The 69,776-nt window shown below is 41.7% G+C and overlaps 5 protein-coding genes, 1 long non-coding RNA gene and 3 other non-coding genes across 13 annotated transcripts in view; 4 read left to right on the forward strand and 5 right to left on the reverse strand.

The window, feature by feature from the left end:
• Window positions 1-6,080, reverse strand: part of TAAR1 (trace amine associated receptor 1) — a 9,189-nt gene extending 3,109 nt beyond the window's left edge. Inside the window, exons 1-2 of the mRNA XM_063151196.1 lie at window positions 5,953-6,080; window positions 997-1,124 (exon numbers count right to left, since the gene is read on the reverse strand). The gene's annotated coding sequence lies outside the window, so the exon portion shown is untranslated. The remainder of the gene's footprint in view (window positions 1-996; window positions 1,125-5,952) is intronic.
• A 6,663-nt stretch (window positions 6,081-12,743) lies between these two features.
• LOC134415629 (pantetheinase-like) lies at window positions 12,744-18,963 on the reverse strand. The gene is made up of 7 exons (XM_063151199.1): window positions 18,719-18,963; window positions 18,484-18,614; window positions 17,235-17,427; window positions 16,343-16,634; window positions 14,811-15,184; window positions 14,484-14,654; window positions 12,744-13,232 (listed from the first exon to the last, which is right to left on the reverse strand). Exons 1-7 carry the CDS (start codon window positions 18,959-18,961, stop codon window positions 13,113-13,115), a joined length of 1,524 nt encoding a protein of 507 aa, XP_063007269.1. The 5' UTR covers window positions 18,962-18,963; the 3' UTR covers window positions 12,744-13,112.
• Window positions 18,964-25,576: 6,613 nt separating this feature from the next.
• On the reverse strand, window positions 25,577-27,046 carry LOC134416698 (uncharacterized). Its single transcript, XR_010027332.1, has 2 exons — window positions 26,380-27,046; window positions 25,577-26,193 (listed from the first exon to the last, which is right to left on the reverse strand). It is a non-coding gene; the product is annotated as an uncharacterized LOC134416698 (long non-coding RNA).
• A 490-nt stretch (window positions 27,047-27,536) lies between these two features.
• On the reverse strand, window positions 27,537-39,215 carry LOC134415631 (pantetheinase-like). Of its 3 annotated transcripts, none has more exons than XM_063151203.1 (8): window positions 38,345-39,215; window positions 36,388-36,628; window positions 36,153-36,283; window positions 34,229-34,421; window positions 32,510-32,801; window positions 30,976-31,349; window positions 28,382-28,510; window positions 27,537-27,951 (listed from the first exon to the last, which is right to left on the reverse strand). In XM_063151203.1, exons 2-8 carry the CDS (start codon window positions 36,598-36,600, stop codon window positions 27,832-27,834), a joined length of 1,452 nt encoding a protein of 483 aa, XP_063007273.1. In that variant the 5' UTR covers window positions 36,601-36,628; window positions 38,345-39,215; the 3' UTR covers window positions 27,537-27,831. The 3 variants fall into 3 exon arrangements, with proteins under 3 accessions (XP_063007273.1, XP_063007272.1, XP_063007271.1); XM_063151202.1 differs by having other exon boundaries at window positions 28,340-28,510; window positions 38,357-39,213; XM_063151201.1 differs by having other exon boundaries at window positions 28,340-28,510; window positions 38,345-39,213.
• Window positions 39,216-42,008: 2,793 nt separating this feature from the next.
• On the reverse strand, window positions 42,009-58,110 carry SLC18B1 (solute carrier family 18 member B1). 2 transcript variants are annotated; one of them, XM_063151204.1, is made up of 14 exons: window positions 58,039-58,110; window positions 57,524-57,663; window positions 56,368-56,463; window positions 54,611-54,684; window positions 53,705-53,852; window positions 50,790-50,946; window positions 49,154-49,290; window positions 47,577-47,678; window positions 47,032-47,123; window positions 45,919-46,014; window positions 45,261-45,335; window positions 43,466-43,559; window positions 43,322-43,368; window positions 42,009-42,509 (listed from the first exon to the last, which is right to left on the reverse strand). In XM_063151204.1, the coding sequence occupies exons 1-14, from the start codon at window positions 58,073-58,075 to the stop codon at window positions 42,437-42,439; spliced, it is 1,368 nt and encodes a 455-aa protein (XP_063007274.1). In that variant the 5' UTR covers window positions 58,076-58,110; the 3' UTR covers window positions 42,009-42,436. The 2 variants fall into 2 exon arrangements, with proteins under 2 accessions (XP_063007274.1, XP_063007275.1); XM_063151205.1 differs by lacking the exon at window positions 43,322-43,368.
• A 6,586-nt stretch (window positions 58,111-64,696) lies between these two features.
• RPS12 (ribosomal protein S12) lies at window positions 64,697-68,633 on the forward strand. 2 transcript variants are annotated; one of them, XM_063151206.1, is made up of 6 exons: window positions 64,697-64,736; window positions 64,876-64,927; window positions 65,344-65,460; window positions 67,152-67,254; window positions 67,709-67,810; window positions 68,544-68,633. In XM_063151206.1, exons 2-6 carry the CDS (start codon window positions 64,914-64,916, stop codon window positions 68,604-68,606), a joined length of 399 nt encoding a protein of 132 aa, XP_063007276.1. In that variant the 5' UTR covers window positions 64,697-64,736; window positions 64,876-64,913; the 3' UTR covers window positions 68,607-68,633. The 2 variants fall into 2 exon arrangements, with proteins under 2 accessions (XP_063007276.1, XP_063007277.1); XM_063151207.1 differs by lacking the exon at window positions 64,876-64,927 and having other exon boundaries at window positions 64,703-64,736.
• Window positions 66,170-66,244, forward strand: LOC134416896 (small nucleolar RNA SNORD101). The gene has a single exon (XR_010027447.1). It is a non-coding gene; the product is annotated as a small nucleolar RNA SNORD101 (small nucleolar RNA).
• LOC134416906 (small nucleolar RNA SNORD100) lies at window positions 67,559-67,645 on the forward strand. Its single transcript, XR_010027456.1, has one exon. It is a non-coding gene; the product is annotated as a small nucleolar RNA SNORD100 (small nucleolar RNA).
• Window positions 68,070-68,204, forward strand: LOC134416905 (small nucleolar RNA SNORA33). The gene has a single exon (XR_010027455.1). It is a non-coding gene; the product is annotated as a small nucleolar RNA SNORA33 (small nucleolar RNA).
• Window positions 68,634-69,776: the final 1,143 nt, after the last annotated feature.

Consider the following 69,776-nt stretch of genomic DNA (forward strand, 5'->3'; position numbering starts at 1 on the left):
ACATAGGCAAAAAACAATAGCTAGCAAGAACTTGACAGCTACAGCTAGCAAACAGCCTGTGTTATACAGAGGGATTTTGCAAGTAGAGCCAGGCAGTGGGACCCAAGTGCCAGAGATAAGGTTCACTCAAAGTCACTCTCAGTAGTGGGGAACATATGGAGTGTGAATATATTTATGTACTGTTTGGGGTGCTTTTCATTTCCCCTTTTTTTCTGCCTACTAATATTTAACATCATCTCTGCTCTTTTTCACCTCAATTTAATTATCACTTCATATACCTTTTCCTTCCATTTTTGTCAGTCTCTTCATGTTTCTTTTCCTGCCTGTCATTCCTTCTTTCAGCATGTTTACACCCAAGGCCAGATGAATATTTATTAACTCAAATTTTCAATTTTCACAGTAGAAAGAATTAAACACCAATTTAACTGTATCTCCTGGGCATCATTGTAAAGGCTTTAAGCCCAATAAGATTGTAAGTGTGTCACACAGATTTTGAACTTTGTTTGCTCTGTATAAAAGTACAAATAAATTAAATTATTTCGGTAAAACATTCTATGAAGCCAATCAAAAATAATTAACATACTTTCTCTAGTTTTCCTTTAAGATTTACAAGATTGACAATTTCTCTGTGTTTTCTGATAGATAAACTTTTTAGCCTAAAGAAATATTATCTGCCCTGAAAACAAGTTTTCTTAAACCAAAAAAAAAAGCAAACAAAAACCAAAACAGGGATTTTTTTTTTAAATTTATTTTTTAATAAAAGAAAGTAGAAACTCCAGCCAAAGGATGGAGAAAACTGAGGTCAAGTGTGTGGCTTTGCACTACACGGAAACTAATTAAATCAAAATACGTGTGGCAAACTGTTCAAGTGAGCTGAACTCTGAAGAAGTTTTCTAGAAGAAAACAGAATTCTTTCCTTCCATGTATAGTCACAAAGGTTAAAATGTAATAAAACCGAATACAAAGAAACATGCTCTTAAAAACCTCTTCTCTTACCTTTGTCACTTCATGCTGGGTAGAAGTCTGCTCTTGACACTCATTTGTTTTCTGCTGGTTGAGCAGCACTTCTTCCTTTTAAGGGCCATCTCAGAAGGCAGCTGATCCTCTTCACCACCATTACAGTTCTGGGTAACACAAATTTTGAGAGAACAGGCTTTTAATCCACATCTGGAGGAGCCTGCAGAAACCCCTGTGTGTTTCTGGGGCGTGCTGGTGTGGTGAGCAGCATTCTGGGCCGTTTGACTCAGTGGCAGCTGTTGATGTGAACAGTAGCTCAAACTGTTTATTTTGTCACCCACATAGAGAACAAAATTGTGGCTGTAGCTCTCATACTGGTTTAATGGGCCTTATTTATGGGTAAATGGAATTTATTTGAAGTATGTTTAGGTGTTTGATTAAATGTTACGGTCATATTGTGAGTGTATAGTATTATATAAGCAAAGAACAAAAGACACTATGTAGTCTACCTCCTGTAAGCTTTTAAAATATAGCAAAATACATAAGTACAGATTGGTTACAGAAGCATGTAAGATTTTCTTGAAAAGGTATAATGTAGACAGAGTGACACGTTGTGTATCTACCAGCCCAGCTATGATTACTGAACAAACATGTTTAATCTATCAGCTCACCAGCTAACAGCTATTTGCAAGATACAACTATTGAAAATGTGTTTTAAGTAAACACCTTCTATTGGCTGTACCAGAGTCACAGATGAGAAGCATCAATTGTTTGCTCCACAAAGGACCATGCAGCTTTTTAAAACAGTGATACTGCTCAATGTAAAAAAGTGTTATTGAGATGACCATCAGCTAAAGGCCAGCTAAGCTGGGTGCCTCGAGGGCACATACAAGGTGGGTTAAGATACTGCTTCTTGCAAATTCTTTTGATGACCTGGGTTAGCTACCTTATTATGTTATGTGCACAAAAATCAAAATGGGTACATACAACTCGGTTTTTCTGCTTGTTTTTTTGTTTTTTTTTTTTTTTTTTTTGAGGCTGCTCTCATATATAGACTGAGATTTTGCACTACGAGGTTCTCTTTGCTATAAAAAGAGAGTTTGACAACTAAAAAAATGCAGAAAAAATGATCAGGCTGAGAGAGAAATCACTGGAGAGTGTTGAGAGGATATGTTGAGGAGAGGAGTCAGGTCCAATTCTTCAGAGCTGGGTATGGTGTTTGTGAGGTCCCCAGGACGTGGTGAGAGATGAGAATCTGACTAAGTTCTCAGAAGGCTGATTTATTATTTTATGATATTATATTATACTAAAGAATGCTACATTAAAACTATACTAAAGAAAGATAAAGGATACATCAGAAGGCTTCACAAGAATGACAAAGAAAAACCCGTGACTCTTCAGAGCCTCGACACAGCTGGACCATGATTGGTCATTAAGAAAAAAACAATTCACATGGAACCAATCAAACATTCACCTGTTGGTAAACAATGTCCAAGCCACATTCCAAAGCAGCAAACACAGGAGCAGCAATCAGATAATTATTGTTTTCATTCCTCTCTGAGGCGTCTTAGCTTCCCAGGAAAAAATCCTGGGCAAAGAGGATTTTTCAGAAAATATGGTGGTGACAGCTGGGGAAAAGTAAAAAAGACATATTAGGTCCCAAATACTGGTCTGTGACTGAAGAGACCTTCATCCTTCTGAGATGCTCTGTGCTGCCTCAGAGCCAGGCACTTCTCTTTGAGGACTGAAGGTTTGGGCCTTGGTCACTACTGTCTTGCCACATATGCATTTTATAGGAAGGTAAAATTTAGAGGAACAAACCCATTTTACATGACTATACAGCTCGTTATCCTAAAGAAGTCTGGCAGCCATGTCATTATGGACACTCAGTCCTAGACCGTCCATGCATGCACCCAGGGCTCTCCCACCACGCTCTGTGCCTTGAGTAACACAGGGACAAAACTCAAGGGCATTTTCTGGAATGGCAGCACTGCTTCAAGTGTTTTTTCCAGAGGCAGCTCCCTGGCAGCAACCTGCATACCTTTGGGGGAACTCCTGGGGCTGGGGAGCCTTCCCCTGCCCTGAGCAGGCGTGCCCTGCTGCAGAGGGCCAGGCAGCAGCCAGCCATGGAGGGCTGTCACCATAATATTTTCTGAAAAATCCCTTCGCCAGGATTTTTCTCCTGAGAAGCTGAGAAGACTCAGAAAAGAAATGTAAACAATAATCACCTGATTTCTTGGAATGTGGTCTGGAGGTTGCATCTTTGAGTGGTTCCATGTGAATTGTTTTTACTTAATGACCAATCCTAGTCCAGCTGTGTCAGACTCTCTGCTCAGTCACGAGTTTTTATTATTCATTCTCGTCTAGCCTTCTGATGTCTCCTTTCTCTTTCTTTAGTATAGTTTTAGTATATAATATAATGCAATGCAATATAATATAATATAATATAATATAATATAATATAATATAATATAATATAATATAATATAATATAATATAATATAATATAATATAATATAATATAATATAATATAATATAATATAATATAATATAATATAATATAATATAATATAATATAATATAATATAATATAATATAATATATCAGCCTTCTGAGAACCTGGAGTCAATTCTGATCTCTCACCTCGTCCTGGGGACCCTCACAACATCATAACAATTGGTGACCCTGAGTGAGTGATACCCCAACAGAGAGTGGGTTTTGCTTTGCCTCCTCCTGTGCCCAGGCTGTGTGTCTGGTCAGGGAGCCCTTCCCTCCATCTCCTGGCTTGCAATAAAATTGCACTGCAAGACCCACACGCGTTGGAAAGGAGTGAACCACACATCTAGGGGGAGCTGTGAGCATGGGAACAGTGATATTTAATGGCGTGTTGGCTGAAATGAACGTAAAGCAGGAGGTTTTGGTATATCAAGATAATTAAGTAATTAAGTAGGCCAAATTGTCAACTAATTTAGAGTGAGAAGGAACACTGTGGTAACAAGCTTCCACTCTCTTGATGCAGACGTTTCAAACAGGCATTTTCTTGTGCTTTAATGCTGATGTGGAAAAAATATTCCAAATATTCATGTCATGAAAATATTCTCAGACTTGCTCCTTAAAATATCAAAGAGAAACATGCCAAACTGTTTTTGTGAGAACTCAAAGCACTTACAAATTGCCAGTGTTTAGCAGTCTTTTGAATCTGAAGTGTAGTAAAGCAGTTATACATCAAAATTCAAAGTAAAAACTTGTCTACAAAATTGTTGCTGTGGCTATTTTTTTCTAAAGAAAAGTTATATTTCTGCAATAAGTAGCTTTCAGAATTATCGAAAACCAAGAAAGAGAGATGTCACAATGTCTATGATCTACTAGATCACAATGTGGGTGATCTACTCTCTTGTTTGTTTGTCTTTAAAACATAAAGTAATTAAAATGGAAAACAGCACAGAAGGGAATGGAAATAGCACTTTTTTCAGACATTAAAACTAAAATATTTGAAAAATGTGTTGAAAAGTTATCTTGCCCTTCTTAAACAAAACTATGGAAGGAACACTGGAAGTTGGAAAGAACAGAAAAGGACTTGAAAATGAGAACTGTTACTGTGAAAAAAATGTCAGGAAAGCACTGGTTTCTACTGTGATTCATTTAGCTTCCATTTCTGTGATCAATCAGCAGAAAGTTTCTGATTTTCACACAGTTCATTTTAAAAACTGTTTCTCTGTCAGGGGAAACATGGAGGCTGTAAGATGACCCTATGGCTGAAGAGAAGTTTTGAAAGTGTATAACTCCACTCATCTTGTATGCATTTCTTAGGAAAAAAAAAATAAAAGAGCACAATAAAAGAAAAAAAATCTTCCTAAGTTTCCAGTTATATGCTTGAAATCTAGGAGGAAATGCTCAAATTCCCAATAAGCTAGTAGTACAAAATAATTATTTCTTTATAGGGGTTAAACAAGAAGATCTTGCAGCTACTAATCTGAATGCTTCTTCTGCAAACCTGGTGCAGTTCCACTGAAGACAGTCTGAAATTAGCCCAGATTTGTACCAGAGGAATTTGGACAATAAATGAGATGATTGAGCTGTAAACATTTTCCCATGGTTCCTATTCCTAGTTTTCAGTAGAAAACATAAACATCATTTTTCCTTGTCAAGTAAAGCCAGCTGTTTATACAGAGTAAAGCAATGTTCGTGCTCTTTCTGCAAGTATAGTGCTTAGGTGAAGGACTATAAATCCAAACTCCAACATAAATGCAAATCTCTGAAATGCACAGAGGAGTAAGAGATTCCAAGAAAATAATGTTATAATAGCAAAGCAAAACACATCCATCCAAAGCCAAGAAACTATCTCTGCACAGGGTAAGGGATTCTACGTATTTGGTAGTCCCAGCAAGTAATGTCATATCGTGATTCACTGCCCTCACTCTGCAGCAAAATCTTCTCTCAGGGCTCCCAAGGGCAGGAGCAGCCCCTTGCCTCTCACTCCAGCAGGGCAAGTGATCCTTGCAGCTGCTGCACAGGGCAGAGGCACAGTGGGGCAGGTCCCTTGTGCCTTGCCAGTGCTTCTCTGCACCCATCAATCCAACAGGAGCAAACTGCAGCTACCGACTGTAGCTGCTTTGCTGGTATTTGCTGGCCTCTGAGCACCACCTCCAAAATGAAGGCATACACAGAGGAGGGAGGCACTGAACAGTGAAAAGGTACAATCCCATTCTGCATCCTTATGGCTCTCTAATAACTTCACAGAAAGGAAAGAGCCTTGCTCTGAATTCACAGCCATGTGTGAAAAGAGCTTTGCCCCCAGCTATGTTTTTCTTTCAGCCATTGGGAATGAGTGGTTTTTAAAATCATACTTTAAATCATATTTACTGCTGTTGGTGCTATTGCTGCTCACTACAGAAAGAACTGTGCAGAATAATAACCATTATCTTCAGTGCTACCTGTAAGAGATTCATCTTTGAAAGAAAATTAAATCCCAGAGTAGCAAATCAGAAGCTCACCGTATTCCAGACTGCATGCCTCGGAGATGATACGGCACAGGAGTCACTTCCTCATCACCAACCAGCACAGGCTGCAGATACAGCGAGGAACTGACTCATCCCACACCAGTTCTCCCAACTAAGTGGCTGCATGCTTGGTCTGACTGGTTCACAGCCTGCTGGGAAAATCTCATCAACAGGATGACGTAAACCTTAAATGTCCAGAAAAGATAAACATGTAATAGTAGCTTGTGCCACTAGCATATGCAAAGATGAATCAATTTGAAGCCTGGCTAAAGCCAGGCTTCTTTCATGAAAAGAAGCATGCAACATGAAGGAAATGTTTATTGTGGTCAAGGAACACACATGAGATGGAGCTAATAGCACTGAACGGTTTTTAAGATTGTTCAATATTTCACTTACTCCTTTCAGTTTTGTGTGATGTTGACAAACTGTAACACTTTCAGTTGTCTTAAAACATTTGATTTGCCTATCCCAGAGTGGATATTTCCCAAAAGCTCCAAGCACAATACTTTGACAGTGTCTGACAACAAGACTGATTAAAAGATATTGTTTCCTTCTAATGAAAATTTTGCTAGCTGTTTATTTATGATGATCAGGTTTATATGATATGCTTTATATGATATGCTTTGTAGCAGGGACTTAAGAGCTGCTGCTTTCCTATTTACATACTTTTACCATACCAGAGAACTATACCTGCAGCTCAATGACAGCATCCCCCATCCTCAAACAATAGTTTTAGTATTGCTGTGGAACCCAAGAAGGAGCATTCTTCCAGGAAAAAAAGTAACCCCAGAGAAAAGAACTGACTCACCTTGGGGCAGTTTGTGTGTGTCGTTTGGTGGGCTGCATTGGTGGAGAGCCAGGTCTTTCAGCTCCTGCTCCCCAGAGGTTTCTCTGAGCCTGTAGCAGGACCTGTGGGGCTCAGGCTGTAACTTTTCCCCTGGATATTTAGAGTTGGGATAAGCTCGGGACTTAGGGAAGTATGGCACTGGCAAGGGGGCACAAAGCATGTAAGGCTGAACAAGAAGGACAACTGACGGTGAAATGAAAGTCTTGAAATGTCATATTCTGGTCTGGAAGTGTGTCTACTCTACTGGAAGCCACTGAGAGCTAAAATTGCTAATAAAGACTTATATGTCAATAAATTATGTCCTCTAGCTTGCCTTCTCATGGACTGTTCTCTGTTCTTTTCACAAATGCTGGACTTGACTACAGTAGAGACATGCTATTTTCCCAGAAATATTGAATCTGTTTCTAGTAGTCCATTTGCAAGCCCAACAGGCTGCAGATGCCAGTGCTAATGCACTATGGGCCATTTTTAAGGGAGCAACATTCCAGGGCCCTCTTTCCCTTCTGCAGCCTTTTCCTGCTGCAGGAAGCAGTGATGCTGTGCACGAACATCAGTGGTATGATGGCACTGCAGAAACAGCAACACAACTAGTGCAGAAATTGCCAGTGCCAGAGGCAGTACCCTTTCTTGCTGAACCTTTGCTCAGGAAGACATGCCTGAGCAGCGCATTTTTTTCACCAGAAAAGCTTTATTTATTTTGTGCTTTGTTTACAGTAGGTGCTGTATATCAGTTGAATACCAGGTCACTGAAGGGTGCACTGAAGTCAATATGAGCTTGATTTATGAGTTGTCAATGAGTTCTTACTGACTAGCTAGCTCCTGCCAATACACAAGACACTTAGAGGGAACAGATGGCAACAGGAGGTTCAGCTGTTTAAATGTTCCTCTACCATCCTGAGCATGTTTTTGCTCATGTAGGTGAGGACTGGTGAAGAGAAAGCATCTCTCTCTTCTCCTCCCTTCCTTTTTCACCTCATGTAGTCCATTTTGTTCTTATCTGCAATTCTCCCTTCTACTTGCAAATGTTTGTAAGTCATGAAGATCTAATGATGAGCCTTGGTAAATCAAGGAGTAATACAGGTCACATCCTTCATGACAGAAGGGACAACAATCTATAAGAAAAGGCTCAGAAGAAAACAACTGGCATTGTAAGACTCCCTTGGCAAAATACAGGAGTGGTTACATTAAGTGTTACACAACCCTAAAGTGCAAGAGGTTTCTGTTTTTGATTAGACTAATGCTGAGCTTGGATGAACTCCTGCAAACAGAGGTTAATGTTAACACGAATAAACAACTGAAAGGCCTAGTGTAACACTAAAGATAGTCTCATAAACTCTTCAACAAAATAAATGTTTAAGTCTGTTTCTAGGTAATGATGATTGATTAAACTTAAGCTTTTATATATACACAATCCTTATACATACAGCCATCTGATACTCTTAAGGTCCAGCTAATTTACACTAGTTATGAAAAGACCACACATATTTTTTTTACTCACACCTGCCAAAAGTTTTCTGTCTTTCAGCCTAGCTACCAGGAAGTACCCCATGATTTATTAATGGCCATGTTTTTACAGTTTGCTCTTCCGTCCTGTAAATCAGTGTCAGATATATTTGATTTCTTCTTAGACAAGAATAATTCTTTTTAAAAAAATGTTCCCATGAATGAATTATAATGTATTTTCACCATTTGTTTATGGTAGTTGTTGCAGCCAACTTGGCATAAGAACACCTCTGAAAAAATTCAAGAAGACAACCACTTCTCCAAGAAGGGGATGGGAAGAAAATAAAGGTTTGTACATTTTTTTTTGATCCATTTTTGTACACTTTGTAAGCTGGGTGATAAACTAAGGTACTGGGAATGTCACAGGATCAGTGCACCTAACTTTTGTCAGGATGGGAGCTATATCAGTCACTATCTTTGAACTCTTTGGGGCAATGTTGATGACTTCCAACCACAACCAAACCCAGTCAAGTTGTGTGAGACCCTCCACACCGAGGGAACTGAAAAAACCACAGATTTTGGCTGAGTTCAAAGCTAAATGTAGAATAGCTCTGTTTCTGCAGATGCACAATCAGTAGATGCAAACTGAATGTAACCACCACTGATTTTAGTGATAGTATAGCAATCTCACTGCCCCCATTTGACTTTATTGGACCTCAATGAAAAGAGCATTAAGTCAAGATTTCTGGCTCCTAGTGGAGACAAAATGAAAGGAAAGGAGAGCTTTAGGTGTTATATAGCAGCACTTAGCCAGCACAAGAATAAATGCTATATGGAAAACTTAGAAAGGTCTTTAAAAAGCATGGGAGAGTGTATCCTAAAAAGTCTGTAAGTAACATGGCAATGGCATTGGCCTAGAGTTCACTGTTCTTTGTTTGTTCAACTTAACAGCAACTATATTTTGTCTAAGAATTTCATAAATGTTGCAGAATAAAGGTTAGATTTTTCCAAACTCATCCGTAAGTTTGACAAGAAAGTCTTGCCTGAACTGCCCCTCTCTCTCCCCCACAATGAATTTTCCTTAGAGACCCCTAAAGCTAGAACTGAATAGACCTTTTTCAGTTTACAAAAATCAATCTCAGATGGCTGGAAAACACATCAAGGTGAATTGCAAAATAGAAAAAATAACATATAAAAAACTGACCTTTATGTTTCCATGTATTTGACTTTGGTAAGTTCAAGTGTGTCTCATACTCCTGCGCTCATTTAGAAGTAAATGTTCAAAATTGCTGTTACAAAAGTCATCACTTGATCTTGAAGACTATCTCAAAGGTATTCAAATTATATTTTTTAGTTTTATGTTATTATGTTTTGCAGTACATAAGCTGGGTGACCAACTGTAATCAAATATTTATTCTCCCACTTTTCTGAAAGGGGATTTTCTAAAGATTGACTGTATTTATTACATTAAAATCTATCCCTGCTTTGTATACTCCTTGTTAATCTTGCATCCTGACACCATCACAGCTCTCAGACTGAGGTTATCAATCAACTTTAACATTAGAAGCAGCAAATGAAGATGGATAGACAAAGTTGAAATCATGCAGTTACAATGCGTTTCCTATATTGTACATATTTACAGTAGAAATTCCCTGCTGCCATGAGAATATCTGAACAGAAAATGGATTAGTTCCCTTAAAGCTTTATAGTAATGAGTGGCTACAATGAATATTTTAATACTTTCACAGCTACTACTTTTTTTTTTCCAGACTGAAAGAGAAAATAACAGTGTTGTCAGTATGCAAAGTTTCTCTTTCACCAATCAGCTGTGTCTGATTCACAGATAAACAACACTTGGCAATGTTGCCATGTTCATCTGTGGCTTCAGTAGGAGGTGGTGTTTGTCTACAGTGTTAAAAGGTTAATTTTTGGAAGGTGTACTATAATTATTTCTCTGTTGGGGCTCCATGACCCTTCATGGTCCATCCCAAGCCACAGAGAAGCATTCCTGTACTAGCTGTGGTAAACCTTATAATAACTGCTGCTCTCTTTATTGACCTATGCATGTGATTTCTCTTTTTCAACTTTGTTGCCCTTTGTTGCCAACATTGGCATTGCAAACACCATCTGGAGAAAGTGGATTTATAATTCAATTGTTGGTTAATTAGAAATTCTGCAGTTCAAATTCAGGTCATTGTCATTCTGTCTGTCACTCACTACAACTGCACTAATTCAATGTACACAAGAATGGTGTCCCATACTGTCAGTAACTCACCCATGATAATATAAGTTGTTCCGAAACATTTAGCTTTGAATTACTTGGTCCAAAAGTCGCACAACCTCTGATTGTACCTCAGTATACCATATTATTTAATGCATAACTTGAGGTTATGATGACTTAAATATATGTTTAAGGACATGGCTCTCTTTAAAACTCCAGATTATTAAGATTTTGTTTCTCTGTTTTTTCCCAAGGCCTCCTTACTTTAATTCAATATGTAAAATAAAGTACATTAGACTTTACTCAAAGTTTCCCCAAAATAGTTACTAGTTTTACTTAAGGTAGCTGCAAGGTTTGGGTCATATTTGTTTAAATGGAGTATTTTTCTACCTTCATCTGAAGCCTTGCATCAATAAAATCTATTATGAACTTGTTTTTCTTTCTGTGTGGTTAGAAACACTGTGGACAGGTGGGTCTTGTTTGCTCTGGCCAGCATCAAGGTGTAAGGAAGAAATATTGATATATGAAGAGCATGCTTTTCCAGCTCAGAGAGAGATAGGTCTCATTAAGATACCATCTGTAGTAGCTTTTGGGTGGGGTCATTGACGTGAATTACTTATAAATTAATTTGACTTTTCTACTCTGGCAGATCTGTCCCAGAGTCAGTAAATACTGCTGCTGTTAAAGACAAATGTCATTTGTTGCATCAGGCACTCATTACCTCTCTGCTTCTCTATTCTGAATGTTTCTGTAATTTGCATCATTTGAAATTTCCTTTTATTACAAAACCTCATCTTTTGTTATCTGAACTTTGTCTAGACACTTGTGACCACCAGTCACTGAGGTGAAGATCTGGTTGGCTTTTGCAACCCCTTCAGGGAATCCTCCCCCAAAAGCAGGGTTCATTGCTCTTGTGTATTGAAATGGTGGAGCTATTCTGAGGCTGCTGCAGCAGTCTATGCAATTTCATCCTCTGCTTGTCCAAGTTCTTTCTTTGTCATCAGAAATGGAAAAGAGCTTAATAAACTCCTCAGTGGTTCATTGTGTGGCACCCTTGGAACCCTCTCAGAGAGAGGAAAGTTGTGCAGCACATCTCAAAAACTGCAGGTAAGCTGCTCTTCAAATTTGCATTTAGTGTAATTTTCAAGGAATCCTGGACTTCTGTATTCTGCTAATGGATGAGATATAATAATCCTTTCCTGATATCCTGTATCAGGAATAGCAATATTTATTGTATCCTAACTGTGCCAAGCTCTGACAACCCAAGACAGTCAGCTCTAAAGGTACCTGGGAAGTACCCAGAACTTCAGAAATGCCAGCAAGCAATATGTGGGAGATTTTTGTGTTCACTTGTGAGATGCTGAACAAGGAACCAGCAAGCACAACTTAGAGTCCTTGCCTGTTTTGAGTAACTGCTCCCAAGTGATACAGTTCCCCCATTGACTGAAAGTTCAAGTGTTTTATTTCCAGGGTGAAAACACTCCCAGAAAGAGCTCCTAAAATTGCACACTGGGAAGCTGCAGCATGGGTAAAACCAGAAATCATGTGACTTCAACAACTTCTGGATAACATACGTAGGTGTGTCTGGGGTGGGAAGTCACAGAGTGTTTTTTACACGCCACATTTAGCACAGCTCAGTGCTAACCTTGCTAAGAATGGCAGTAGATGCAAAGTGCTACGGGATAAGTATGGAGGCAGGGACCACTCCAAGGCATATTGGATGCAAACAAAGCTCATTTCCTCCATAACACGTTAGGCAGAAATGAGGCCCAGGGCTGCCCAGGCTTGATATCTCATTGCTAGAATTCCAAAATAAGACCCATTTCACATGCTACAGGATGAAATGTGTTTCAGGTGCTAAAAGATTGCCTATTTCATACATCTTAACAGTTTTGAAGAAATTATCCACATACGCAGGAGAAGGTGCTGGAGTACTGTGTGTATGGTAAGTTGGATGTGAAGTGCCCTGGAACCAACACTCATCTGCCATGTACAAAGAGATGCAAGATCAGCGCGACTGCAGAATTGTATGTGCTTTATCTTATCTTAGCCAGACTGAACACCTGGATGGGTTGTGGAGGATCACTTTCTTTCTCTAAGATTGCACCTAACATAATTTCATATCTGGTTTGCTCTTTATTGTAGAGTACCTAAGGGCAGAATGGGGCCAAGGCTCATTGAGTAGGCCCTGTTGATTGGGCTGTAAGGCTGAAAAATGCAGAAACTTAATGCTTATACAACCTGAAAAACAGGAAGGGCCAAAAGGGACAGAAAGACTTTCTTGGAGAGAATTTATTCTCCAATAAAATGACAAACTACATTTCATAGATTTTGTTATCAGTCTTCTTTCTACTGTAATTCTATCAATCAATATGATATCTTGGGTGAAACAAAATTTATGATTAAAAGATTTACGTGACAGATCCTGCATACTAAAAAATAATTGCACTGGCTCAAGCCCTGTTAAAAAGGCACGCACAGCAAGGTGAACACATCACTTTCTCCCAAATAAGCCAAACTGCCACAGGTGCCGCGCAGAAGTGCAATATATTGCAGAACAGGAATCGTACAAGGTAACTGCTATGGCTGAGGAGGAAACTGCCCTCCTGTCTCTGGTGACTGTGTAACTCCTAAGGACACACTTTACAGGGAAATTCGCAGAGGATGTGGCTGGTCCTTCTCATAAAGCCTTCCAAAAAGTGTCGCTGTTACGAGCGGTTTTGACGTGCCATGCTTGCTTTTCAAACGCCCGTCATGTAGCACCTGGTGGAAAAGGGAAAGAATGGCACTAATGGTCAGCTAACAGAGTAGCAATACTGCATTGTACAGAAAGAATAGGTCTTAGATGCCGTATATTTTGATGCAACACTTTTAAAAACAGTCACGGTAGCGAAAGAAAACAGAATTCTCTCTGGGTCTACCACAGCCTTGCCGTTATAGCCTTCCTGCACTTCCTTAGATCCAGAAATCCTTAAACCTTCCTTTGTCTTTGGAAATAAAATACATTTTCTTCACCTCATAAGAAGGTGAGAGTGAGAATAACTAATTTGTTAGATTCTCTTTAGTTACTCATACAAGGCAACAAAGGTTATATGCACATCTAGGACACACTTGAAACATTTTTTGATTTGTAGACCCCAGAACAATTTTCAGATGGAAATTGAGAATTTAAAGCTATTGCCGTACATAGTTTTTCTTATTTCCATTTTATATATCAATTTGAAATCACTGTTCACCAACTGTGAACACCTGTAACAACTTTTTTTGCCCCTGTGACAAAAGGTAAGCATGTATTTAAGAAAATACAGGCTATTGTTTTAAAATTAGACCATGATCATATTTTAAGATACCAATAAATTCTTTGATGTGCCTATTTTTACAGAAGTCTCCTTCAAAAACAAGTATGAAGGGTGAACAATGCTTTTCAATTTCCTATTGTGTAAAAAAAATCACCTTTGTTTCCCCTAAAATTTTTCAGGTCTTTCTTGCTGTCTTCATTGTCTCTTGTAAACTGTTAAATACTTTTTCCAAATCAATGAGGATTTCATCTAGCCTATTGCATAAAACTAACCTAAGGTTTATGAATGAAAACATCTTCTAGCAAAAATAAGATGTGAACCGCCAAATAAAAAATAAACCCCTACAAACCCCTCAAAAATCACTTTCAACATTCTTAATCGCATAGAATCTCTGCTCTTAAACATGATACTGCTAAGTAATTTTTCTTGTTTGGACAATTTCTTGGAGTATTTTATTTCTTTTTCTCCTAAAATAACCATTATGAGAAGCCTGTAGAAAACAGCTCACTGAAAGCTGTGGTTTCTTCATTTATGATCTAAAGTGGGAAGGCAGATTTGCTGGATTGATTCAATCCTCCATTTAAATCTGTCCCCTTGGGTGCCAGTCAGAAAAACCAAAGAAAGCAGTTCTTGGATGGGGCTTTGCTGCCAGATCAATTTTCAGCCCCACAGCCTGAGAAACCTTGCCACAAGCATCTCCAGGGTGTCCCATTACCTCGAACTCCCCAGGGGCCAGCTGCACCCCGCTGTACAGCACTTCTGGGAAGACGTAGCTGGTGCCAAACGTGCCACTGAGGGAGAACATGTCAAACTTGGTCTGAGCCGTCTCCACGGGCTGCCCACATGTGCTCAGGTTTGTGCTGGGGCACTTGAGCAGAGTGCAGATCTGTGGGGAGGAGGAGACAGAAAGGCAAAACACCACTGAGCTTTCAGCAACCACGAGCTGGATTTGGTAGCAAGCAAAGTTCCCAGGATGCAGTAATGGACAAGTGTTTTTAGGTGGTTGTTACATGGCCACGCTCACATCTAAACATGCAATTACCTGCCAATGGTATTTTATGAGAGAACCGTGAAGCCCATCAAATGCACCCAGGACATAAACTTCATCTCTCCTCTTGTTTGACATCTGGTAGACCAGATGACAGCAAAGGTCTCCTTGGCAAACAGTGTAATTTCCATCCTTGTGCCTGAGTTCTCTGAAAGTGAATATATCCTTCCGGACAGCTCCCGAGAAAGTGTCATTTTCTCCAGCAAACTTCTCGATGCTCGTGGCATGCAAGCTCCAGTTGACAGCAGGGGGGTAGGTGGGGGAAAGACGGGGGCGTGCACTCAACTCTGCTAGCAAGAGACGTCCCTCCTCGGTGTCACTGTCGTAGTGGTAGGCAGCAGGTCCCTCTGGTGTGAACAGCCCACTGCCTGCCAAGGACACCACCGGCCCCCTGTTAGCCAGCACCACACAGCACAGCTTGGCAGGGGTGCCAGTCACCCCCCACACCGCACTGGCATTGCTTTTCAGTGATACTCTGTTCGTTCAATACATTACTGAAAGGTTTTGGAATAATTTTAAAGCACCAAAAAGTCAAAATACCCACCCTAGTGTTAAAGCTTAGGTTTATTGAAAAATAAATCATAGCTCTCAGAGTGGCATATTTGACAAAGGAAGAAATCATGAGGGTAGCTATGTTTCACTAAAGGACACACAGGGCTCTGGCCTAAACTCAGTCTATTTAGGGCAGGCAAAAATGCTCCTTTTCAGGGAAGAGATGCAGCTATATCCTTTTCTTAGTAAAGAGAAAAAAAAGACAGTATGTTGTCATCTTATTGCAAAAGTTCCATAACTTCTTGGTGATTTCTCATGGTCAATTCCTCACGGCACTGACTCCTTCACAGCACAACCAACAAACTCCAACTCCCTTCTCAACCAGCTAACCCTTGTGTAGCACTCCATTCTTATTGGTCCATTTCTTATTGGACCCAGCTGTGGCCTGTTAAAGGCAGGCCCGTTCCTAATCTTTGGTGATTAGCACAGCTGCAACTCCTCAGGTGTGAGATTGCCTTCTGCACTTATTCTCTTGCCTTCTATCCCCCCACGGCAGTAAATCTATTTTCACAGCAAAGCAAAACATAATATCTCTAAGTCTTCAGCAGCCGCAAGAAAAAAGAGTGGAATTCTTCTTTTGGTTTTACACCAATAGGTTCTTTTTTTTTTTCTCCATTTAACTGTTGATTGAATTTTAAGCAGGAAATGCTGCCTCTAGATGAGAGATTGAAAATTTAAGTAAAACTTTTTGCTATTTTCTGAAATAAAATTTCATTTTTAAGTTATCAAAACTTAATTTCTATTTTTCTACTTTTAGAAATGTCTAATGTGTTAATGTCTGTTTTTTTCTATATTTACCTTTTTCAGAACATTCAACATCCTTTTCCTTGAAGTTGTTTGTTGCATTCAGTACCAAATCACAAAGACCTTTAGTCCAATTGAAACACTGTTTTTCAGAGACTTCACTACGTCTAAAACATTTCTGCCTGCTTCTGAATCTGGGAACAATTTTCCTGTTCCTGAATGCAACTCACCTGTCATTGCCATGGTGGTGTTATGAGTATTTGCAGAAAGTAAATTAACACCCATGCCCATAGCCCAGGCAGAGTGAAACTCAATTGCAGTCAGAAAGGGCAGGACATTCATCCAAGCTGTTGGGAAGAGCACGGTGTCCACCTGCATCTTGTTCACCAGGACCACAGCAGGCTCATAGAAAAGGATGTCAAAGCAAGTGAAAATGCCAAACTTCCCAAAAGGAGTCTCAAATGTGACAGCTTCTGGCTCTTTTGGATAATCAAACTGAGTTTCACTTCTAAACAGGTTGTACTGCAGGTGAAGAAAATGGCATATTAAAAACTGAAAATAAGGCAAGATTATGAACAGCTTTTGCATCTGAGACAGGTGTTAATGCAGAATTGGGAGTGGAGGTACCTGAGCTGGCTAGCACAGCCGGTTTGTATCCAATCAACTGACCCTCCCGCCCAAAAAATGGGGTGGCTGTGCCCCATCTACCTCCTGACAGCAATGCCCATCCAGTATTAGCTATACTCCAAGACCAAGGGCCAAGATGTCCCCTGAGTAAGCACTGTCTAGGTTGGCCATGAATGTATCAAGGAAAAGCTAATGTTTATTGAGTATGGAAAATTCTGTCACTGCTTTCTTACCATTTACTGTCATAAATGTAGCCTTTAAGTGTTTGGCAGCTGGCACGCACTCTGCAGCTGTAGTGCTCCTGGGAATAATTTGACTGACTGGTCAAGCAATTACTTATTTTTTCTTCAGGCCATAAGATCATCAAATCATCCTGGACTGGTTGTCACTTTATAGTTATGTAAAATTACTGTATAAACTATCTGAAATTGGTGCCAGAGAGCTGAAAAATTCATTGATAATGAATTAGAAGTTGATGCTGAAACATTTCCTTACCTTATGGTAGCGAGCCACCAGTTTGCCCTGTGTGTCAAAGACAACATCCGTGTTGTAGTGGTACCGACCGTCCCTGGGGCAGCTGGGATCACTGGAGTCACACGGCTTCTTGTCCCCAATATTTGCAACCACATAGATGGAGTTATTTCTGGCCATGCAGCTGAGTCGTTCCTGCACTGGTGTTGGACCAAATCTATTGCATTTTTAGTGAAGGAAAAAAAAAGTCTTATAGAATTCTAAGCACCCCATGTAAAACTAATGCATTCAGAATTACTACACCATTAAATGCACATCCCCAGATGCTGAAAAAGCAATAGATCAAAACACAGGTTTTGTTCGTTTTCTTTTCTGTTCATAGCATCATTTTAAAATGCCAGTCTCTTTTATCTTTAAAAAATGGCCTCCCTGTGTTCTTCTTTCCCGTATCCTTTACAATGTTGTTTTCTGTGTGGATAGAATTTCCAGCTAACATGCATGCAAAGATGTGAAGAGCTTCACAAAGCAAAGACAAAAATAAATCAGTACAGAGACATAAATCTTAAATAGCTGAAAAAGCAAATTATCAAGCAGCTCTAAGCCCTGATTCAGAAGAAAATTTTAGCCTTTTTTAATAATTGTTGTCTGTATGCCTTTAGTAAAAAGTGGGTACACCATTTACAGAGCTGAGGACTCTTGAAATCTAGCTTCATAAAGCCTCAAAAGAGAACATAAAAGGTTAGCTTAGGCATGAACTGAGTCTTTTCAGTGTCCCAAGCTGACACTTTGGGACCACCTCTATGTGTAACACAGCAGATGTGCAGGTGGCTGGATTTCCAAAAGATATTTCTTTCAGATCTAGATTAATATTTTGTGCAATTTGGTTTAGAAATCACTCAGCCACCTGAACTGAGGACTGAACCAGATTGTCTGATCTATGCAGCTACATGATAATAAAACAGCTTCCACTTACAGAAGGTTTTCACAAGTGATCTGAGTCGATAAATTTGTGCATGTTTTTAAAATAATTATTTTGCCTAAAACATCCTCATTTTTGTCCTTTTGCAAGTAAAACTGTCTCAGTGCTTTTACCTGACATATTCTCATTACCATTTAATTAAGAAGTCTTTTTGATGCATCTCATCTCTACAGTACTTGTGAATTTTTATAGAATAAAGAATTAGAAGTTCTTAGTAATTTAGTGTCTGCTGCTCAAGACTCCATGAGACAGATAAAAGGTTGAAATCACCTAAACCACTGCAGAAGGAATCACCTTGAGGGGTCAGTGCAGGGAATCCAATTCACCGCTGGATCAGGGATATCCTCCAGGTAGGGGTAGATGGATTCTCTTGTGAATCGCCAGCCATAGATGCCGTCTTCGGGAGTCACAATGATGTGGGCACCCTGTCACAACAGGCTCCGTTTAAAGGGCACCCACCAACAGACAGCCAGGAGGGTCAGCAGGAGCGGGAAACACTGATGGACAGCCCTCACGGCAGCCCTCGTACCTGCTGGGCAGCTTCCTTGATGGCCCCTTCCAAGACATCCATGTTTCTGTTCATCAGGGCCAAAGCATCGCTGGCAGGGACGGGCGCCTGGGTGGTCTGTGGCAGGATGACGGCGTGCTCGTAGACGGCTGCCAGGAAGGTGTCGGAGGCGAGGGCCCGAAGGGCTGCGAGTGCAAACAGCACAGCGGGCAGGAGAGCCTGGGAAGGGAGCATGGCTGCAGCCTCCCACTCCTGGGTCAGCATGGGGAATATAAACTGGAGGGAAAGAGGAGGAGTAAAGACTAATAGGTTTGCTTTGGCAATAATCTTCCGTTGAGTAATCTGAGAGATTTCTGCCAAAAAGTCCAAGAAGCTTTTCTTGGAATCTGATCTTGTTTCCAATATGAAAGGTTTTAAATAAAATTAGAACAAAAGGCTAAGAGAGCTTGTCAGAAGCCACGTTAATCTACAAGGGGTTCATTGGAAGGAGCACTTGCACATTTCCTTTGCACATCCCTCTCCACGCTTTTGAACCCATCTCAGGGAAAGCCCAGACTCCCCTGGCAAGGATCCACTACTCCACATCACCTTACTGCATATCGCTGCCATCAGTGGAAACTTCAGCCACGACTGAGGGCAGACCACCTGCATGGGGTGCAGTCTTGCTCCAGAGTGCAGACAATTCAGCAATGTTTATGAGACATGGTCCTGCCATACCTCCTGCTTTTGTCCAATGGCTTATTACAGTTCAAGTGGGTGCCTTGAGAGCATCCTCCCCACTGGGCTCACGCTGCAGTATAAACTATCTCTTGAATTGTGCTGACCTCTCTGCCTAGAGCTAACAGACTTGCTTGCTTTGTGAGAAAGAATTTGACGACACAATTTTTTCTTTACTAAGGTCCTTTCAAAAGGAAGGTTTTGTACAACAAGCAACTTGAAATTACTCATGGAAAGCACCATTTTTTCTCAAGGAAATAAATTTTTAGCACATTTTTTTGTAAATAGAATATTCCTACTGCAGTTTTAGATGATCCCTAGAAAAACCTTAGTTAGGACCTGTGCTACTTTAGTGAGAGTAAAGGAGTATAACCTGACTTGTCATTTACCACATAGAAGAAATTCTACAAAAAACCCTTCTTCCTCCTTGAAAAATCTTCCTATTCCCTATGTAGTGTCACCCATAAGAATGATCCTTCTCCATCAGCACCAAGGCCTCTTCCGGAGAAGCCAACACTTCATCAAGTCTATGATTCTAAAATGTCATTGTGCTCACAGATGGCTGCAACATCTGTGTTCAGGGCACAGGGCTCCAGAGCAGATTGCACCCAAAGCACAGAAGAGGCACAAGTTTTAGGAAGCCCCATGTCTGGAGCCTGGAAGTCACCCAAGAGGATGTGGCAGGCAGAGAAAGGCAGTGAGCCTTAAAAAGAGGAAGTCTTGCACAAAACATGGGCATTCCCTGGGGTGGCTAAAAGATGACAGCTAAGTAATCATCCTGTTGGGAAAGACTCAGCATCAAAGACAAGGGAGCTGCCAGCATTGAGCAATTCTGCCTCACAGCAACACAGGGAAGTCACTGAGAAGCCACCACTGTGCTGCAGCTGAAAAAACATGTTACTTACCAGACAGACAAAAAAATCAGGCATAGTATTGCTGTAGTAACACAGTTAAAGCAAACCTGCATCCCAGAAGGAAAACAACTTCGGGAAATCTCAGCAGAGACCAGCGTGGACACATTCCTGCCCAAGCTCAAGGGCATGAGGTGCTGGGAGAGGTAGGCGCCAGCATGGGTAATACCTGTGGCACCCCAGCTCAGCACAGCACAGGCTGGAGTAGCAGGGACTTTGGGGGCTGCTACATATCCCAGGGGAAGCTGCGGGGAAGGTTGTGTGAGCGGAACCATCAGCACACCCACCACTCAATAACCAAGCCCCAAATATCTCTGGTCCCCAAAGATCTCTGTAGGAAGACTGCCGTGAATAGGACACACAGTTTCTGGATTTTGCCTATTGCAATGTTCTTTCTTATATCCACAGATCACTCTGGCAGAAATCTTGAAGCTAAAGCTGCATGTGCACAAAAATCACCTGTATCTGGCACCCAAGTTTCTTACCTTCTTTGGTTCTGACTCAGCAGTCAGGTAACGAAAGGGTTTTCTGCACTACCCTCGAAGAAGTGTTTATTTTTATTGGTGGTTACACGCAGCCTTGTTTTATACAGAGGGAGTTGGTATGTGGGTGATAGGTGGACTTGCACAGGATTACTTTCTGTATGCTTGACTCACTTCTCACAATAACAGATTTCACAATGGTAAGCGTTAAGCAATCTCTGTAGCAAAAAGAATTCAGTGTCATTATGGCTTCTGCCAGATCTGTAGGAGAATACTCAACATACCTTAACCAAACCACAATGGCTTGAACAAAATTCTGGATTCAAGATACTCACCACATTCAGGGTTGGGATCCTACACCACCTGCACACATATTTCATTATCCAGAGGACTGGCATCAGCAGTGAACAAACCTGAAGAAGCCACCTCTCTGCTTTGAGACTGGCCACACACTCCTGCTGACTCCCTTCTGCAAGATGAGACCTTCCCAGGTGCCATAACTTCCCTTAAATCCAGATCCTTTCCCTGGGAGAGAGTTGTGGTATCACCCACCAGGTTCCCTGGGGACAAGCACAGTGTCTGCACTGAGTTTGTACCCATGGGAAGAGACCACACTGGATAAACCCTTGCTGGACTGAGATCAGCCTGTGGTCACACAGTAACTGACTCAAACAGTGAACAATGTTTTAAGACAGTGTGGCTTTAGCAGCAATAATGTTGAGCTTCCATGAGTCAGAGCACATTGTCTGGGGCTTTTGATAAACATGTCATTATGTGAGACATGTCACTGTTATGTCACATGTGACTATCTATTTACATTTGGAAACAAAATGGTCATATGGCGCACAGCAGCGGTAATCAGTGCTGGAGTTTGGAGAATATTTGCGCTCCCAGTGTCTCACCAGCTCCAGAACCAGGGATTGAGGACCTTGAGAGCATCATGGCAAAAATCTCGGATGGGTAAAAAAATGGCTAGATGGCACTAAGTTGGGTGGAAGTGTTGATCTGTGTGAGGGTAGGAAGGGTCTACAGAAAGAGCTGGACAGACTTGACCAATGGAGTAAGGACAATTGCAGGAGGTTCAAGTAGGGGAAGTGCCAGGTCCTACACTTGGATCACAGCAACCCCAGGCAGAGCTACAGGCTGGAAGAGGAGTGGGTCGAGAGCTGTCTGGCAGAAATGGACTTGGGACTGCTGGCTGACAGCTGGCTCAGTAGGAGCCAGCAGTGTGCCCAGGTGGCCAAGAAGATCAATGGCATCTGGGCCTGTATCAATATCAGTGTGGCCAGCAGGAGCAGGGAAGTGATCATCCACTGTACTTAGCACTGGTGAGGCTGCACTTTGGCACTGTGTTTCATTCTGGAACTCTAACAAGGGCATTGAAGTGATGGACCCTGTCCAGAGAAGGGCAACAAGGCTCCTGAAAGGTCTAGAAAACATGCATTATGAGGACCAGCTGAGGGAGCTGGATTTGTTTACTCCAGAGAAGAGGAAGCTCACAGGAGACCTCATCACTCTCTACAACTCCATGAAAGGAGTTTGCTGTGAGGTGAGGGCCAGTCTCTCCTGCTGTGCCTGTAATGAGACGACTAGAGGTAATGGCCTTAAACTGGGACAGAGGAGATTCAGGTTAGATACTAGAAAAAATTTTTTCACTGTACAGGTGGTGAGGCATTGGAATAGGTTGGGCAGGGAGGTGGTTGTGCCCCAGACATGTTTAAGAGAGGTCTGGATATGGCACTGCATGATGCTTTAATGGTTTAGGGGCTACTGCGGCAATGCCAAGTTTACAGCTGGGCTTAATGATCTCAAAGGTCTCTTCCAACCCTGAAAATTCTATGATTCTATGGTGAGACCAGCAATGGTAGCAATGTGGGGAAAAGGAAGGAGAAATTACATAAACAGAGGTCTCTGACCACTCTTAAAGGACACAGCCACAGAACATGCACATCTTTATACACTGATGTGCTGAAAGAAGGTCACTAAGGTCCAGCAGCATCAACAAAACACAGGTCACCAGGGAGAAGAAAAAGCAAAAATGTGAACAGTGCCATCTCACTGGGACTAGATGGTCTGAAACAGAACTATAAATCCCCAAATTCCTACAGAAAATTCATCTGCAGGGCAGCACCACCCATCATTAGCAAGAAGGAGCAAAGGGAAAAGCTTATTTCACATACATTGGTGCTACATGACCAGAAAGAAACAGAGAAGATGGGAGGGAGGAGCTGCTATGAGATACCAGGTCACTCAGTGATTTGTTTACTGGCTGCAGTAAAAATTCTGTCACTGAATAGCATCCAGTGCAGTCAGGAGGTGTCATCAAGCTGTTTTTCAGAAATGACAACCAGAATAATTTGAGGCTTCAATTCCAAGTTTTATTTCAACAGAGGTTTCATACGAATAATGATTCAAATAATGTTCTGACCAAAAACTGGTGGCACGTTTTGTTTCAGGAGGAGCTCTTGGACTGGAGTCCTCATTCAGCTTCCATGATGCTCTCTGTTGCCCTTTCCTACATGATAGGCGCCAATGGCATAAAGGACATAAAATGAAAGCAATACAAATAGGGGGAAAAGGGTCTAATTGTGGTAAAAGAGCAGACAGCACAAGCCATATTCCAGAGAATATTCCAAAGAAATATTGAGCATGTGTATAGACCTGCCACAAATCACATCTTTCACTGCTTTATTTACTGGTCCCATAACAATCTGCAATGAAAAAATATGCAATGCTGTTTTAGTAAGGATGTATAGTCTGGACTACAATTCAGGCTTTCTGAGGATTAGAAGAATAAAAATCCAACAAACAGAGAAAAACAACTGCTGTTTTAAACTAATAAAATATTAGCAATCTTATGACATAGAAAGATATTCTTCTCAATAAATGGTAGTAATAACACAATATTTCCACATTATTGCTAAACAAAACACATTGATGAGTTTTTGCAACTGGAAATGAGAAACATAATTGGGATGGTGGTTGTAGATGATGCTGTATCCCATTTGAATATATATTTGATGTAAGAATAACAGTGTACAGTTTCAGTTATGGAAATATCATGGGGAGCCATGTTGGTTGTGGGTCTTGTTTCAGATGATCCCTTTCATACAACCATCCAAAAAGCATGACAGTAATGACTGATTTAGTTGGTTTTTTTCTTACTTATCAAGCATCCATCATTCAAGACATGATTGAAAAACATGAAACAAGGAGTTTATTAGAGGAGTATCCATATGAGCACATTAAGAGCTCAGAAAAACATGACAAAACAGGAAGAAGGTACATCACAACAAATCTCTCACGGAAACTAATGATTTCATTAAAATGTGTTTAATAGGTCTGACTAATCACTATGAGCAGGTTCACTGTGGCTGCTTTGAGACAGTTTATTCCATTGCTGTCCTGCAGAGGACTTAGCAGGACACAGCTCCAGGCTGTCATAAAAATTTCTTCATTCTAGTATCTTCATATTTCTCAATTTCTGTACTATGTCTCAGTACGTGCAGCTTGCTTCTGAGTTTCTCTAGACCACAGAAATTGCATTAGTATCTCAGTGTCATGCATCCCTTGAGTTTATCCCAGTGTCTCTCCCAGTCACTTCTGTTTAGCTGGGCATCACTTTCCACGGCATTCCGCAAGAAAATATTAATCTGGATAGAATTTTTCATCTGAAATAAGTTATTCAAGTAACTCATTGCCTGTCTCTCGCTAGCCTGAAGCAAAAGAGCAGGCTAGTTCACCAGGTGCAGGACATGCCTGCCTCTCTGCACACCTTTCTGCCCTCATGAACATGCTGTGTATTGAGAGGCCTTCACTTTTAATCTTCAACTCACTTCAAATCCATTTGTTCCTATGACATTTTCCAGTTTTTGACTTTCTAGTATTCGCACTATTCTCATTTGAAAAAAGCTATCTGAGCAGAGGGAATCAGAGCAGGCTGTCTGCTTTCAGCTACAGCAGACTGTCACTGTAGAGCTGGTTCAGAAAATACAGAGAGGCTGATGAACGCAGATACCACAGAGTCCTCGCACAGAGTAGTGCTGACTGAGGGTTTCAATCACTAGGAACTTTGATTTTCATCTGGTGATTTTCATCCCTAAGTACTTCTCTACACACATTCCTAGATCCAGCATGCTCATTCAGGAACCCATAATACAAGCCTTTTAAAGGCTGCAGAAGAGACCTCGGTGATACTTGAACTAATGTAGCTTGGAAGCCTCCCTTTCCTCTCTGCCTCACCTTTTTACCAAACGAAATACAGGCTGAGTCACAGTAAGCACAATCAGACATCAGTGTGAAAGAGGAAGTAGCAAATGCTCCCTTGTTTAGCAATAGCGAACACATCAGCCAGAAAGGTGACTGCCCTGCCAGGGCTGAGCAGAAATATTTACAAGTGCAGGGCCAGGGGAATGCCCCGCAGAATTCCAGTCCCACTGCCGGCACAAGGTGCAGGGGAGTTATCCCTGTTTGCCTCGGTACCAGCAGGCACCGCTCTCCATGTCCTGAGGAGCTGGGAGCTCGCCCAGGAGCAAAGGACTGACACCAGACAAACAAACAAATGCACCGAATAAACTGAACAAAACTGCAGTGACCCGGGCTCTCCGTGCCTGTGGACAATGGAAGGGGGAACTTATCTACAGGATCCGCCTATTTTCCACACCTCTCTCCTCCCAATGCACCCTTCCCACCCCTGTACGGCACCTGTCCCCATCGCTGCCACCACCTGATAGTGGGGGTTGTTATAAATGATCAAATCTGTAGCCAAATTTATGAAAAATTTAACAAAGATTTATTAGATTGATAACAAAAAATAGAAATTTGGAAACAAAAAAAGCCCAGCCACAGCCAAGACAGCGTCTGCCCCAGGTACAGAAGCTGGGTGACCTAGGGTTCCGTCTGATAGAGAGATAGCATTTCCCCCAGAGGTTCGCCCTGAGTGTTTTCAGCAGCCAGCTTATATACAGTTTATTCTGCCTGAGGCAGAGATGAGCACATATTTCTTTTGTCCCTTTGCATGTAAAGTTGGATCCATACATGTGTAGAAACAGAAAAAGACGAAGTCCAAACCCAGACAAATGTCAGAGTGCCCCGGCAGAAGGTGCATTCATATGGAGTAGGTGATGCCAGCTCCTGAGTACCGTGGATTTAATCATATCCAGATGGCAGGTCTTGTGAGCTTTCCTCGGGACATTCCATTCCAGGAAGGTCCAGATGATATCTTCTAAGTTCGTGGTGCCACAGGAAACCTCTGATGGCCCAAGCCAGTCCCATTCATACGGTAACCGATCTGGTAATGTCCCAGCGCTGTCCGGGGAGTGGCTATGATGTGCGTAACTCTGACCTTCAGGGCAACTGCAGGCTTAGCTCACGGCCCAGGCCTCCCCTATTCATATGACAACAGGTTTGATATTATTTTTCTCCTTGTACAGGAACTGGTTATAATTTGAATAGAAGGCAGTCCCCGGCCAGAGTAGTTACAAGCATAGGTTTTGGTCCCCCCTAATATTTTATACATGCATATATCTATTTCTACAGCATGAATTATCTCTACCACATATAACAGGGCTACCTGAGGATTTACTTTGTGAAGCAGGATGCAATGTGGTGCTAAATCAGCTTAGCTGTAGAGGGACTCTGTCGTCAGACGGTGCTCCAGCTTCTCTTGTGCTTAGCGAGAGGAGAGCGTGAGGAAGACAAGCGCGCATCCCAAGGGTTGACGCTGCCTGGAGGAGGCTGTGAAAGGGCGCTCGGCAGCCACGCAATCCCTGCCGAGCGCTGAGCACACGTGAGCAGGAGTCGGGAAGTCAGAAGGCGCTCACTTCTGCCAACAGCACCGAGTCATGTTCCTTGTGCCCTAACAGGACAGCTTTTCCTAGGGCGCGGGGAGAAATTTAAAGATACAATGCTTTTCCTTCCCCAACAGCAGAGTGTTTCCCATTACTTCCACTACATGGATTGTGGCGGGATCCGGTTTGATACTTGCACAGAATACAATCTTGTTTTTAAGACATTCCCTTGTCAAAAAACACCAATGTATTTTGCCTCCTACAAATCTGTATTTTTCAATGATCTTGGTCAGATTAAGTATAAACAATGTTTGTACTTCAAAGCAAAGCTGTGGAACAAACAACAGAATGGGGCACACAGAGAAATCTTAGCTGGGAAACACAAAGCAATCCAGTCCACTTGCCTAAAGCACATTCTGCAGGGCCCACATCCTCACACGTGCCAGCCTGTCCCACCTGCTCCAGGCGTTCCCTTACCCAACTCCTGCTGGCACAGTCCCCGCTCTTCCTTGCACCAGTAGGAGCAACCATTCCATGGGAACACAGACATGCCTCTGAGAAATTGCTTCTTTTGAGCTTTTGTGACACAAATGGTTATCAACAATTCTGTGCTAGGGAGATTTTCCACATCCTAAAAATGTGGCCAGAAAGATTAAAGTAGAGTCCTCCAACTGTGAGTTAGGCCATGGTATGGTAACACACTGCAGTGTGCTGAGCCGAATAACTAGTTTTGTTTGAAGGAACATATATTTGAGACTATTTTTCCTTTTCAAAGGAAGTTAAAATTTTCAGTTTCTGGTAGTCTCTTGTTTACAAAAGTGGCTGTTCAGAAATGGGGTGGGAACAGTGCTGTGGAGATGGCTTTGAATACTCCAACAAAAATTTCAAATAATTAAAAACTGTTGTTTATTGGGGCACAACCCACTTAATCCTACACCGCTAAAATCATAGGAATTTATTTTCGGTTGTTCCCAGTGTTTTTATTGTTCACAGGCCAAACCTATGCCAACCAAATCTACCATATAAAAATTCATACACAACATTCCAGCAGAGTATTGATTTTTGCTGCAAAATCAAGTCAATAAATCAAAGTGCAATAACTATGCCATTAGATAAGGCAACTAGAAAAATAGAATGCCATTTTAATTATGAATTTCACTATTAATTACCATTATTTGTGTTTAATTAGTGTTACAGAAATGGGTAGATGAAAGCTTGAATGATCTGCAGTGAAATCATGCTGAAGCTTGATCCATGGATGGAGGGTCCTTTTCATACCACCTCCCAAAGAGTGTTACACTCAAAACTGGCTTTGATGTAGTATTCCGGTTTATCAGACGTCCATCAGCCAGCACCTGGTTATGAAAAAGCAAAATAAGCAGGAGCATCATCAAAGCACTTGCTACTGTATTGATGACAAAACACAAAATCATATATTCAGTAATGTTGATCTAGTCAAAAGAGCTCCAATCTCAATTGGAGCTAGCAGGAAGGCTGAGAAAAACTACATTTCTGTCTTGAGGGAGATCTGGTTCTAGAGGATTTGGGGGAACAGGGCAGAAGAGAATTGGCAAGGTTGACTTACTGTTTGAATACAACCAAGAAAATCAGGCAGAAATAAAGCTGCCTTGAACTGAAGGCAGAGTACAGAGGACTCTGGTAACAGCTAAGTTACAGAGTGCCAGCTCTTGTAGTGGCTTTTTGACCACTGATGTCTGACAAATCACAAGAGTGTCCCATTACCTCGAACTCCCCAGGGGCCAGCTGCACCCCGCTGTACAGCACCTCTGGGAAGACGTAGCTGGTGCCAAACGTGCCACTGAGGGAGAACATGTCAAACTTGGTCTGAGCCGTCTCCACGGGCTGCCCACATGTGCTCAGGTTTGTGCTGGGGCACTTGAGCAGAGTGCAGATCTGTGGGGAGGAGGAGACAGAAAGGTATTTAGCAAGATGGTAACACTGGTGCCTTGTGTCATCAAAGCTAATGTGCTTCAGAGCAGGTGATGGTCACAGGATCTTCTTCATAACTCTTGGGTGACTCCTTTTCAGTTGTAGCTTATTTTTTTACCACTTGATCTGACTGGGTGTATTCCAGAACTTAGTCTCATAATTTTATAAATAAACTGTCTTAGTCTTATAATTTTATAAATAAATTGGTTTTGACATAAGTGCAGCCAAAGTACTTAATTCATCTCTGAAGTCTGATCCTGTTCCTCCCACAATTCCTATTTGTCTTATTTGAAGGTTTCTTTCCCACAGGTCTTAGTAAGATGAGTTTGTGAATGAAAATTTTAGGCAAACAAAACAAAGTCTTCCACATGGGTACATTGTACAAGTGCACATCCAGGTCCTCTTACTGCTAATTATGTATGTTGCTAATGATACTTCATTAGATGGCCTGGTAGTCCACGGAAGTCTGAATTTGATGTTCCCTGTCCAGATCCTAGTTATATAGGCCAAGGAGATGAAGTTATCATCTTTGGTTACAGTTTTGTGTTAGTAGTTGCAGCACATAGAGTAAAGTAGGAATCACAATGTTGTTTTCCTTTTGTCATGAGAGTTAATTATCCAGCTGCTAAGTGTTTATGGTCTTCATGAGGAAATATGAAATAGGACTAGCACTCCTGATTCAGGAATGATTTGAAGGATGTTGTCTGGTTTTGCTGATAGGTGATGGAGTTTTTCTACATGTCTGGTATTGGGGGATTGCATATTTGCAAAAATTCAGAAGTATTATTAATCAGTAAATATGGTTTTGTGTTGAAATGCAAATAAGCAGAGAAATAAGGTATAAGTTCTGGGGAAATGAAAAAAAAATTGAGGGAAAAGGGAAGAGTAGAAATTCCTGTCTTCTCTAGAACTTTTAATTCTGGCAGAGACTATCTGGCTCACCAAAACTGAATTTATTCAAGTGACCTTCCTAGTATTAGATGAGCTGTTTGCTGGACAACACCTCCCTTCATATCCCAGAGTCTGTATCAGCTGGTACAAAATGTTGATGCTGACAGACAGAAGTAACTAAAAAAAAGTATAGTCTGCTGGCACAATAACTTAATCATGAAGGCAAAGGATGTTTTCAAATATGGCTTTAAGCAAATTCAACCAGGATGTAGCTCACTGTCTTTCCAAATATTTGATTAAAAGAGAGGAAGAGAGGATATTTCCACTAAAAGACATAAGCCATTTAAGTAAGCTTCATTGCTATGATTTGTATAATGACAGAAAAATTAACATCTCTGTGACCCTAACTTATCAGAGCATCTCATAAAGATAGCTATGATCAACTGATTTTTAACAGCATCTCTTTGATGAAAATACAGTGAGACCACATCTGGAGTACTGTGCCCAGGCTCCTCTTCCTTCCAGCACAAGAAAGAAAAGGAGCTACTGGAGAGTGGCCAGCTGAGGCCACAAAGATGATTAGGAATGAGGAGCTTCTCTCTTAGGAGGAGAGACTGTGAGAGCCAGGCCTCTAAGTCTAGAGAAGATTGAGAAGTGTCTCATAAATATATACAAATATCTCAAAGGTGTGTGCCAAGAAGATGGTGCCAGACTCTTTTCAGTGGTGCCCAGCAACAGGACAAGGAGCAGTGACCACAAAAACACAAGAAGTTTCACCTCAACATGAGGAAGAAGAACTTTTTTTACGTGTAGGGTGGCAGAGCATCAGGACAGGCTGCCCAGGGAGTGGGGGGAGATAGAATGTAAGAATCACCAAAGATTAGGAACAGGCCTGCCCTTAACAGGCCACAGCTGTGTCCAATAAGATGAGTGTTACAAAAGGGTGGGTTAGCTGGTTGAGAAGGGAGTTGGAGTTTGTTGGTTGTGCTGTGAAGAAGGAGTCAGTGCTGTGAGGAGGTGCCTGTGAGAAATCACCAAGAAGGTATGGCGCTTTTGCAATAAGATAACAACAAGGAAGGTCTTGGATACTCCCTCTCTGGAGACACTCAAAAGCCACCCAGATGTGTTTTTGTATAATCTGCTGTAGGTGACTGTGCCTTGGCAGAGGGATTGGACTATGTGATCTTCAGATGTCCCTTTCAATCCTAACTATTCTGTGATTCTGTGATACAGAGGAGATTCAGAACACTTACTGCAGGTATTCACAGAAGAGAATGTAAATTTAGCCAATATTGCACACCCCCAAAATAGTGAGTGCACTCTGGGCATTTAGAGGAGGTTCAGAGACCTCTCTATTGCATTTGTTGGATTTGAAGGCAAATAGGCTTGGAAGATTTAGCAACTTCTTTTCATTACTAACAAAAGGTGCCTTATGACTCCAGCATAAAAGAGAGTCATTGTCTTCTCTTTTTCTACCACAGAGCTGAAGGTTTCTCCCTGTAAATAAGCTTCCTAAATAACCCCCTCCAAAGAATTACCTGCAGATAGTACTGTCCTTCAAAAACATGAAGGCCATCAAAAGCACCCAGCACATAAACTTCATCATCTCTTTTCTCTGCCATCTTGTAGCTCAAATGACAGCAGAGGTCTTTTTGGCAGACAGTGATATTCCCCCCAGGCTTAGTGAGCTCTGTGAAAGTAAAGGGATCTTCAAAGATGATTCCTGTGAATTCATGACCATTCTGTGAGAATCTTTCAACACTGAAAGCATAGGAGTTCCAGCTGACAGTAGGTGGAGAGGCAGGAGAAAGACGAGGGTGTGCATCTAGTTCAGCAATGAGGAGGTGACCATCTTCAGTTTTCATGTTGTAGGAGTATGTTCTGGCTCCAGTTGGTGCATAAATTCCACTCCCTGAGGAGAGCACAACAGTCAGTCCAAGAGGAATTTAAAAAATCATGTTGTCCTTCTAGCTGTCTCTACTGATTGCTTATCCACAATTCTACAGAGATTACAGTAATTTTAGTCTCATCAAAGGTGACAGTTAGCAACTCAGTACACAGAGCTCATACTTTGGCGAAGAATACCATTTATTCCCTTAGAGAAGGTCTGCTCAGTGTAGCCAGAGGATGTTTGCGTTTTTATGTTATGTTATGATTGTATTTATGGCCTCCTCAGTTCTCTTTTCCCCTGTGTGCAATAGAGTTGATAATTCCTTTTTTCTTGGCTGATTGATGTGAAAGGACTAGCTACTGATTGAGACAATCCAAAACACAACACAGGCAAGTATCACAGGCCTGTCCATGAACAGAAGGAGACAGCAACTGTCCAGCCCCTTTTACACTGGCTGAGAACTCCTCCCCTCATGAGTAATTCGCATCTGAACAGCACCAAGCAACAGAGGGAAATCAAAGGTCTGTCACACTCATCACTGCAAAAGCCTGTCAGGCATTTCAAATGAAAAGTCCCAAAACAATACTGTGGTTGCACAGCTCAGTGAAGATACTGGTCTAATTGAAATACACTATTCTATAACCTGAGCTGTAAAAAAAAAAATCAATGCTACATTCTAAAATGAAAATGTGGACATCTTAGCGGTGTTACTACAACAGGCCTGAACATCCTGAACATGTGTTTTTAATGGTTTTCTGTAATAGTGTTAAATACAGCTATAAAAATAAATATTTCATTTGGCAGAATAAATGTAGCCACATATATGGTTTATAAGTATATTTACAGTTTGGCATTCAACCACAGACTTATAAGTGGAGATGAAAAGAGCCTTAAAAATCATGAAAATTTCTGTTCAGGCATAAGGGCAGTGACCTACTACTTATTTAGAGCCATTAAAAGGAAAGATAATCCTAAGAAGCTAGGGAAAATAAAACACTACAAGTTTTGTTGTGTCTTTATGAAACCAATCGGAAAAGGATTCATCAGCTTTAATATCTGTTGACTAGACTGTTCACTTTCTAGAGAAATACCTTATATTCCTCTGCAAAATCACTTCGTAGAACGGGGAATAAGAGATTCATGGTTATAAAGATCCTTGCACAGAGTGAAAATTAAGTTACCTGTCATTTCCATGCTGGTGTTGTGAGTATTGGCAGCTAAGACATTGACACCCATGCCCATAGCCCAGGCAGAGTGAAACTCAATTGCAGTCAGAAAGGGCAGGACATTCATCCAAGCTGTTGGGAAGAGCACGGTGTCCACCTGCATCTTGTTCACCAGGACCACAGCAGGCTCATAGAAAAGGATGTCAAAGCAAGTGAAAATGCCAAACTTCCCAAAAGGAGTCTCAAAGGTGACAGCTTCTGGCTCTTTTGGATAATTAAACTGATTTTCTCCTTGAAAGAGATTATACTGTAGGGGAAGGAAAATAGAGAAACCAGTTAGAGGCACTTACTAACCATGTGACTTGTATTCATTCCCTAAAGCTGCTCAGATTGACTACAGAAAATTTTTGAAGTGTGTTGGAAGCCCTCACAAGTAGGAAATCAGGCAAAAATTATATGATCATCATACCCAAAATATGGAACACATATTGCATACTGCCCTGGCATCCTGCTAGGAAAGCAGCCAGCTGCCTTCAGGTCTGCTGGTGTCATCCGCATAACAATAATCTCTCCATTCTCCCCACCTAGTTTATATTTCTGGCAAACCAAATGCAATCAGAAGAGAAATAGTAATGTAAGAGAAGTATGGGGGATCTGGTGCTAAAAGACAAAATTGGTGAAGTTGGTATGGAGATGCCCAGAAGCACTGACGTACAGAGCACGCACATGAACCACAAGACAGTATTTGGGACACTGCAGAGTAAAAAACAAAGGCTGTGCTGATGGGGGAAAGGCAGATGATCTCAGCCAACAGAAAAACTGAAGTTTTTGACATCCTCAGCTTTCCAACATTTTCCTTCTTCCTTCACATACACGTCTTTTTTTATAAATGACCACATGGCCTGAAAGTAAATATGGATACCAAGCCAGAAAAGAAGTTCAAGTTCACTTGTAATTCGGCACCTGGGCCATAGCAGGCTGGGAGACAGACTTGCTTTATCAATGTTTCATTCAGCCAGTTTACTCACAAATAGATATCTTGGCATCTTTTCTCTAAACAACCAGATGAAATACTGGGCCCAAAGTGCATTAAATAAACTGACTTCACTCTACCCACACTGGCAGGATATCTGGCACATATTCATAAACAGCTTTGATGGAACTGGCAGGTAGGAACATATTACTGAAAGAGGAACTTCCATTTGGTGCAAATGACCCAATATTCTTATCTCTTTTTACACCCATCTGGCATTTTCACTTGCTTTGCTATGTCCAAACAATTCCCATTGTGCAAAAACTGTGCCAAAACAGCATCAGAAATAAAGATCCTGCCTCTCTGAAGTCAGACTGCTCATCTACGATGAAATGGATGTGAACATTGAAATCCTGGAACATGAAGTGGTAGTCTGGTGAAAAGCTGGCACTGAAAACTGAAGCTGCTCAAGCAGCAGAATTTACAGTAGTAGCGAGCTAATGAACTGAGGAGGTCAGCCAAAACCATATGCCACTAAATTGCACCAGAACAATCATTTTTCATTCCAGTCTGTTTTGAGAAACACGACAGCAAATGCAAATTTGGCATCGACACTTCATAGCAAGAGAGATATTCTTTTAAGTTATAAAGAAAAACAAAACTCTGACAGTGGACAATGACTGGCATCTTATTCTTTTCCCAAACCCAGACATTTTGGAAGTAGGGGAAAATTAATTTCTGTCTCTCCAAGGCCACTTTACCTTGTGGTAGCGAGCCACAAGTTTGCCCTGTGCATCAAAGACAACATCCGTGTTGTAGTGGTACCGACCGTCCCTGGGGCAGCTGGGATCACTGGAGTCACACGGCTTCTTGTCCCCGATATTTGCAACCACATAGATGGAGTTATTTCTGGCCATGCAGCTGAGTCGTTCCTGCACTGGTGCTGGACCAAATCTAACGTATTTTCAGGAAGGAAAAAAATTAAAATTAACAAAACCTGTGCTGTCAGTGGGGTCCATTTCCACAGTACCTGAGGTCACACCAGCAGCATCTCCAACCCTACAGCCATGGCACGGTAGGCAGATACACAGAGATGCTGCAGTGCTTCCTCAGATTGCTTCCTGCACCTTGGGGTAGGCCCTGGAGACCTCCCTTTGGCCTCTGCAGGGACATGCCTGCCAGTCTCCTTCAGCACCTGGAACATGCTCTGCAGTAAACAGATAATCCTTGGGCTGGGAAAGGGAGGGAGAGCAATCTCTGGGCAGAGGAAGACACTAGCTTGTTGTCACACAAGCAAATATTTTAGCGTCAGGCATGCTGACACCTGAGGGCTGCAGCTCTGGGCCCTTAGCACGCTAAGCAGGGTTGAGCTCTGGGATAATGCAGATGATATGATCAAGGCAATTCAGCATTCTCTTCCTCCCATAGACAGGCGCACATAAACCTATAACCACAGCATGAAGAGCAGTGGGCTATTAATTTCGAGACATGACAGTGTCCATGTGCCAGAAACTGGCTGCACCTCTGAAGCATCCATACCAGGCCATAAAGAGAGCAGCCATCCATTCCCCTTTGCAGCATGGCAATGCCTACGGCTTTGCAAGGTGTGCATGGGCCACACAAGGAGGACCTCCATGCAAGATACACACACAGCACCAGGAATAAGGCAAGCCAGACACTGACAGCAAGTGTTATATTCCCAAAAGCTGCTAGTGAAACCTCTGATTTGGAACAGTGAGGAGGCATTCAGATCACCTCTGCTAAACCTGCATGATGCACTAGAATAAAGACCTGCTTAGACACACTGCCACCCCACACTCCACCTTCAATGAAAGACTGTATACTTTAGCTACTTATATCTCAGCAAAAAGTTGCATATCCCTGCACTGAGTTACTATATTCCCACTGATACAATAACCTGCTCTCATCAAGGAAGTGCAGAAAGCCATGATGAAAAGGGCAGACCACAGCTGTAATTCCATAGCTGAACACGTATTACATGCTGTAGGAGTCTAAAGTCCAGTCCTCAGCTATAGCTTAGTTTGTCACTGCTGAAACATGCAGCTTGAATGACAGATCATGTTCTATAGCACAGAGACTCTAGCAATTCAGACTTTATCTTACCTCAACTGTGGAAAACCAAGATTAAAAATTCCTGGGATTTTATCGTTTAGAAGTTTGGACTTTAATTACTGACTTCATCATCTCTTATTATCTGCTGAGAGACTACTTCATGGCTGTCCACAAAAATGATTTGTGTGCTTTTGTTTCAACATGTCATTTGCAAAAGACAAACAAACCAAAAAATCAAAGAAATACTACTGTTAATAATTTACAGTCAGTTCTATTCAAAATAGTGTGGAAAAATTAAAAGCAGAAGAAGAAGCAGGATATATTCTGGCATCAAAAAAAGAGATTTCCTCAACTTTTAGTAACCCAAATTCTGTATATTGTTTGAATTTCTCCTTAAAGTTTCTAATTAAAAAAAAAAAAATCTTAATGTTTCCTGCATTGAATAGTCATGGACATGGTATATATTAACCATTTAACTACCTCCATACTCAATTTCAATTAAAACTTATGTCAGAGTCATTAGCAGTTTTTAGTCATTTAATGTGAGCTGCTCAAGACTCCATGAGACAGATAAAAGGTTGAAATCACCTAAACCACTGCAGAAGGAATCACCTTGAGGGGTCAGTGCAGGGAATCCAATTCACCGCTGGATCAGGGATATCCTCCAGGTAGGGGTAGATGGATTCTCTTGTGAATCGCCAGCCATAGATGCCGTCTTCGGGAGTCACAATGATGTGGGCACCCTGTCACAACAGGCTCCGTTTAAAGGGCACCCACCAACAGACAGCCAGGAGGGTCAGCAGGAGCGGGAAACACTGATGGACAGCCCTCACGGCAGCCCTCGTACCTGCTGGGCAGCTTCCTTGATGGCCCCTTCCAAGACATCCATGTTTCTGTTCATCAGGGCCAAAGCATCGCTGGCAGGGACGGGCTCCTGGGTGGGATGTGGCAGGATGACGGCGTGCTCGTAGACGGCTGCCAGGAAGGTGTCGGAGGCGAGGGCCCGAAGGGCTGCGAGTGCAAACAGCACAGCGGGCAGGAGAGCCTGGGAAGGGAGCATGGCTGCAGCCTCCCACTCCTGGAGTGCTCTGGACAAACAGTGCAAAAGCAACATGCACAGAAAAGAGAAGGGGGACAAAGTTTACTTTGAAAGAGGGAGGAACGAACTGCAGGTATGTTAAAGCATTACCTTGGAACCAAGTGAGATATAAGACAGTATTGCAGTACACAGTAAGGATGACATAACTGAACAAACTAAAAATGCTGGGCAATGCCAAGACTAATGGGGCCAGTAAAAAAATAAGTCATTAAAACCATATCTAGAAAGCACAGGCCAATTTTTGTTGTTATACTCTTCTCTATCACTGATTACAGCAAGACTTTTTCTGTGTGGGCTCAGCTGATACCCAGGTGGATATTGCCACCAGTGGAGCTGGCCTTCTGTGAATTTTGAGTGGCAAAACTCAGGGTAATAAAACCTTTATTCTAGTATCTTGGTATTCCTCAGTTCCTATGCTATGTCTCAGTATGTGCAGGTGGCTTCTGAGTTTCTCTAGACCACAGAAATTGCATTAGCATCTCTCTGTTCTTAGATGTCATGCAGCCAACAAGCCAGCAACAGAACTGTCCCTTGAGTTTATCCCAGTGTCTCTCCCAGTCACTTCTGTTTAGCTGAACACCACTTTCCAAGAGTATTCCAACAGAAAATACGAATCTGGATAGAATTTTTCATCTGAAATAAGGCATGTAAGTAACTCATTGCCTGTCTCTCGCTAGCCTGAAGCAAAAGAGCAGGCTAGTTCACCAGGTGCAGGACATGCCTGCCTCTCTGCACACCTTTCTGCCCTCATGAACATGCTGTGTATTGAGAGGCCTTCACTTTTAATCTTCAACTCACTTCAAATCCATTTGCTCCTATGACATTTTCCAGTTTTTGACTTTCTAGTATTCGCACTATTCTCATTTGAAAAAAGCTATCTGAGCAGAAAGAATCAGAGCAGGCTGTCTGCTTTCAGCTACAGCAGACTGTCACTGTAGAGCTGGTTCAGAAAATACAGAGAGGCTGATGAACGCAGATACCACAGAGTCCTCTCACAGAGTAGTGCTGACTGAGGGTTTCAATCACTAGGAACTTTGATTTTCATCTGGTGATTTTCATCCCTAAGTACTTCTCTACACACATTCCTAGATCCAGCATGCTCATTCAGGAACCTATAATACAAGCCTTTTAAAGGCTGCAGGAGAGACCTCGGTGATACTTGAACTAATGTAGCTTGGAAGCCTCCCTTTCCTCTCTGCCTCACCTTTTTACCAAACGAAATACAGGCTGAGTCACAGTAAGCACAATCAGACATCAGTGTGAAAGAGGAAGTAGCAAATGCTCCCTTGTTTAGCAATAGCGAACACATCAGCCAGAAAGGTGACTGCCCTGCCAGGGCTGAGCAGAAATATTTACAAGTGCAGGGCCACGGGAATGCCCCGCAGAATTCCAGTCCCACTGCCGGCACAAGGTGCAGGGGAGTTATCCCTGTTTGCCTCGGTACCAGCAGGCACCGCTCCCTATGTCCTGAGGAGCTGGGAGCTCGCCCAGGAGCAAAGGACTGACACCAGACAAACAAACAAATGCACCGAATAAACTGAACAAAACTGCAGTGACCTGGGCTCTCCGTGCCTGTGGACAATGGAAGGGGAAAATTATCTACAGGATCCGCCTGTTTTCCACATCTCTCTCCTCCCAGTGCACCCTTCCCACCCCTGTACGGCACCCGTCCCCATCGCTGCCACCGCCTGGTGGTGGGCGCTACCTGAGGATTTACTTTGTGAAGCAGGATGCAATGTGGTGCTAAATCAGCTTAGCTGTAGAGGGACTCTGTCGTCAGACGGTGCTCCAGCTTCTCTTGTGCTTAGCGAGAGGAGAGCGTGAGGAAGACAAGCGCGCATCCCAAGGGTTAAGGCTGCCTGGAGGAGGCTGTGAAAGGGCGCTCGGCAGCCACGCAATCCCTGCCGAGCGCTGAGCACACGTGAGCAGGAGTCGGGAAGTCAGAAGGCGCTCACTTCTGCCAACAGCACCGAGTCATGTTCCTTGTGCCCTAACAGGACAGCTTTCCCTAGGGCGCGGGGAGAAATTTAAAGATACAATGCTTTTCCTTCCCCAACAGCAGAGTGTTTCCCATTACTTCCACTACATGGATTGTGGCGGGATCCGGTTTGATACTTGCACAGAATACAATCTTATTTTTAAGACATTCCCTTGTCAAAAAACACCAATGTATTTTGCCTCCTACAAGTCTGTATTTTTCAATGATCTTGGTCAGATTAAGTATAAACAATGTTTGTACTTCAAAGCAAAGCTGTGGAACAAACAACAGAATGGGGCACACACAGAAATCTTAGCTGGGAAACACAAAGCAATCCAGTCCACTTGCCTAAAGCACATTCTGCAGGGCCCACATCCTCACACGTGCCAGCCTGTCCCACCTGCTCCAGGTGTTCCCTCCCCTTACCCAACTCCTGCTGGCACAGTCCCCGCTCTCCCTTGCACCAGTAGGAGCAACCATTCCATGGGAACACAGACATGCCTCTGAGAAATTGCTTCTTTTGAGCTTTTGTGACACAAATGGTTATCAACAATTCTGTGCTAGGGAGATTTTCCACATCCTAAAAATGTGGCCAGAAAGATTAAAGTAGAGTCCTCCAACTGTGAGTTAGGCCATGGTATGGTAACACACTGCAGTGTGCTGAGCTGAATAACTAGTTTTGTTTGAAGGAACATATATTTGAGACTATTTTTCCTTTTCAAAGGAAGTTAAAATTTTCAGTTTCTGGTAGTCTCTTGTTTACAAAAGTGGCTGTTCAGAAATGGGGTGGGAACAGTGCTGTGGAGATGGCTTTGAATACTCCAACAAAAATTTCAAATAATTAAAAACTGTTGTTTATTGGGGCACAACCCACTTAATCCTACACCGCTAAAATCATAGGAATTTATTTTCGGTTGTTCCCAGTGTTTTTATTGTTTACAGGCCAAACCTATGCCAACCAAATCTACCATATAAAAATTCATACACAACATTCCAGCAGAGTATTGATTTTTGCTGCAAAATCAAGTCAATAAATCAAAGTGCAATAACTATGCCATTAGATAAGGCAACTAGAAAAATAGAATGCCATTTTAATTATGAATTTCACTATTAATTACCATTATTTGTGTTTAATTAGTGTTACAGAAATGGGTAGATGAAAGCTTGAATGATCTGCAGTGAAATCATGCTGAAGCTTGATCCATGGATGGAAGGTCCTTTTCATACCACCTCCCAAAGAGTGTTACACTCAAAACTGGCTTTGATGTAGTATTCTGGTTTATCAGACGTCCATCAGCCAGCACCTGGTTATGAAAAAGCAAAATAAGCAGGAGCATCATCAAAGCACTGCTACTGTATTGATGACAAAACACAAAATCATATATTCAGTAATGTTGATCTAGTCAAAAGAGCTCCAATCTCAATTGCAGCTAGCAGGAAGGCTGAGAAAAACTACATTTCTGTCTTGAGGGAGATCTGGTTCTAGAGGATTTGGGGGAACAGGGCAGAAGAGAATTGGCAAGGTTGACTTACTGTTTGAATACAACCAAGAAAATCAGGCAGAAATAAAGCTGCCTTGAACTGAAGGCAGAGTACAGAGGACTCTGGTAACAACTAAGTTGCTTTTGTAGTGGCTTTTTGACCACTGATGTCTGACAAATCACAAGAGTGTCCCCTTACCTCGAACTCTCAATTCTGCAAACACATGTGCACAAAATTGGTGCTTTACTTCTGGCATCTGCTCAGCAAAAATATACAGTGAAAACAAAGCCTACAAGAAAATGTAACACTCAAAGTCTCCAGCCCACAACTACTATTTGTAGAACTCTCAAAACATTTCGCAGAGTTAGGCTTCCATCTAGTGGAAAAAATGAAGTTTGGGTCTTTACATGGCCAAAATACCAATAAAACACCAGGGTCAGAAGATGAAAATAACACTCATAAACTCCCCGGACTGATTATTTAACAAAGACTAGAGCTGTTGTAGTCAACTTATGAATTTCCAAATTCTTACATAGCACATTTTTATTTCCTTTTTATCAAGAACTTTGTAAGTTGTCATGCCCTAGGGCTGTTGACATGAGTATGCAATGCTTAAAGCTGATGGGAATTTCTGCTCAGGTCAGCTGCACTACAGATACAAATGTTGCCCATGAGAAGGAGGATTAGTTAGAGCACTGTCACATCACCTGTCATATCTAAAGTTGTGTGGAGCTGTGTGTATTTGCTGAAAAGGAAGTTGACCACCATTCCCAAGGCCCACGCTGAGTGAAACTGGACAGCTGACAACAGTGGAAGGGGTTCACCCAAGCAGTTAGGGACAGAATGGTGTCAATCTGAAATCTGCTCGCCAAGACCACAGTTGGGTCATGGTAGAGTAACTCTGCACAAGTGAAAATACCAAAGTAGCCAAAGGATGTATTGAAAGTCACAAATCCAGGCTCCTTGGGTTAATTAAATGGTTTCTCTGTCACAAAAAGGTTGCACTGCTCATGGAAAATAAAAAAAAAAATTAAAAAGTTAAATATTAGAAAATATCTTGCATCCACCTCCAGTTCCCTCAGCTCCTTCTCACCTGGCTTATCATCAGCACTGGCATGGTCAGCATTTCCCAGTAAACTGAGGTGTACATTCCTGGTTTCAGTATAGTCTAACGTCTGATACGAAATGGAAAGGAAGCTATTAACAAGATGTTCCATGGGGAAGCCTGCCCTTTAGTACCCTGAAGTTTCACAGCTCATTTGGCTACCACAGCAGTTGTTCTTTCTAGGCCAGAAGAGCTCTGGCAGAGAAAGATGTATTTCTTATGTAAAATCCAGGAACTATTCACAGAAGAAACCGACTGGAAGTTGCTAGGACAGACCGCTTTTCTTATTTACGGTAAAAAAGTCATGACAGAGAAGCCCCTCTAGAAGCCAGTTATGGGCTCCACGACAAATTAAAAGACTTTTGCCACAACCAAGGTCAAGAAGTCTAGTGTGAGTTTGTCAGGAGTGTCCTTGTCTCAGTTCCCCTTGAATATCTTTAGCTGAACATCTGGAAGAGGTGTGGAAATTTTGAGTCACAGTAGCCCTAAAGTCCTTAGAGATTTGCTGTTGCAGAAGCAATAAATACAAATATTTTAGCTAGCATTTATTAGCAAAATAAATCTCACAATCACCAAGCTGAGACTTCATATACAATACAAACATGAATTTATCTTTTGTGTATGTATATAAATGTATACACCAGATGTCAAGTCTCCCCCAGGACTGAAGATCAGTTTTTGTTGTGTAGATATGGCAAATTTTCATTATTTTTGCATCTCATTTTCAGGCACTCGCAAGATAACACAAGTGCTGGTAGACAAGAAGTATCTTACACTCTTGTTGTCTAAGAAAATGTACAAAACTTAGGGGAAAAGTTGCTTTATTGAAAACAATATTGTGCTTGGTCCTTTATAATTTCAAATTCTGTTTTTACAAGATAAAGAATTTCCTTTAAAAAAGTACAGAAAATCATGGTAGCAAATACAGCACGCACAAGAGTGGAAACCAGACATTTGAGAACACATTTTTTCACATACAGTGGTGCACTGTACATGGAACACAATTAAATAGGCTGACAGCTGAGTGTTACTCATCATCTAGCAGAACTTCCAAAAGAAAGGCAGTCAGTGTTTAGTGTTTCAAAACAGTAATGCCTCTACAATTAAACCACAACTGGTTGTTCACTAAGGGATCATGTCCCAGCTCCAGAATAATGAAGCACAGTTAAGGCCAGTCACCTCAATACTAGGTTAAACCACAACAGCAAACAGAGAATTGAAAGTATGCCTGGCTATATTTCATTGCCCATTAAACGAGTCCTTTCTTCATTATCACCAGGAGGATTTTGCAGGCTGGAACTGGAACTGTTCGCATAAGGAAAAGAAAAGAAGAGATAACACAGCTTTTATATTCTCTAGATACTTCTATGTGATATCAACATAATATGCAAAGAAGCACATAACATGCAAAGAACTACATGGATCACTGGTTTCCCTACTACTGCACAGAACCATGCACTGTTCATTCCCATGATCATACAGTGGATCAGATTGAAAGGGACCTTTAAAGGTCAGCTAGTCCAGATACCCTGCCATGGGCAGCAACATCTTAAACTAGACCAGGTTGCTCAGAGCCATGTCCACCCTGGGCCTGAATGTTTCCATGGATAAGGCATCCACTACCTCTCTGGGCAACCTGGTCCAGTGATTCACTACCCTCACTGTAATTTTTTTTTCCTCATATCTAGTCTGAATCTACCTTCTTTTAGTTGTTGGTGAGGATACTAAACAGTACTGGTCCCAAGGCAGACCCCTGAGGGACACGACTCGTCACTGGTCTGTATCTGGACATTGAGCCATTGACCACTGCTCTCTGCATGTGAGCATACAAACAATTCCAGCTCACAGACACTTTCCTGATGGAGGAACCATCAGAGGGTTTGCTCATTAATGCCATGGTCTTGCTGCTTGTATAGAATAGACATTGCCTGGTTTAGCTGTCCGTTTAGGTCAGTAGGGATTTGGAAACCATACAGACAAATTATTTAAGCAATGTTGTTATTGCTCATCTTATAATTCATTATTAGGTTGGTAGTGAGAAAAAAATGCAAGCACAGATTTCAAAGGTTTGCTTTATATGATTGCAAGCAAAATAAAGAATAAATATCTCAGCATACCTTTTCCTTGTTGCCTCAATGATATAAAATATTCCAGTTGCAAGACCCTTTGAGGAAACAGCCAGTTATAATTGTAGTAATTATAACAAACTTATACAATAGCTCATAACTGCAACAGATATTAAAAAGCGTGTAATTACTTACACTTAACAGTGGCCATCCTCCTTGGATGGCTGCAGCCCATTCGAAACCTAGTTCTTCATTTAGAAATCCTCCCAGAATTGGACCTACAAATGCCCTGCATCAAATCAAAATCAGGTATTGGCATCCCAAACATAAAGAGTAACATACCATATTCTCAGAAAACTGTTTTATTGGGGTTTGTGGCCTTCCTTCAAAGACTCTTACCTTTGACAACAAAGAGATTTTCTTCCACAGACCTAACTTTCCTAAAATGCACAATAAGTATGAATTTGTTGTTTGCCAAGGCCCCAGTAAATCTAATTATCTCCTCATCTGGAAACAGGATCCACATCCAGAAAGCTGAATGCCGTCTTTTTCAGTAGAGAGACCCAATTAAGGAACATGCTCTAAGAAAACATCTATGCTGATCAATTCTATCATAAGAGAAATTCAAAGTCGCATGCCTCAAAACAAAAAGTTTCTAAACTTCAAGACAAAGGTGTGATAAATATAAGCAGGTGGGGAGGCACAATGTGACAGACATGCTCACTGAAAGGTTCAGCTGTGTTTAACTGCCCTGCACCTTTATGCCTGTCTAAAAATGCAGGTTATAAAGGTTATGCAGCTGCTGTCTCTTTAGAAAGGTCTTACATTATATGGTCTCTCATGACCGAAACTAGAGAGTGTGTAAAACTAGAGAGACTTCCTGGAAGCAAGTTACATTATAACACCAGGCTTGATAGCACAATAAACCTGTGTCTGTACTAAACCCTATAGCAAATAAACAGGACTGCTAGACAGCTAGATCTTGGGGAAAAATGGTGCAAATTTGTGCCACTGAAACATACCTGCAGCCACAGAGGATTACAAGGACAGATAAAAATAGCCTGCAAGTGACTACCAATAGGGTCATTCTGTCACTTCCCACTGAGTGACAGCTCTGAAGGGCCACTCAGCCAGTAGCATGTTTCACTTATTTCTGGGATGATGACCCTGACTATATAGAGTTACAGACACACTCTGCTAAGCTATGCAAGCATAAAGAATTTCTGTGGCTTAAAAAGAAGATTCTACTTTAGGCTATCTCAGGAAAATGGAAAAAGGAAAACAGAATTAGTCAGGAGCAGACATCTAACTCACTCCACCTGGGTGGTCTTAGTTTTGTAAAAAATTAAAGTCCACATCTCTCTGTATTGAGCATTAGATATTTTAGTGAAAGGAAAAATGACCACAAAAAAGTGCAAGTAAACATCCACTTTAATCACTGCATTTTTTTTGATATGCAGAGCAACATGTTTCCAGAAAGACAAGTTCAGAGGATTGTCAGAACAAAAGTTTTACCTTTTTGGGGCTAAAAAGCTGTAACATGCCTACCATACACGGGTCATGCAAGAAACTTTTGAACCAAGATCAACACAGCGACAGCCAGGTTTCCATGTGGCAGTATGTAGGGGGATAGAATATAAGAAAATAAAGATAGTGTAGAAAGTAATCTTACCCCTAAGGAGTTGCAGCTGGGCCAATTATCAAAGATTAGGAACAGGCCTGACTTTAACAGGCCACAGCTGTAACCAATGAGAAGCAGAGTGCTATAAAAGAGTGGGGTGGCTGGTTGAGAAGGGAACTGGATTCAGTTGGCTATTTTGAGAAGAAGAAAGAGTCAGTGCTTGGAGGAGCTGCCCACGAGAAACACCAAGAAGGTGTGAAACTTTTGTGATAAGGAGACAACAGTATGGAACCCCTGCAATAAGATGACAACAGCAGTAGTGTGGAACAGCTGAACTCTCATGGCTTACAAAAAAAGGGGTACACTTACCCAAGGGACCACATGGCATTGAAGAGCCCAGACACCAGTCCCAGAAGACTCAGACCTTCTTCAAATCCATTCTCACTGCAGAAAGACAGACCAGTTGGAATAGTACAATACATACCGTCTCAGTTTGTAGACTGAGACACAAATAGACTCCCTATAGACTTTTCCCCCTCCTTTTAATTTGCACACCACATAAATAGTCAACAAGCAGAAGTGTACAGTAGAATTTGTTTACTCAGTACTTTCTTCTTTACTGTCCCTCTGAAGGATTGGAGTGCCATTCTTCATCTGTTTTCTCCCAAGTTAAGATCACACCATCACACCAATTCCCCACGTTTCATATGGCAAGTGTGAAATTGTGACAGGTGGCTTTTTAGAAGCAAAGACTTGCTCCAAAAGGAACATTAGTATAAGAGTAAATCAAGGCCCTTCTAGGTCATTACTGAAGTATGCATTCACAAAGTTATATTGGGAGGATAATGACTGGGGTGCTCAGTCAGAAAAAACTAAGACAATAGAGTAGTGGAAACATTTAAGTGTTACTATCTGCCTTTGCCTCAAAAAAGGGGGGAAAAAGCCACACTTCATATTCACCCCTGAAAGACAGTTGCAGATTCCTAGTGTCAGTAACATGAAAGAAGTGTTGGACTGATTTACTTACTACGCACATTGCAGGATCTCTGGAAACACTGGGATAGCACTCATGCCAAGGGAAAAGCCAATCAAAACCAACACTAGCACAAACATCCACAGCTGACTGAAAGAGAGGCATTTACAAGAAGTTAGCTGCTGAAGAGTCTTTTCAGTAAGGACTCCATTTCACTGAAGGCTGTTGTATCAGCTCTCCCTGACTGATCAGTAAACTGTGTGTCTTGAAGCCAATACTAATACTTGAAAAATCCAGTTCTATACTTTAGAAAAAAGACTTTGTAAAAGAATATGAAAAGTTTGTGCTCAAATTATATATTTTCTTATCAAATGCAGTTCATTTTATGACATGCATATAGGGAAGAGTTATACAGATGAGGTTAACTGAGCAATGCCTGTGTGCAAGCACCAGACTTGGTTTGTTGCAGAAGTGAAGGATTCTGAAAATTTTTGATATTTAAAAATTAGCAACCTAGGAGGAGTTCTATGCATTAACAAGCCTATTACTTTAACACAGCATCTAACCTAGGACAAAAGGATTGTGTAGTTGTTTTGTTTAATGTAGCAGTGTTTTGCTGTGAATTAACTTGAGAAATATGACATTACAGCATTCAGGTACAACAAACATTGTCTTTGCTAGTGAAAACAAAGCTAAAACCTATCACTTTTCTCAGTAGGATATATACAGAGAGAAGTAAAATCAGTACTGCTGCACAGCTATGCAAATAAACCCTATGGTTTAAAAACATTGATGAAACAGAAAAATCTGGAAAATAAGACAAAATGAGAACTTTGTTTTGCTGAACAGGAAATGCCACAAAACTGTGAGGGAAGGAAAATAAAAAGCAACATTCTTCCTACCACACACATTACGATGAACAAAGTAACACTAAAAAGCAAAAGAAAAGGATCTATTTTATGAAGCTGTAATATCTCTGTTTTCAGATGATTTCACAGCTTCAGTCTCATGCTACAACATCAAAAAACAACCATGTTTCATGGTCAAAAGTGGAAGTTAAAAACCAAATCTGTTTCATGGTCAGAGCTGCTAATTACAGACCTATGGACATACATGACTATGGTTGAAAACATCACATAATGAGACAGGCTCAGGTAGAGGCAGTACCTTTCAATGTGCAGTACAGGAGCAGGTCCTAGCATGAAAAGGCACGCTGCTGTCATTAAGTCTCCAAATATCAGCAGCCACTTCCTGATGTACTGTGTAAGAAAAGGAAAAGCTATACAATTTTAAATTGGAAATTTGTCATGTACATCAAAAACCAACAAATTCTTGTTTCTTCACCCCAGATGCAATCACTGGCAGCAGTGGCTTAGTACAGAGATTTCAGGATACTGAGCAATGATCCTTCTTGATTAGCAAAGTATTTTAGGTCTTAGTCTTCTTTAATATAAAAAACACCTTGTATCATTTTACGATGATCTGTAAGTTCCTTCCAACCCAGGCCATTCTATGATTCTGTGTAATTCTCAGGTACAAAGGGCATTACTAGTTTGTGTCAGGAAAAAGCATCAGAAAACTGTCACAGTCCTTCAGGCATAGTATTCAAAGCGTAGGTTTCCTTGATCAATTAGCACTGGCTGTCAAAAGGGCAGTTTTAGGTGCACCACTGTGCTTTAGTCACGCTGCACACACGGCAGGGGAGGACTCACCGGCAGTTTGTCGCTTACGAGTCCAAGGAGGGGAGAAGACAGGGAGTACGAGAGTGCCAAACCAAGGAACACCAAGCCCACATAACCAGCTGGGAGCGTGAACTATGGCAAGGAAGATCAATAAAACAAAAACCAAGACAAACCATATATGCTACATTCACATTCATTAAGGACGATCTAAGAATTATACATAAAGTCAAAATACTGAAATGTGCAATTTAAGTATTTTACTGATACCCTGCAGAGGTTTTTCATGTATTTGAAATCATCCACAAAGCTTCAGTTTCATTGCTTTCACCAATACTTTTTAAGCATGGTGGAGTGGTAGAGACACCTGACACAACTGTACTCATGTAAAGCCTAAATAATGTCAGGAGGAAACATGCTAAGTCCCCTACACCAGCACACTGGATTCCAACATTACAATCTGACACACTTGAAAGAAGACACTTCAGATACTGCAATTTCAATGGATTTAGTCTCTACCTCTCAAATCTTGAGTTTTATTTGCATAAAAAAATAAGTACTGTATTCATCCACTGTTAATCAGCACATCTTAGAAGTAAGCAGTGCCATAAAACTCAGTTCCAACTTTTCAACCAAAGGATGATTTTTATGGGAAAGAATAAGAGGTTTTTGCTGACACTGAGGCCCACGTTTTCCTAATCCAGACACATATTTCTGCATTGAAACAAAATATGTAATGAATCAAAAGCACCTTAGTTTCTCAAATAAGTGCCTTAACTAAGAGTTACAAGGTATTCCAAGATGTTTCATACGGTATAGACTCTATAAATATTCACTGTTTCCCTGTCATATGCAAACACATGATAATAACTCTAATTTAGTGGTTAGAATACCTGCCAAGAGGGCCACAGCCCTTTCACAGCAAGTATCTGTGTGCACAGAGCAGAGGGAAAGCCGAAGAGCCATAGAAACACACAGAATCTACAGTGGGATAATTTCAAATCCCTCCTGGGAGATGGAAGATGTACATTCACATCTCCACTGACCAAAGAACTCAGCATCAAGTCCCCACCACCCTGAACAAGTACTCCAAGTACAGATTAGGCAGACAAAAAGTAGCACAGCCATCTGTGAAACATTACCCCTTGGAAAAACAATTCATAAATAAAGCACTCAAAGACCATTGCTTAATTTTGTCTAGGAACAGAATCTTAAAGGAGTTCACATCAAGAGATTGCCAGTGGTTGCAGCAGCTTTCAAGAATTTGATTTCAGGAAGGAAGAAAAAATACCTTTTTTACGAAAGCAGTTTCTGTGCCCTATTCAGAGACAGTACTTTGCAGTTGAAAGACATTTAAGTGGAGAAAGCCCATTTTAAAAGACCTTACACTTCTCATTCTCAGTTACCAAGACCCAGCAGGAAGAGATGGTGCAATAGATATTGACTTATCAGTACTGTGTAAATCAAGTTATTTGGAATTCATACAACTAACAGTTAACTAAAGCAGTGTTAATTGGATGAAGCTCAATTTTGTTTAGGATATTTACATTTAGAGCCAGTTACTCAATATTTATTAACTCAAGACTTCACAGCATGTTAGCAGGACTTACCTTCTTTAAGATAAATAGAGATATTGTGGGATCAAAAAAACCCAAGCATGCACTTAGAGAAAATATAGTGAGACAGAGTATTAGGACTTTTGGCAGAAGAATGAGCTTCCAAAATGATTCCTTCCTAGGAGTTGAATCTGTTTCAATAGAAGAGGGGGGGAAACTGCATTATTTTCAGTGGCATAAGCTCATGACTGATCTTCTTATTTTAGAAAATAAATAGTATTTCCCCTTTTTTAGTCTTCTTACTCCTATTGCACAACAGATGAAAGTCAATAGTTGATTATTACGTGCTATACCATTTTTATAGTAAAAACTAAAATTCAATAGATGAAGAAGAAAAGCATACAATTTAGATTCCAGCACTGCAAATCCCCAACTTGAAAAGAACTAAAGCATGTATTACTCCAATTATGTGAAAAAAGTATTTGCTTCTCTGCTAGCAGTTATACAATGAGACCTTCATGGATATGTCTCAGCTTGATACTTGAACACATATATGAACAATTCATATCTAATAAAAGAAACATACTTTGAGAGAAGGATTGCTATCCATCAGTTGAGATCTATCCAAGTTTTTAAACAACTAATTGAACTCCAACATGTTCAATTTGTAGTCCAGGAAACTTTTTACAGATGTCATGGTTATGTGGGAATTTTAAGTCAGGCCCTATTCCTGATGGTGTTTCTCCTATAATACCTGAATGTGGTCTCAAAGTATACAAAGAACTGAAAGTTCAAGCATTAGCATCCATCAGCTCAGAGCTAACATTTATGTAACATACTTCCAAACTGGCAGTGATATCATGACAATTTCAGAGCTTGGGGAAGTCAGGGGGGAAAATCAGCAGTAGCAACACATGGTTAATCATTTTAAGTTTCTTCTAAAAGCCAATATACTTGACGTTATTTTCCATGGTTTTCGTATTAAAGGATAAAAAAAAATCAAAATTAAAGAAGCATTTCAAAGTTACTAGCATTTTTTTCTCTAGAAAAGAATAACAGAATTGTAACCTTACAATTATAGTCTTGCATGAGGACTTATCTTGAAGCTAATTTTCTGTCCAAACAGGATCATCTAAAATTTAATAAATTTATATGACCTCCAGCACTTCATTAAACCCCTCCTTTATTAACTTTAACATTCTTTCATGTTTATCAGATCCTGCAAAAATAAATCCAGATCCAGTACAAATAAACACTTTTTTTTTCCTCCCTATAATTAGTTTTCCTCTCCACTGTTAACTCCTCAAACATGTTGAGTTTTCCTGTTTTAGGCAAAATCTGTCTCCAGCTTTTCTTCAGCTAGCTGCAATGACAAACCTATAGGAAGCAGACACAACTGAACCTTTACAAGCCCTAAATCTAAGACAAAAGAAAACAAAAATATATCAGTTCACTTCCACACAAAGTTCCTACTGTTTGCAGAAATTAGCATGAGAATTTGTGTTAATTCCAGGCCATCTCATGAATTTAGGTTATCATTAAACATGGGCCTTATCAAGATGATAAGCTAATTCAAGTGGAGTTTTGCCCTCCGACTTGGATCAGACTCCAGAAGCCGACACTTTTTTAAAGACACCTAAGTACATGAGAGGTTAAGGTGAGTGAAGGAAGCAAGCAGAAGGATGCTTACCGTATCTTGGCAATATGCACATATTCACAGGCACCAGAGCCAGCACTATGCATCCCAGCGCGATGAAAGGCACCTCGTAACCAAATGATTGATACAAAAAGCCACCCAAAGGTGGGCCCAGCACCAGTCCAAGTCCTGAAAAAATCTCAAGGCTGCCCTAAAGCATGAAAAAGCAAGCAGAAATGAAGTCAGTATGTTGAGAAAATACAATGCAACAATACAAAGCAAGCCATGTGTCTGAGGAGCAGTACAACATATCCAGGGTAGTGAAAAACAAGACAATGCATTGCCAGAACAAGAGCTAGTAGCGATGTTCACAGGGTGGGATAGCAAAAGGTATTCCACAGTTATGTACCTGACAGCCATGACCTCTTTTGCTTCTCTACAGGGAACCTGTACTGGTTCCTGTACAGCATTCACAACTCTGCTGTCACCTAACAGATATCAGTCTTGATGTAAGGCAAATGCTCCAGTAGCAGAAAGCATTCACAGGACACCTCAGGCTGAAGGGATCACCTCTCCCACCTGCCATTACACTCCAGCCTGAGGGAAAGGATCTAAACACACCTACTCAGATGGGTCATTATCTCATGGCATGAAGTATATGTGCAAAGTTAAAGCTTTCTCTCCATAAACAACTGTTTGGACTCACTCCCTAGGGATAGGAAAAAATAATGAAACTGCAATGGGGACAGCTCAGATTGTTTTGGATATAATTTATTAATCTGGTATGTTTTATAAGATGCTAATTTGTAAAAGGACAGTAATACAGATACATCATGTGCTACAATGTCATAGTCACCACTGTCAACAATTGATTAATCAATGATTAGATCACCAGGAAGAGCTGGTGGTAATAACTGCTTACAGGTAAAAGTTTTGGTAACTTCCAGAACCCAGAAAGACAACTTCAGGGAAAAATTCTCATCTTTAGTTTTACTGATACAAGTCAGAGTAGTCAAATGTCCTGAAAACAGCCAGAGTCAGCAACAGCCAAGTTCTTTATCCTAGATTAGTCTAGGGTTGCAACCTTTTACTTTCCTAGCAAAGAAAATAACTAGGTATGGCCATTAACATCACTGTATCCAGATGATGCTTTCACTTTTGTTGCTTACCAGCCATAAAAAACACTTGATTTGTGAGACTTTGGTTCAAATAATTTACATGATTTGGGGCTGTACATCATTTAGCCCTTCTAAGTTAATGAAATGGGGAGGGCATGGGGGGGAAGCTGAGACATTGCAGTAGGACAGATCAGAGGATAAGATAAACCTGATACTGTAAGAGAAGTGAGATTCCTTATGTTCTGAAGTCCACACCTCCTCCCTCCACAGAGGGATCAAGTTGACAAATGCTCAACTTCCCACTCCAACAAGGCTAGTGGGCCTATACTTAATAACTTCCCCATATACCCTCTAGGGTACCCAACAAGTAAAAGGAAGGCTGAAAACTTGTACCAAAATGGGAAGGAGGTGAAAACTGATTTTCACAATCTAGCACTATCAAGGAAGACAAGGCTAAAAAGGCCTCATCCCCTCCTTCAGGCCTCAATTTTACCCTAGGATGCACCTTGCTTAAACAATCAGCTCTTTCTTCTGCCTCCTGCCTCAGAGCTCACAGTAACAAGAGCTCTCCATCATGCCCATTTAAGGGCACTAAATCTACATGAATAAATATGAAGAGGTTTTATTCTCAAGCAGAACAAGACACTGGAGTTCACAATATGGTGAAGACAAACATTTAGAAGTCATCTGTCTTTTTATAGCACCCTTTCTAGATTTTAAACAAAAGCAGGTACCAAGCCACAGCTGAGTAGCATTTCTGATTTTGGTCTTGAGATGACCTTCACCACCACATATCATTTTCAGCTGCGCATTATGGTTACTGTGCACTCATAACAGAATTTCTTTTTAATTCTGATTATAAAATGGGTAACTAAGTCCCTTTAAGTCAACATTACTTTACTTACATTTTTAAATTATGTTTTAAAATTTGCAAACAGGAAACCTTAACCTTATTGACTGAATAAATCCAAAACATGATTAAAATATATAAATTGCTCCAATGAAAAGGTCAGCTAATCACTGCTGATACAACTTAGTAGGTTTCTTTTGAGTTACAGACATATTCTTATAGATATATATTTATAGAAGTAATTAAATAGCTTAACAAAAATATTATTAAAAGCAGAAACTTTTCTAATTTTATTTAATATTCTTAAATAATTTCTCAACATTTGTTCACTCATTAATATTTAACCCTGACAGAATATTTTTGAACTGAAAACCAGAATGTATTGAAGAATAAAGAGAAAACAGTATTTATTAAACACAAAACTTTTCTTTAACACTTTAAAAACCCCAACTGAAAAAGGGTAATATATCTGTTTGAAATGAATTGTTGATGATCAGAAATACTGCCCTCCAATTTCAAGAAATTCTAGCTCTTATCTTTTCATACATAACTTTTATCAACAGATTAGAAAAATTAAACCAAAATTGTTTCAGTTTTGCATCTTTCAGTCATTTAAATCAACACCATTTGAATTAATTTATCATTTTTAATCAATTCACGTGGATCCTTACTATCCAGGTAGAAGCAGTCACTAAAAGTGGTACTAGTATTTTATTAGTACTTTGTCTTGATTTTCACTGAAGAGATAACTACTGCCACTAATGGTCAGCTGTCTTCAAAGCACAAGTAACTAATATATACTGCTTAATTTATATCTAACCAGAGTTATGCTAAGGTCTGAACTTATTATAGGATTGATTCTAGATTACAAACAAAACATTACATGATGATTTCAAATAAGACTGCATACGAGACAACAAATTTTCTCCTGATTTTAGGCTGCCCACTGGCAATTTGTCTTATTGCTGGAACTCAGCTCTAACACTAGTTTCTGAACTTACCAGGACAGTAGCTATATTAGTGGGAAATGCCTTTGCAAGGATTGAGAATGATGCTGTAATTGCTGCTGCAAAGCTTATTGCATCCATTGCTCTTACTAAAAAGCAGAAACCGATGAACATTGGTCCACTTGGCACCTTGTCAAGTATTCTGGAAAAGAAAAATCCCAACAATATATTGGATCTCTCTCAAGACCGAAGAAGCCATCTACTAAAGGCCCTAGAGCATCATTTCTTGCTCATTAAAAGACACAGTTACAAGACACTCAATGCTTTCTATTACCACTTATCTTTGAACCACATCAGTGAAATTATTCAAACTCTACCAAACTATTTCTGGCAGCTTTCTCCTTTTCCCCTTTACTTGGCAGTGAATAGAGCATGAAAACTGTAACCTGTGAAAAACTCAAATGCCACCTTTGTTGCATTCCATAGTTTTTCCAAGCACCTGTGCAAGAAGTCTGATGCAATGTGTTAGAATTAACTAATAAGAGATTCCTTAATTGATAATAAAACATTTATTTTGCTAAAATTAGTGACTTAGCATCTCCACCTGGCAGGCAAAGCTTCCCGTTTAAGCCCAATATTTTTAAGGAAATAATAATTAAAACATTATGCAGAAATAGTTTTCTTGTTGCTGCACCTTTGACAGGCTTCTCACTGTCTACGAACTACTACTTAAATAGACAGAACCTAGCTCCTCTAATTTCAAAGTAGTAAACAGACTCTGAAACCTAGTGAAAGGGAGAATTGTTCATTCTGGTTTACAAGAGGTAATAAAAATTAAAGATGCAAGAAGTTAGATGACCTAAGATGCCCAAGAGTTTCTAATTTTGTGTCCATCTTTTCATATGGATGAAAATAATCAGAAGATAAATGCAACAAAACCAAGCAACAGAAATTACTTACCCAAACAGAATAGTAACACATCCTGAAACAAACATCCCTGACACAAACATGAATTTTGCTCCAATTTGTGAAAGCTGTAAATTAAATATCATTTTTACATGTCAGTATTTCAAGGAAACATCAAAAATTTCCCATATAAGTTACTGTTAAGAAATAAAAAAATTATGGGAACTTTATAGCCCCTGTAACTAAAAGATTGGGAAACACTGCTTCTGCTGGTGTGCCTTCATTCAATAATGAACCTAAAAATACTCTGAACAGTTAAGTGACTTAACCCAGTTTTAGAAAGGTAAGACAATGCTGTAGTCAACTATTTCACAGCCGCATGCTGCAGCTTCTGCAGAGCAGCAGGTTACAGCAGCATTCCTCATTATAAACAAACAGAAAGTTTGTTTCCAAACCTCCCCTGCAGCACTATCACTGACTGAGGCAAGGCCAGCAATACCCATCATATATCTGGCTAGTGAGAGTCAATGCAAGCTGATTTTTAAGCAAATTTAAGACAGCCCTTAACAGCACAAAGCTTGGGCATGGGAAGTATGGTACTTTCAGGCCTCCCCATTAATTACCAGGGAAGGACCCCACCTTTCTTCATTTCAGACTCTCTCACCAGAGTGAAGGGTGACAGGAGGCATCCATAAAGGAAACTCGATCCCGCAACAAAGTACAGCTGAGCTTCTAATTCCACACTGCAACTTCCCCTAAGGACAGTAGGTGTTTCAGGCCCTTCTTTTGTTCAGGCCTGAACAAAGTCCCTGCCTTTCAGCCATTATTACTAAAGCCCATACTTTGCTGAGTCTCACCCAAACCCTGAGGATCTCTGATTGCTGCACTGTCCAGGTCTGTTGATGCTCACTTCAGCTGTCTGCAGTGAGGACAGCACATTCACTCTCTCCCCTGTAAAGTACCTGGTGAGGCTTGTGCCATAGGTGAATACCACTACAGGCACCAAGACTTGGACTTAAGTAATGGCACTTATGTGACACTTTATGAGCCACCTCAGCACCAGACAAAAGCACTCACCACAGGGTCAACAAAGAGGCTTCCCAAAGACAGAGAGGATGATGAACTGCTGCTCTGCAGCAGCCCCAGCTTAGGGAGTGATCCTGAGCAGCCCTAGCAAACACTGCGTAGACAGCAGTGCTGCAGCACATAAACAAACATTTATATAACTTATTTGTGATTTCTTCAACATGAGAAAAATCCTGAATCTGTGGGAAAGCTCAAGTTACAAGAACTGGAAACATTTCTCTCATATTAATACAGAATGAAGTTTAAACTGAGTTAAGCAGCGGAAAATCATAACAGGAGCAAAATGTTAAAAAAAAAAAAAAAGACAACATACCAGAAAAGAAGAAGAGGTGCAGCTAACTAAAGAAAGAAACAAAACAAAAACAAAATACCTTTAATGTCGCCAAAGGCAAACCAAATATAGTGCCACAAATAAAATGGGGGGGTAGGAGAAAGGAGGTCATAGGAAGCAGAATTGATCCGATTACTCTAAAGCAAACAGAAAAGTTAACTAGAGAAACAAAACAGTTACATGTCTGTTGCCCTATGCTACTCTCAGGAACGACAGAAAAGTACTGACAAGACTTAGATCACACTCAGACTGACTGGTCAGACTCCAGTTACTGCAGACAGAAAATTGCAGTAGCACTACTGAAAAGACGTCTCTTTTCTCAGCCTTGCAGAACTGCCTTCATGTACCAACCTGTGCCACCACAGAAAAAAGTTACAGCTCCAATTATACTTACATAATTTCCCAATATTAAAGAAGTCAAGAAATTGACCAAAGCAAAACATCCAAAAATCAGGCCAACAACTGTGTTACTGGCACCTTTTTTTTCTGCCTGCAAAAAAAGATCACAACCGTGTACAGACTCAGTCAAATTCTTGAGGTGAACAACATTCATGCTTTGCATATTTAAATCTATTTAATTGTCTATTAATGCAGTTAGAAAGCAATTTCTTTTCTCAAAGGCAGTAGGGGCTCAAAAGGTAACAACACAATTAAAAGACATGTTGCACACCTAATATGTCATCAAGGGAAAAGCAAGGTTAATTTGTCAGTGAATGAACAGGCAGTCAGACTATATAAAGGTGGCTTCAATTGGTGTGCAAGGGCACTAGCTACAGAACTTTGATCCCTTGCACAGTGAGAGGGCAGTAAATGGAGAGATCTGTTATCTTCACTGTGACATGCCACCCCATAACAAGCACCAGACAATTTTTTACTTATTTAGCTGGCCAAATACACTCACTTGGGCACCAGCAGTACACAGGCATACTTAGAGAAAAATACTATTTCTTTGTAAATACTTGAGACAAAAAGAATATTTCTTTATAAATACTTGGTAACAATTTGGTCATTAGAGAAATGGACTTCTGCTGCAAAGGCACCATGACCATCTTTTTCTTTGTTGTATTCATTCAACATAAGCAGAGATTTTATTTTTTCCCCCTTCCTAGGTCAGGAAGTTAGCACAATTAATGATGGCCCAGAATGAGTTAACAGAGGAAGCTATAAATAAAAAGTCATTGAGAAGCTAGGACACAGAAACACAAGTCAGGACATTGGCAGAGTTTAATCTCAGTTCTACAAAACTTCTATGCAACACTGAGCAAAAAATTATTTCACTTCTTCAAGAATCCACTTTGACTTCTATCGCATCTCATTAGTTTGCTGCCTCCTCTGCAGTCATAGGGAAGATTAATCCATGGACAAGATCCAGGTCACCATTTTATGCACTGCAGCTACAGCAGCATCTTGCTGTCACTGACTTCCCACAACTCAAAAGTCTTAACTCAGAGCTCATAGCCAGCCATAAATGTTCCATGGAGGTCAAGATATTTCTAAAAGTTTCACCATGCAAAAAAGTAATGTAGAGAGTAGCTAAGTTGTGTGTTTACCTCTGAAGGGAAAAAGGGTCCCAGGATTGAGTAGCACATCATTGAACTGAAATTTATAGAAGCTGCTGCAACTAGTGTGTAAAGCTGTTCTCTGGTAAGCCGTCTCGATTCCTCACCAACTGCTTCTGACAGGCCATCATCTAAAAATACCAAATAAAAATTATAACAAATTATTATAAGCTGACAGAGAGGAACAATTTACGAAGCAGGTTGGAAAATTAAAACCCACACTAAACTTGTACCCTCCCGGCTCTCAGATCGGAGTCGAGCCGCGCTGCCTTTTACCCCGCGCAGAGCGCAGACCTGGCCGCGGTGCGGGTGCCGGCAGCCGCCCCTCAGCCCGGCCCGGAGGCGCTGGGCTGCGGCCAGAGCTCCCGCCGCGCTCCCGGCCCGGCCCCGCCGAGAGACCCGGCCCGCTCCCCGCTCGGCCCGGCCCGGCCCGGCCCGGCCGCAGCCCGCGGGGGAGCCGCTACCCCGGCCCGAGCGGAGGAACACGGGGAGCCCCCGCCTCGCACCTGGGGGCTGCTCGCCGCCCGCCGCCCGGCTGCCCATGGGGCCGCAGCGGCGCCTCCGCCGCACGTGTGGCAGCGCCCGCGGGCTCCGCGAGCACCGGGGCCAGCGCCAGCCCGGCCGCCGGCACTGAGCATGCCCGGCCCGAGGAGCGGCCGCGCCCGGAGCCGCCGCCGGGACTGCCCGCACGGGCCGGGAGAGCGCCGCGCTCGCCGCGGTGCCATGGCAACCTGCCGGCCGCGGGGTGCGCCGCACACCTGGGCCGGGACATGCACACCCGGCCCGCGGCATGCACACCTGGCCCGGGGCAGGCACACCTGGGCCGGGACATGCTCACCCGACCCGGGGCATGCACACCCGGCCCGGGGCATGCACACCTGGCCCGGGGCATGCACACCCGGCCCGGGACATGCTCACCCGACCCGGGGCATGCACACCCGGCCCGGGGCATGCACACCTGGCCCGGGGCATGCACACCTGGGCCGGGGCAGGCACACCTGGGCCGGGACATGCACACCCGGCCCGCGGCATGCACACCCGGCCCGCGGCATGCACACCCGGCCCGGGGCATGCACACCTGGCCCGGGGCAGGCACACCTGGGCCGGGCATGCACACCTGGCCCGGGGCATGCACACCTTGCCCGCGGCAAGCACACCTGGCCCGGGGCACCCACGATACATTGCTAAGATTGGTAGACCGAGCAAGATCGCCGATTATTACACAGCCTGGCATGTTGCAGGATTCGTTATACAAGGGCTTAACGACAGCGTTGGCGCAAGAATTACTAGCTGTAAACTGGCCAGGAGTTAATTCAAGCTGGAGATGAGGAAGAGGTGGTAGAATCACTGCATTTGGCACAAGGTCCTATCCACAAGGTGAGAAAGTGAGGAAGGAGATGAGGTGTGAGGATAAGTTCCAAACATAGTAAGAGACAGTTGTTTACCTGTTACTTGGGAGAGGAAAACCAGTAATCACATCTTAAAAGAACTATTTTAACTATTTTAAGCTATCAGTATTCCATCTAGTCACCAGTTACAATATTAACATGCTTAGAAAGGACATTTCAGAACAAACTTTGCCATGTACCTAACTTTAGAATCTCACAGTCCACATGACAGGAAAAAGCAGAACTACTTTCTTACCACAAGATTAGAAAACTTAAAAGCTATTTAGCAGCCACAAAGAAAAGCAGCGACATGTTCCTTTGCTGGAACCTAGTCTGAGAATATATTTTGTGTGGCATGTATTATGGCTGTTAAAAAGTCCCTAGGAATACCTTGAACTTTCCCTGTCTGCTTCCAGAAAAAGACATAACCATAAATCCTTTCCATAGATATTGCCTCTTCAGCAGCTTTACTCCCCTCCATGAAAAAAAAAGAAAAGAAAGAAAAAAAAAAAAAAGGAAGAGCACTTGCAAGCCATGATGAGTTCACAAAAGCATAATAACAAAATATGATATATTCAAAGTATGGCACACAAGTAGAGTGAATAAGAGAGAATAAGAGAAACTTATAGAGAAAGAATAAAATTGTGGCAAGAGAATAAAGCATTCATTTTTGTGGCTGGAGATGCAGTCAATTATCTTCAGGAGATGAAACAATTCTTACTCCAACTACTTGCTCTTTTGAGCCTAGACTCTTTAACTCCACAGCTTCCAACTATTTTCAAACCCCAATCATCCTTACATTACTAATTACACACGAGTAACCCAACAAAGCCTATAAACAAGAGTCAGTTTTCCACAAAGTCAGTGTGCACAGAAGGTTACAGTGTGAGAAGTAGCTGTGATACATGACTCCAATAGTGAAACATGGCTACAAAGGTCCTTGCTTATGCACTGCTCATTATTGCCAAAAGAAACTTGTTAATACAACATGTTGGTTAATTCCTCACATATTCTTAGTAAGCTTTCATTGTGGTTTAAGCAACTCAGCCCCACACAAACTCTCATTTACTCCCTCCCAGTGGGATCAGGCAAAGAATCAGAAGAGCAGAAGTTAGAAACCCTATGCAGTTCAACCTCCACAGTTGAACTGGTGGAGGAAGAGCCATGCATGCAAGCAAAGAAAAACAAGGAATTTCTTCACCAGTTCCCATGGGCAGTCAGGTGTTCAGCAATCTCAAGGAAAGCAGGCTCCATCACAGGTAACCGTTACTTGGGAAGACAAATACCATCACTCCAAATGTTCCTTACTTTCTTCTTCTTTTCCGAGTTTTGCATATGGTGAGCATGACATCATACAATATGGGATATCTCTGTGGTAGTTGGGGTCAGCTGTCCTGGCTGAATCCCCTCCCAGCTCCTTGTGTGCATCCCCTGCTTCCTCACTGTTGTAGTGGGCTGAGAAGCAGAAAAGGCCTTGGCTCTGTGCAAGCCTGTTCAGCAGAAACTAAAACATCCCAGCACTATCAACACTGTTTACAGCACAAATCCAAAACACAGCCCCATGCTAGCTACTCTGATGACAAATAACACTACCCCAGCCAAAACCAGAAGAGCTACAAATACTTGCTAACCTTTGAACTAGGACCTGTTACCAACCTATTAAAACAGTTTATCAAGTCTAACAAATATGTATATATTTTTTCAAAGCATATAAGCCTTTCTTGCTTATGTCACATCTGCAACAACTTTAATGACATGTAGTTTTCCTTTCGGATCCCAAATTGGATGTAGAATTCAAGGTTTAGAGCACTAGTTCTCTATAAATACTAGTCATAGAGTCAAATTCATGGCTGATGTTCACAAGGTAAAAACATATGAAGGACAATTGCATTAAGAGTAGCTTCCTTCACAGATGTCCAGGATATTATGAAATGCTCAGCACATGTGGAACTACATATTCCTTATTATTGCTCTGTATAGTTGTGGAGATCTTAGAAAGACTTGCATTGCAATCAAGAAAGTCCTTAGTACATATTTACATGATATTAATATTTTTTTTGTCAGCAGCTGCACAATGCTGTTGGGAAATAGTTTAAAATTACTCTAATGTGACCACATGATAACCACATCCTTTTAGCATTTCATGCAAAATCTGTAGAAGGCAACAGAAACTAGCAAACTGTTTTGTTCAGTTATCATGATCAAGGCCTTAGTTAATTTCAAATTGGTATTGAAATACCATAGCTTGTCCTCTCTCTGAAACTCCAGAATGACTTCTTCTTAATTTCTCCAAGTACTTGAAACTTGGCACAGAGATCTCTTGCATGTGGGTGGCTGCTCTTTTCTACATCTGGAGAAATACACATTTCTCCCTCAGGGCTGGTGAGCAGAACTTCTGTGGATATAAAACAAGAAGGCTTCCAGCTTGATTTTCCATAGGTGTGAGAAATAATTTCTGTTTTGCAAGAAAAATGAGATAATTCTATCCTATGATATTTATTTATTGCACATGGCCATGTTTTGTATTTCTGGAGACAGATGTGAGATGAAAGTTCAGAACTGAAATTCACAATTTATTGTTCAGAGTTCAGCAGTGTCATGGACCTCTCTTGGGAGTCTGCAATACCTGATACTTTCATCTGCCTACGTGGCTGCCTCACCACACTATGCCACTGTCTAAACTGCTCATTACTCACTTGCTGAGTCTCTAGTTTACAATATGGCACTTAAACCATCCCTGTAGTCTGACATTTTGAAGAAGACAGGTTGTGGTTGCCAGGGTGGGTACAAGGGGAAGATAAATGTTACCAGAGCAAGAGACAAGGAGAGATAATGGGGAAAAGGAGCAGGAAGAGGATGGCTGAGACAAGAGTGAACCATTATAGTCTCACTATAACCATTATAGTACTGCTCTTCTGAAAAAGTCCCCAGGTTCAGTTCCCATTTTGATCAGAGTGGAAAAAGAAAGGAAGGCTGCCAGCCTGGAAAGGGAGACAGTCAGGGAGCGTCAAGGAACTGAATGGCAAGTGCAAAGGGTAGTAGCTATAACCAGAGGGTTTTTAAATACATGCAGCAAGATGGTGAGTCCAAATGGATCACTCAGAACAGCAGGCTGGAGAGAATAAAAATTCTTGAATGCCATGTGACAGCAGGTCATCTTCTTCTCCCCAGATCCGAGTTTATAGGCAGCACATTATGCTGTTTGTAATATAACTAAATTTTGAGAGGACCAAGTTCCTCTGCTGGGGCTGGCTGCTCAGTGAAGCTGAAGGTCAGCATCTGCACTGACAGCACCTCAGCCCTTTAGAACACTGCATCTGCCAGCTCCTCATTTTCTAGCACTCAGATTACACCACTCACCCAGCCTCAAGTGCACTGGAAGTACTTCTAGCACAGGACTGCAGTCCTTGGTTTAAACAGTTCATTCCCCATGGCTGTGTGCCAGCATTTGAACTGCAGGGTGCTCAAGGGAAAACGCAGAGCTTAAGAAATTAGCTACTACTTCTAGGAATATAGAGAGAAAGGTGGAGCAGGTGGAGTAGTACCAACAGCTTGCAGAACACCCACATGAATGCTGAGCTCATGCTGTGCAATGAAGCAGACTTTCCAACAGGATCACATGCTTTCATTAGTTATTAGACAAAAATAACAGACTCCCACTAGGCTATACCAACATTTCCACACAGAGTTTAGTGCCAATGAAAACTTCCTCTCTACAAATATGTAACTTTTATCTCAACACAGCATTGTTTTCTTGCAACTGTTCTAGGAAAACTGCTTTTTAGTGGTGGGCTGCTAGAATATTAGACTATACTTTGACTGTTATTATCATTTTTGCTGTAGTACAAAGCTTTCAGATGTGCATGCTTCCATCTCCTGGGCTGAATGTATATAGCACTTCCTGGAGATACTGATGTGTCATAGGCTGCATACAGACTTCTTATCCTTTCAAGACCTTTAGGGCAGATAATGGTATATTGTTCCACTCATTACACAAACTGCCCTGTAGATTAGGTGCCTTTGAGGCTTTTCAAGGGCACAAGTGATGGATGGATATAGGGAAAAACATTCTCCTCTGAAGAGGTGGGAAAAAAGAGAGCAGTATTATTTGTGTGTGCTGTGCTTGCATGCTTTCTGAGCAGTGCAAAGGAAATTACATGTTCCTACTTCTTGTGGAGGAAGAGCTCCTGTGAAACAGGAGCTGCTAAATTAGAATATCTATGTTGGGACTGTAGTGGTTGCAACACATAGGGGTATTGCAGCAGGAGTTGCAGTTCAGAGTTTCAAGCAATACATGGCAGCACTGGAGGAGCCAAATGCATCTCAGAGGCTGCCGTGTTAGCAGTGGGCAGGGTTGTTCCTACCCACTTTGTCCTTGGTAGCTCAGTTTGCAGGGAGAGGACAGCCCTCATACTGCGCTTCTCTCTCCATGACTTGCTCAGGGGTTGGCTTCTGCCCTTTATAGATCTCTGTTGTGTAAATGTAGGTGACTGTCTCAGAGTTGGCATGAGCTGTGTCTCACTGCTGGAGCCTGGAAGTGCTGCAGCCTCCAGCCAGCATTTCCCCAGGCAGGCTCTGAAAAGCCGTGCAGGCTGAGCTGGGCAGCTCCAAGACAACCGAGCAGGTTCCACTTTTCCTGTCTTCCTCTGCCCTGACCAGCTGCAGTGAATTGCTTTGTGCACAGTGTCCCTTCCCTAGCTGTATTTAGCCTACATCCTGCTGCTTGGCAACACCAGGAAGACAAAGGAAGAACATATTGTGGAAAGAGTGCCTAACAACGCTGGTGACAAATGTGTTTGATTGCACTAGCCACAAACCATGGCTATCAATATTTGTGACCTACTTTTATTTTATCACTATGGTCTTTTTACAAAGATAGTGACATGTAGAATACCAAACAGTCAAGTCATCCATCAGAAGCAGCTGGGATGGACAAAGCCCCGTGTCAGACTGACAGCACCCAAGTGAGGAACACGTGTCAGTGCGGTGGCCGTGCTGCACTCGCCGTCAGCTGAACCACCTGTGCATGTGTGACAGGAACAGGGCTGAGCAGTAGCACTTATGAGGCTTCCAATCTACAGCTCAGCGCTGTGACCTGCTGGCAGAGAGGGGCATTAGGGTGTTTTCTCCATGTTCCCCATTTCTCGGCTGCCAGGGCAGAGGGATGGTGCCAGTGAGGCCAGCCGGCTTTGGCAGCACCGGGTGCCCGTCCTGCCCAGGGAAGCAGCCCAGGTGAGCTTGTGACCCAGCCCGAGGTGAGCCCTGCCCGGCTGCCACAGCTGGGGATCCCTCCGGAGGCTGCTCCTCCAGATCAAATCGGCACTTAAAAGTTATTTCTCTATTAAAAGAAAAACGTTCCTTTTTATGGAACGTCTTGGGTGTTAAGTTTTCCCTCGGAGACCTAAGTGGCACCGTTCCTTCCCTAAAGGAAAGTAGCAAACCGAGATTTTTGTGAAGCTTTATTTAATCTTCCTTGAGGAAGGGCCTCAGCTGTGACTGCTGGGGTCAGCCATTGGGAACAGCAGAGGTATCTCCCATAGAGTATTTGTTTGACAAAGCCACCTTGCAGTTGTTGCTTACAGCTACTCAGTTTCATCCTTTAATTTCTGTTTCAAACCACTTCCCAGCTCTCGGTTTCAAACCGGCACAAATGTCCCGCTGCCACGGACACGGGGCAGGTAGGCCCACAATCAGGCACCGCGGCGGGCAGCCCCAGCCCGCGCACGCGCACACCCAGGCCGGGGTCCTGTGGCGCTATAAGAGCACGCGGCGGGAGCGCCGCCCCCTCTCTGTGCAGCGGCGCGCGGCGGTGCCGGGTGAGTGTCCGCGATGGCGCCGGGGCCCGGCCGGGCGGGATCCCCCCGGCCCTCGGGGCATCGCGGCGGGAGCGGGCCGGGCGGGGGCCCCGGGGCGGCCGGCGCCGCTCACCGGGGCGGCCTATGTCTGTATTTGCAGTAGGAACCCAGGCGGGGACCGCACCCACCGAGAGCGCCATGGCCGAGGAAGGGTGAGCAGGGCCGGGGCCGTCGGGGGCGGCGGGCGGAGGGGCCGGGTCGCTCCGTGGCGCGTCCGGCTCGGGAGCTCTGGCTGTGCCTCGTGTGCAGGCCCCGGCGCGGTGCTGCTGCGTGCTTCCTGCAGGCCGGGAGACGGGCGCGGGTCCGCCTGGCAGGGCCGCTGTGCGCATGGCGTCCTCGCCTCCCCAAAGGAGCATGGAGGCAGCATGGCCCGGTGGCTCGCCAGGAGGATTTAGTGCCTTCGCTTCTTTCGAGTTCGTCCTTCGTCTCGTTTTCCTTTGGCATAGTGCTTTAACTTGCTTTTTTTCTGTCCTTTTTTAATGGCCGGATGCTTGCAGGTGAACGGGAAGCTTTTGCTTATAGCTGAAAGTTGTTGGCACGCTGAGAACATTGTGTGTCTTTTCTTTAGCATTACTGCTGGAGGTGTAATGGATGTTAACACCGCTCTGCAAGAAGTGCTGAAGACCGCACTTATCCACGATGGCCTTGCTCGCGGTATCCGTGAAGCAGCCAAAGCCTTGGACAAGTAAGTGTGGTGTCACCAGTTTCTCTGCTGTGAATAGTAAAACTGGGTGAGACCTTGTGATGAGGAGTATTGAACACCTGCAGTGGCCATTTTGTTCAGGTGTTCAGTTTTAACTTACACAAGATTATAGCTTTCTGCCAGTAATTGTTGTCTTTTGGGGCCTTTAAGAGAAATATTAAAATATAAAAGCTAAACTCAATAGTTAAAGAATAGCAGGATCTGGTGTATCAATTTCTGTAATTTTGTGGCCCCAGTGCCACCGAGTGTTCATACGGGTGTATGGATTTTGTGAAGAAAATTTAATCGTGCCTGCTGTATGTGGCTATGGAAATCTAGGTTTCAAGAACTTTCTATTTTAAGAAGTAATAAGGTATTCTCAAAACTTTAGATGATTTTAATCAGGTTAATATATATTTCAGACTTTTCCTGCAAAAGTTCATTTCCTTTTTATGAAAAAGCCTTAAATTCATAGATTTCTTAAACTTTTTTTTGCTGTCTTTTTTTGTATATTGCAGCAGTAAGTAAATTGTCAAGGTGCAATATCGAAATAATGTTGAACCTCTGTGCCAGTTATTGGGTAATCAGTTATGGTATTTTCTAGGGCAAAATAATATGTGTATCTCCAGGTATGCATACACACCTGTGTGTTTTTATTTGTAAATCCATACTTGACTTGCAAGAAAAATCTGCTTAGATGTAAAGCTACAGTGTTTGGGTGATGACTTCTCAGTTAGTCGGATACCCCTTCACTCGTCCTGTGAGTGATAACTGCTGTCTGACAAACCTGTATGCAGAAACCTCTGGGACAAGGTACTAAACAAGGGCAGAGAAATACTGTGAGCTTAGGTAGCTCACAGCTGCTTTGTGTGAGTTCTCTGAGTTCAGCTCCTGCTTTATAAGCTGTGTTTTAGGGTGATGTGTGTGTGAGGCTTCTACACATTTGTGCGCAATGGTTCTTGCTTGGAAACATTTCTGGCATTCTGGTGACAGTCCTGATAAAGAAGGTCTTTTTAGGGAAAAGTGACCTTGTTTGCAGAGGTCACATGTCATTAGGTTAAGCATAGAAGACCTACTCAGCTCTCTCTGTTGTCAGGTATCCCTTTGGTATCTTAACATTGTACCACAGTATACAAAGATCCTAATTAGAATTGGGGCCCTGTCATTACAGCTTCTCTGAACGTAAGTAGAAAAGATTGTTCTGAAGAACTTAAAAACACTTTGGCGTGGAAATTCAAACTTTTAATAACTAAAATTCTAATGTTAAATTACTGTATTACTGTAATCTGTGGTAAATATGAAAAAGTCACTTGTAACTTGGTTGCTTTGTAACAGTGACAGTTCTGTAGGGTACCTGGTGTTTATGCAGTCATCAGACTTTTTCCAATAGCTGAGAATTTATTTTTAGAAGTGGGATTTTTAGAAGCTTTCAAAGCAGGAATAGAATCCTAGGATAAAGCTAACAATATATGAATAGCCTGTAATGTATATATAAATAACATTAAAAGTGACAAACCACATCAAAAGTATATTTAGTATTTCGAAAGCTTATGGTGTCTGATAACCAAAAGTTGAAGCATAGGAGGTGGTTCTCTAGAAATGCATGTGCTGAATGCAATTATTTTTGGTTTTGATTATCAAGAAATTTTAATTGGTACCTGAAGTAACATCTGTCAGTTCTCTTTTTTTTTTAGACGCCAAGCCCATCTCTGTGTTCTGGCTTCAAACTGTGATGAACCCACATATGTAAAGTTAGTTGAAGCGCTCTGTGCAGAACATCAGATCAACTTAATAAAGGTGCGTGAACTTGAGACAAAAGTTTAAAACAGTTATGCTGCTTGTTTCAGCATGTAGAGAGCTGAACCTTTAGAACACTACTGTAATTCTGTGTATGGCTTGCCTAGGCAGAACTTAGCAGCAGATTGTTGTAGTTCTGATTGCCATTTTTCCACAGTGCAAAACCTGTGGGTGTAAATGGCAAGGGATGTGGATTGGTTATTTTGCACAGTTTAAGTGAGTTCTGGTGTCCTGTATAATAAGTAAAATTGCTGCTGGGAGTGGAGGGCGGGAGGAGCATTCCTGTGGCTCCCGGGAGGCTCAAGCTGTACGATGATGATACTTTGGCTCCCTCTGCTGATTCCTGTGAGGAAAGCAGCCATCCGTTACCCAATGCTTCTGACAGTACAGCAGCTTCGGGGCTGAGCCAGCCGTGCTGGGCATGGCAAGCTCTAATGTGATGTGCTCTGCACAGGTTGATGACAACAAGAAGCTCGGCGAATGGGTGGGTCTCTGCAAGATCGACCGAGAAGGAAAACCTCGCAAAGTGGTGGGCTGCAGTTGTGTGGTTGTCAAAGTAAGATTGCTAATTATGTTTTATTTCTTGACTTCTGAAAATAAGTAGTAAACTAAAGGTTGCTTTAGATAAGGAACTGTTTAATACAGCTCCTAATTTTTTTTTGTGAATAGAAGCTGCTTTCCTGTATCATAGGCCCTGTCATGTTTATTTACTCATGTACATTTTGTGAGTTAATAGTTGTGTCCTCAATGCCTACCTGCCAGTAATTAGAAGAAAAGGCCTACGTAGAAGATAGGAAGTTTTGCTTTAGACAGAAAAGCCAGTTCAGTGTGTCTGCTCAACTTGAAAATGTTGTGCGGAGGTTATTTCACAATAATACTGGCAAAGTAAAGCCACAGTACGAGCCTTGAAGACTCTGTGGTCTCTGAGGTCCCAAGAGATGGCTACATCTTCACAATGAAGACTAGTGCCTTCTGCATGCATGTTCATAGTTATGCTACTCTTTCATGTGCTTTGAGTTTCTTTAAGCAGATTTTGTTTGCATTCCTGTCAATGGGTGTCAATGTCAAATTTCATTCATTCATTTGCATGAAATACAGCTGTACTTTATTAGAATAGTCTTGTTAAAGAGCAGGGAGAAAACTGGCAAATTGCTTGAGCTTACTTGTATGGAATTTTGGGAATTTATTTTGAAAAAGTGTCATAATCCCATTTTTCCTTATGAAAAACAGTTTGTGAAATTTAGAATGAGTCTGTCTTTATGTTAACAATATGTTGTTTTGTGTTACAGGACTATGGCAAGGAATCTCAGGCCAAAGATGTCATCGAGGAGTACTTCAAGTGCAAGAAATGAATGGCAAATAAATTTTGAACCAGTCTAGTGTATGTGTGATTAATGCTTTGGTGTCTGTGGAACAGTTCTTTCGAGTTGCAAAGGGTAGCGTCAGAAGACGCAAAAAACTTTGCATTCGTTGGTGTGGTTCATTAGTATTTTAACTAAGTCAGTTTGCTAAAAAGATCATGGGGATCCCTGCCACTATTCCTGGTTTTGGGTACTTTTGTTTTCTTTTCTACCCCAGAAGTTACTAGCTAGAACATGGCACAGATTGGAGTTGCAATAATGCAGATAGTTAAATACTGTCTTTGCTTAGTGGTGCTTTGGTCTGTATTTCTAGGATTCTGAGTAACTTAACTGAAGTATTACTGCCTCTGTGATAATAATTTGGGTCCTTCTGCTGAGACAAATGAGAAGAACAGCTTTAACTGTTTACCAGTTCTTCTGAGATGTTGCAGGATTTCTATAAATGCTTTTTTAATTCATCCAGGGAAGTTAATGGACACAATATGTGTTTTACTTGTTCCTCTGGCTCAAATTGTGGGTGATAGCATCTTCTAACTAGTATTGTCATGCACTTGTAGCTCTGATTCTCTAGTTCTCAGTAGGTAGGGTAGCCAAGTAATTGAATTCTCACTTGCTCACATTTGGTAGTGTTAAACTCCTGACTTCCCTAGTGTTTTGGATTCTGTAGTTGTTCAGAACTTGTGTTTTTGTCTGTTTTTTGGAAGCAAGGGATTCAGATTGGTGTGCTTTGTTATCTTCCTGCAAGTTGTTACATGTGTCTTAAATTTTCTGCCAAGTAGCTCATAAGTGGAGTGAGTCATAAGGAATTGCTGATTATGGTGATGTGTAAGATATGAATGTGAATATTTATGACTGAGCACAAATGGCTGAAGAGATGGGAATGTTTATCTGTTTTCAGGCTCTTCAACTTAGATTTTTTACTATGGTTTGTAACCCCTCTTGATACCCCTAGTTCTAAGTGTGAGAGCAAAGGCAGGCATCTTCTCCAGCTGGGCTCAGATGCATTTCTCTTACAGTTCTTCTTTAGGCTCTTGAAGGGTCTTTTTGGTTTTGGCACTGTCTACTACTTTGTAGTAGCTACATCTGGGTGACTTCGTTGTTAAGAAGGTTTCTATAGTAACATTTTCAGGTGTACTCAATAAGGTCACCTGGACAAATATG

This window comes from Melospiza melodia, chromosome 3 (genome assembly GCF_035770615.1).
Source record: "Melospiza melodia melodia isolate bMelMel2 chromosome 3, bMelMel2.pri, whole genome shotgun sequence".
In the NCBI taxonomy this organism is placed as follows: Eukaryota; Metazoa; Chordata; class Aves; order Passeriformes; family Passerellidae; genus Melospiza; species Melospiza melodia.

Coding starts and splice junctions, on each gene's coding strand:
- LOC134415629 (XM_063151199.1), bottom strand. CDS start 18,961: ATGCTGACCCAGGAGTGGGAGGCTGCAGCCATGCTCCCTTCCCAGGCT. Junction 18,615..18,718: donor TCAAGGAAGCTGCCCAGCAG/GTACGAGGGCTG, acceptor CTGTTGTGACAG/GGTGCCCACATCATTGTGAC. Junction 15,185..16,342: donor CACCACCATGGCAATGACAG/GTGAGTTGCATT, acceptor TGTCCTTGGCAG/GCAGTGGGCTGTTCACACCA.
- LOC134415631 (XM_063151202.1), bottom strand. CDS start 36,600: ATGCTCCCTTCCCAGGCTCTCCTGCCCGCTGTGCTGTTTGCACTCGCA. Junction 36,284..36,387: donor TCAAGGAAGCTGCCCAGCAG/GTACGAGGGCTG, acceptor CTGTTGTGACAG/GGTGCCCACATCATTGTGAC. Junction 32,802..34,228: donor TTGTGGCTCGCTACCACAAG/GTAAAGTGGCCT, acceptor CTTCCCCTACAG/TATAATCTCTTTCAAGGAGA.
- SLC18B1 (XM_063151204.1), bottom strand. CDS start 58,075: ATGGGCAGCCGGGCGGCGGGCGGCGAGCAGCCCCCAG. Junction 56,464..57,523: donor GACCCTTTTTCCCTTCAGAG/GTAAACACACAA, acceptor CTTTTTTTGCAG/GCAGAAAAAAAAGGTGCCAG. Junction 46,015..47,031: donor CCTGTACTGCACATTGAAAG/GTACTGCCTCTA, acceptor CCTCTCTTTCAG/TCAGCTGTGGATGTTTGTGC.
- RPS12 (XM_063151206.1), top strand. Junction 65,461..67,151: donor GCAGCCAAAGCCTTGGACAA/GTAAGTGTGGTG, acceptor TTTTTTTTTTAG/ACGCCAAGCCCATCTCTGTG. Junction 67,811..68,543: donor GCAGTTGTGTGGTTGTCAAA/GTAAGATTGCTA, acceptor TTTGTGTTACAG/GACTATGGCAAGGAATCTCA.